Source organism: Uloborus diversus, chromosome 9 (assembly GCF_026930045.1).
Source record: "Uloborus diversus isolate 005 chromosome 9, Udiv.v.3.1, whole genome shotgun sequence".
Lineage (NCBI taxonomy): Eukaryota > Metazoa > Arthropoda > Arachnida > Araneae > Uloboridae > Uloborus > Uloborus diversus.
In genome coordinates, this window is record NC_072739.1 from 48,271,862 (window position 1) to 48,343,950 (window position 72,089).

At 34.3% G+C, this 72,089-nt stretch overlaps 4 protein-coding genes across 4 annotated transcripts; 2 read left to right on the top strand and 2 right to left on the bottom strand.

Annotated features, from left to right (window-relative positions):
- Positions 1-22,089: 22,089 nt before the first annotated feature.
- On the bottom strand, positions 22,090-22,551 carry LOC129230597 (uncharacterized). The gene is made up of 2 exons (XM_054865004.1): positions 22,404-22,551; positions 22,090-22,319 (listed from the first exon to the last, which is right to left on the bottom strand). Exons 1-2 carry the CDS (start codon positions 22,549-22,551, stop codon positions 22,090-22,092), a joined length of 378 nt encoding a protein of 125 aa, XP_054720979.1.
- A 415-nt stretch (positions 22,552-22,966) lies between these two features.
- On the bottom strand, positions 22,967-23,841 carry LOC129230198 (uncharacterized). The gene is made up of 3 exons (XM_054864599.1): positions 23,680-23,841; positions 23,296-23,502; positions 22,967-23,215 (listed from the first exon to the last, which is right to left on the bottom strand). The coding sequence occupies exons 1-3, from the start codon at positions 23,839-23,841 to the stop codon at positions 22,967-22,969; spliced, it is 618 nt and encodes a 205-aa protein (XP_054720574.1).
- Positions 23,842-31,440: 7,599 nt separating this feature from the next.
- LOC129230199 (uncharacterized) lies at positions 31,441-34,640 on the top strand. Its single transcript, XM_054864600.1, has 2 exons — positions 31,441-31,575; positions 33,255-34,640. The coding sequence occupies exons 1-2, from the start codon at positions 31,441-31,443 to the stop codon at positions 34,638-34,640; spliced, it is 1,521 nt and encodes a 506-aa protein (XP_054720575.1).
- Positions 34,641-62,600: 27,960 nt separating this feature from the next.
- LOC129229623 (uncharacterized) lies at positions 62,601-63,337 on the top strand. Its single transcript, XM_054863972.1, is given in 2 exon segments — positions 62,601-62,925; positions 62,928-63,337. Coding segments are annotated over 2 exon segments (735 nt in total).
- Positions 63,338-72,089: the final 8,752 nt, after the last annotated feature.

Genomic DNA, 72,089 nt, shown 5'->3' on the forward strand with positions numbered 1-72,089 from the left:
TTAGCTTGTGACACAACCGTAATTCTCCACGATCTTTTTCAAGAACGCTCTTGATGACGTTTTGAGTAATTTTTGTGCCTTAAGCCTTTATCAATGAAGTGATTTCTTAAAAGCTTCAGATAGTGAGGAGGATCAGCAAATACCCATATTTTTCTTTTAGGGTCATTTGGGTGGTCAAAGAAGGATTTTTCAACTGAAATATTTAGCTGATTCCACCAAGTGGAACTTCCACCTAAATCAGACACAATCGCTGAAACCAAAACCCCTGTGCTTTCCAATGCCTTAATTATTTTAAAGAGTAAGTCCATTTTCATGCATTGGTCAAAATCAAAATAAACCGGTTGCTTCCAAGGAGACATGATTCCTCTTGCTAGTACAAATTGTACCTTGGAATGTGGGCCCAAAACTTGGTCTGCTTGATTATCATATGCCAATTTGCTGTCAATGTGCATCTCGTCAAAACTAAGGATACAAAACTTTTCTAATTTGCTCATATTTTCACATTTTTCTTTCATTAACATTAAAACTCTTTCCAAGATTCCCGGCCTAATTGAAATTTTAGAACACCATCGTTTAAGAGTGGTGCCACTTGGCATTGGAATTCCAATTTTGCCTCTCCAAAATTCGTAAGCTTTTCTTAATATTGCCCTGGTCACAATACCCCTAGAAATGTCTTCCGGTTTCCATTTTATTTTCTTTTTGCTTTCCATGATAACCTTTAATTGCGAAGTAGTCATCACCTTCTTAAACTTTGTGAGCATTTGTTTATTCTTCGCTTCCAGTGACTTGACTTTTTTCTTCAATGTACGATTTTCAATCAAAACTATGTTCATTCTTTTACTTCTTTTTGTACGTTTAATCCTTTTCAATTTTAATAAATGATCTCTCTCTCGCTTTATCTTTTCAAGTTCCTTTTCTAATTTCTTAATTGTTTCGCATTGTTCTTCTAATTTTGCATTAATATTATTTTGAGGGGTGTCTTCCAGATATTCAAGTTGAACAATAGCGGCACTATCGTCTGATAAAATTCTCACAAAAATCTACAGCACGCTTTTTAGGACTGATCATTTTTAATCTTTCTTTTGCATTTTCAATTATAGTTCTCTTTCTTTTTCTCGCAGTTCTCTCGGTCACAGTTGTTTCTTCAACATTCTTGTGGCCAACTGTAAGTTTTAAACTCGGCACGGCTCCAGTTTTCAGAATTTTATTAGTTTTCAAACCAAGCAATCTATTTTTCATATCATCTTCATAATCATCTGTTGTAAAATGTTCGCTGCAAATTCTTGCATTACTTTCATTTATAGCATCTTTTCTTTTGCATTTTTGCAGCCATATATTCTTTAATTCCAAATCTTTTGGAAAAGTGTGATAAACAATATCAGTGTTCTTCGTTTTCCGATAATAATTCTCACAAACAGCTACTGCACAGCTAGCCATTTCTCTCTAAAATTCTTACAAAGAATGAACGTAGGATTCCAGGAAAGGATAGGAATGCAATGAAGTTGCTTGTCGTCAACTGCTCGCTCTGTCAACACAGTGACGTCAAAAACTGGTTTCTCCCTACCAAGACCAGTCGAAAGTCGGCACTCGTTTCTACAAAGGAGTGGACCAGCCCTTCTAAATATCTATAGTCCTGGGTAAAACTAGTTTCTGACGTCACGGCGCTGACAACGCGTCAGCCAGGATGGGGAATGTTGCTTTTTCTTCGTAGGGTCACTACAGTTTTAGTACGTATAACCCGCTCTTGTATTCTCATAAAATTATTGTTTCAAGAATGTCAAGCTGTGCTGTTGCGACCTGTAAGAATCATTACAGGAAAACTAAAGGTGAATCGATAATTTATCAAAAATTAAACCGGGATCTTTTTCCAAAAGATCCCGGTATTTTAAGAGAATGGCTGCAGAAATGTAAGAGGAATGATAAAGTTAATGTTCGCAAGGATCTGCAATATTCATTTCAAAGAAGATGATTATGAACTGGATCTGAAGAATAAACTCCTGGGATTGCCAGAGAAAAAAAATTTTGAAGCTGAACGCAGTGCCAAGTCTTTTGTTACCTTCAAATAAATTTCAAGAGATTAGTACGGATAGGGAAGAACGCAAACGGAAAAGAAATATTCGAAAAAGTGCTGTAGAGCGATTAGAGAATGTCAGCTCCAAAAAAATATGCTTAAACTATCCAAATGAAACATCACAACTCCCCACAATTAACGAAGAAGCTGATGAATGCAATTCCTGTTCCAGATTAACAGAAAATAATATAAAGCTTCAGAAAAAGAATGCAATGCTTGAAAATGAATTAAAAGAAATTAAGCAGCAGAAAAATATTTTGCTGAGAAGGTACCGAAAAAGAAGCTACAGAATTTCTCATCTACTCAATGAAAAAAAATCTCTGAAAAGAAAATTAAAAGCTGCCGAAGAAAAGAAAAAGAAATTAGTACAGATGGAAGCAAGTTGGAAAACTGTTCTAACAACAACGCAAATTGAAGCGATTGTGAAAGAAAATAAGATATTAAATTGGAAAGCTGAAGATATTTCCAGGGGTATTATATTGCGAGCTATGTCACGAAAATCTTATGATTTCTGGAGGACGAAAATTAAAATTCCACTTCCAAGTGCTTCCACTTTAAGAAGATGGTGTTCAAAATTTTCATGTGAACCTGCGGTCTTGAAAAACGTTTTATCACTAATGAAAAAAAATTCCGAAACACTAAGCATTTCAGAAAAAATATGCATACTCAGTTTTGATGAAATGCATCTGGACGGCAGATTGTGTTATGACAGCGCAGAAGATCAAGTTCTTGGCCCATTCTCTAAAGTTCAGGTTGTACTCGCTCAAGGTATTATGTTTCCATGGAAGCAGCCAGTGTATTTTGATTTTCAAAAAACAATGACAAAGACTTTACTCGAGGAAATTATTATTGCATTGGAAAAAAATGGAATTAATGTTTGCGCAATTGTTTCAGACATTGCTGGTTCAGCTACTGTTTGGAAGGAGTTGCAAATTTCAATAGAAAAAACGTTTTTTCCAAACCCTTTTGATACCAGTCGAAATATTTGGGTGTTTTCAGATCCACCCCATTACTTAAAATTACTCAGAAATCACTTTTTGGACCATGGTTTTTTGTTAGAAAATGGAACTGTACTTAACTCAACTGTCGTAGAAAATGTGTTAAGAAAAGATAGAGGTGAGATGAAACTATGCCACAAGTTGAAAGACAGTCATCTCACAGTGGAAGGCAATGAAAGGCAACGAGTTGCCCCCGTAAAAACTTTGTTCTCTGCCACTACAGCAAAAGCAATTGACTTACTGACAGGGGACAAGAATGCTGCTGAATTTTTCGAACTCGTTGACTCATTTTTCGACGTAATGAACAGCAGTGTGAGACAGCCACCAAGTCATAAACCCTTACAAGCAGCATATGGAAGCGAGGAGCATTTAGTCAAGCAAAATGAAACCCTGAATAAAATGAAAATTACAGTATCTTCATTTAGAGTTGTTGGGAAGAATTGTTTATTGCCTTTTCAAAAAGCAATTATAATCTCCATAACTTCACTAATTGGGTTATTTGAAGATTTAAAGAAGCATAATTATAAATATATTTTAACCTCTCGACTAACCCAAGACGGATTAGAAAGTTTGTTCAGCCAGATAAGAGGAGTAGGAAGTTTTTTTGATCACCCGACTCCCACAGAATTCAAAAGTCGCCTAAAAAACCTTTTGTTGGCAAACAAACTCCCTACTTTATCTTCAAAAGCCAACACTCATCTGTTCCCTGCTATTTAACAGCAAATGTGTTAAAAGATGCTTTTGCACAAAAAGATATCAATACAATAACCGCAGAAGAGGAAGATGAAACAATTTGTGAGAAAATTTATGCTGATGGTATTCCAATGTCTTGGCAAGTCGACGTAGACAGAGCTTCAACCTGCCTATTATCCCTTCCAGAACATGAAGCCCTTAAATATATATCAGGATATTCTTCCACTCAGCTGCTTTTCTTGGGGGAAAAAACCCCATTGTGCCCTTTGAGTCCATTTTCTGTCTTTTAGGCTCAGAGGAATTTCGGACGTTTCTTTGCACGTTCGGTTGCTCCAATTTTTTTAGAGTATCTTCGATCACCTCTGTGACGTCTTCTGCAAATATATATATATATATATATATATATATATATATATATATATATATATATATATATATATATATTAAGTGCTTTAAAGCATTTAAATGGAATCTTGGGGTTAAGTTTGTTAACTCCTGGATGTCTTTATTTTTAATTTTAATTCCATCCTCGTTCCCCGCATCTCGTAAAGCAATGCTACCTATTGGCCCAGCAATCATCTCGGCCAAGGTCGCAGCGGCTTTTTGGAGACGAAGTTGGGATTTCTTTTCAGACTTCCTCAGATTTTCCTTTTTGCCGCCGCTGTCTCCTTTTTTTTTCTTCAACTTCAGCAGAAAACGATTGAAATTTTTTCTGCATTGCGCCGAAATTAGCGTGCACATTTGACTCTCGTTCTTCAGCCCGTTGAAGAATCGACTTTACCGCAGACAACTGTTTATCAAGGAAAGCCAATTCTTTAATTCTCCAAGGCGTTATTACTGTGTGATTGTTGTCAAACAGCTGCGATCTAAACTCTTGACAATTATTCAGTTGCTTTTTCACCTTACTAACAAAGTTAGCACGGTATGACAAGGTGTTTTCACACCTTTTGACATCCTTCGTGGTAAAGGCAGTCCCATTGCCTTCTTCAGAGCTGTACTTTTTTTACATTGATGGCGAAGCCAGACTTCAGAGCATTCGATTCAAAATCATCTAAAATTGCAGAAAGGTTGTTTGTCTCACCCAAGCTTATATAATCATTTAAAAAATTTCCAATTATCCAAATATTTTCACTGTTTTAGAGTAGAATAAAAACTGACATAACTTCGATTAAATCCTCGGGTTGGTGTCTTTTTTTGCTGTGACAATATGCTCAGTATGTCATCATGAGGTTTAGTTATACAGTGGGTGCCAGTTCATTGAATAAGACGCTTTAATAAATCAAATCGTCAAAGCAGAACACCATCCAGCTTTATTGAAGTAGCCGCTTTATTGAATCAAAGCCCGTTAGAGCAAACGTGATTCATATAAAGGCAGTCACTGTACAAGACAACAACACATTTTGTTGCAGTAGTTTGTTATCACACTATACCTGTGTTTTGGTTGCTTGTTTTTTTTTTTTTTTTTTTTGGTTTTATTTCAATTTTGCCTGCAACTTATCTTTACTTTTAAAGGCTTATTAATTGTTACACTTAATTTATACATTTATGAAATGGCATATTGCAGAAACATGCACTAGTAGTAAGGCCAGGGTTGAAAAAAAAATTTTTGGTCACGCCAAAATGACACCAACCCAGGGATTGTACACTGACAAATAATACAAATATGATGACCAGCAACAGGCTCTGTGCCCAGCTAGGCTGATCCTAGACAATTTCTGTCCCCGAAGATCAAAAACCCTCTTTTAAAGCTACCAACTTCCTTACTCAATACAGGTGAGCTGTTCGAGGTACACACAACCCTAGTAAAGTAGTAATATTCCTTCAGGTTAGCCAGAGATTTCAATAGCTTAAAACAATGACCCTTTGTCCTGCTTTCCATGCAAAAATTCAACCCATTAACATCATTCATTTTGATAAATGAATAACTGTATCATGTCTCTTCCAACTCTCCCTTTGCTCAAAAGTAAATGTATGAAGTATTTTAAGCCGTCAATCATAACTAATAATAAGCTTTATTTGAAAGCCCGATTACTAAACTTGCAGTTCTTTTTCGAACTTTCTCCAATTAATAAATATTTTTGTAAAGATAAGGAAACCAAGACTGAACAGTATATACTTTATATCATTCATTTCTTTCGAAGTCTTACCAAACTTCTACTGATAAACCACAGCACCCTGTTGGCTTTATTACTACTTCACTGTTGACTAAGTCTTAATTTATTACGATACCCAGATCAACATTTTCTGCCAAACTAATGACTGAACCCTGTAAATAATAACTTGTACGCTACTTGACATTTACTGTCATACCCCACTTAGTAATATGATCCAAATCCTCAAGCAGCTGATTTATTTGTTCTTCTTTATCTGGGATACCCATGAATTTGCTGTCATCAGCAAAACAATTCCAAGTTTCTCGAAATATACTCATGAATCTCTTTCATAAAAATGATAAACAAGAGAGACCCTAAAACTGATCCATGAGGAACCTAACGAAAAATCTTACCCTAATTAGATTAGATGTAGTAGAATAAGGATATACTTAAATTGCTTTTTATTCAACGTTGCACCTGATGCATCTTGCACAACAGGGAGAGGATTTTTTGACAGACTTCTCAATGCATGGATGCTGCTAATAAATCTTCTCATAGCCGCGTTTATTATTTAATCCAACATCAATTATAATATCATTGATGTCAGTGTCTGTCAGCTTTTGCAGCTGATTGAAGTCGTCATACCCACTGTCAATAAATTTTTCATAATAATCTACTAAATTTATTGTAGTCAGCCAGTCAAATATTTGTGTTTTTGACTCATCAGCCATTTTTTAATCAAAAATAAAATAAATATACAGAATAAGATAGTAGTAGTAAAATATAAAGCTACCGCTTTGAAATCTGCACTTCAAACAGTGACACTGAGTGACCCACAGTTGCAGTTACATACATATCAATGAACTGTAAGGCTTTGTTAAACGGTTTTAGAGGTATTGCATTAGTAAATATATCGGCTTTGAAAAAATTTAGCTTTAAATGTTTATTTTAAAATTAAACGTTTCCTATAAATTTGGTTTTCTGTTGGGAATCAAATTGCTTTCAAAGCTTGCGTTCGGATATAGCTACCTATTCGAACGCAGGCAAATTAATCAGTATTATTTGCTTGCGTTCGACGAGCTCAGCCGGTCAACCGATCACGTGACAGCAACTGATCACGTGCTTGAATCAACTAATCAACAGCTTAAAATGCTAACCGGTTAGGTAACCAAAAGATAATAGAACGCTGAGGTTTGTATCCGGTTACTCACCGGTCGACCGGTTATGTTCGTCGAAAGCAAGCTTTGTGAATTTGGCAACAGAAACTGAGGTAAATAAACGTAGGCCAGCGACAGATCGCAAGATCCTGTGAGAGATAGACATATACCTCTAAAATTTCTTTAAAAAGCAAATCAAGACCGAAAAAGCGAGAAATGACTTCTTTCAAGTAAATGCAGAATTATGCAAAGCCTTAAAATGTCATCTAACAACGAATTACGTGCTGAAATTCGAAAAAAATGCAGAGTTCAGTTTGCTCCAAACATTATAAGATCGTTGCAAACTTGCAAATTAAAAGAGATCCTCGATCAGTTACAAAACATCATCAATCGTTCCGAAAAAGAAAAATGGTCGAATAAACAAAGAATGTACCATATTCTCGGATTATAGGCTATTCTTCAAGTTTTGATGACGGATATGCCCAGTACTGATGGTCTGGCACGGACAAAAACATATTTAAAGTTTGATGATGCATTTAGCATTTTTTTTAGGATATAATCCTGAAGCAGTTCATGAGAATTCAAAAAATCAGTAATCCAACGTCAGAAAGCACAAATATTGCAAAATATTGCAGACACGTGTTTCGGTGTTACAAGGAACACCTTTTTTAATGCAAAGAAATGTGAGCTTCTGGATGAAAAGTCATCCGAGAAAAGCAACACGGTGGAACAGGAGTTAGTATAAATATCAAAAACTAGAAATTAAACACAACAAAAAAGATAAAATGACACCTGGAGGCAAAATTTATTATATAATTCCATCAGGAAAAAAACCGTTAAGTAATAAATTTTACAAGAAAACCCATAAACAATGCAAAAAGTCCAAAAATGAAACCACTCTGAATAAATTAATTTTTTTATAGTTCAAATGTTATCCTGTCTGAATAGAAGATTAAATGTTCTGAATGAAGAATGAAAGTTCAATCCTTCTTTCTCAGAAAAAATTAGAAATTTTGCGAAAGTCCACTCCATACTTTCAAACAGGGATGCACAACCTATGATTTTTAGAGAATTAATTTTAAAATCCATTTTCAAAAAACTTAGCTGAAAATTTTTGCTTCAATTAAATTTCATTTTCTTCCAATATTTCATCAAATCTAACTCGTAATTGTTACACTTTTTGAATCCCCTAAAATTTATAAATTTGTTTTAAACTTCACACATTAAGTGTTCAAGGTAGATGATTAATCTTGAAACTTTAATTTATAATTTTACTTTCAGGTAAAAAACATACATCGTTAGTTGATGCTAATTGTCACACTTCCGCTTTAATGAAAAGCTTCGTAAGAAGCACTCAAAAGGATGTAGACGATGCAACGGTCCCCTCCACTGCAGTAGTCCCAGCCACTCCTGCAACCTCATCCACTGCAGCCGGCACATCTTCTCCAGCAGTTCCGTCCACTTCAGCAATCCTCTCTGCTTCAAAACCTTATGTGAATACATTAATACTACCTGGAAATTCCGTATTGGATGCAGAAATAAGGTGGGCTGTTAAACGCATAACGGACCATTATAGCTATAATTCGTGCAAAGATATAAACAAGCTATTTAAGGATATGTTTCCTGATAGCTTAATTGCAAAGCAATTTTCCTGTGGCCCGACGAAATGTGCGTATATAACGTGCTTTGGAATAGCCCCATACTTTGAAAACTTGCAACATAGTTTATTACAAGAGTGTGAAAGTTATTGTTTATTAATTGACGAAAGTTTAAATAAATACCTGCAAAAAAACAGCTAGACGTTCATATACGTTTTTGGAGTGAAACCAAACAATTGGTAGAAACCTACTGTGTAACATCTGTATTCATGGGACATGCTACTGCAGAGATAATGTTTTCTGAACTTCAGGAAATTTTTAAGAAAATTAATTTAAAGAAAGTAGTTCAACTATCCATGGATGGTCCTTCAGTGAACTGGAAACTATTTAACATGTTGCAGCAGGAATTAAAAAAGGAACATAATAAAGAAATGTTGAATCTGGGTAGTTGCGGTTTGCATGCAATCAACAATGCGTTCAAGCATGGCTGCTTAGCTGCAGATTGGGAGATAGATTCTTTTTTGTCATCCTTATACTGGTTATTCAAAGATTCCCCAGCACGTCGGGATGACTATTTGAAATTATCAAAGTCAAAAAAAATGCCTCTAAAGTTCTGCAAACATAGATGGCTAGAAAATTTGCCTGCATCAGAAAGGGCGCTGCAAATTTTGGAGGAAGTAAAAAATTATGTTGACAGTGCAGAGAAGCGAATTATTCCGAAACCAACGGCAAAATCTTTTCTAATAATCCAACAAGCTTGTAAAGACAAGCTTATTGAAGTGAAATTGAATTTTTTCATTTCAGTCTTAAAAATGATAAATCCTTTCCTAACAGTGTACCAGAGTTCAAAACCGTTATCACCTTTCATAGCAGACGACTTGAAACAAATAATAGCAAATATTTTAATTACCTTCAACATAGTTAAAAAAGAAAAAAAAGGAAATTTTAAACAGTGCCTTAAAAGTTTCACAACTAGATTTAAAAGATGCAAATAATTTTAATATTAACAATAAAATAAGTACCAAATTTGTGGGTGACTTAATGATTAAAAATCATTTATTCAACAAAACAATGTCTGAAAAAGACGTGATTGATGTAAAAAATCAAGTCAAGGAATTTTGTCTTGGTTTTGTAACATATTTAGTTATAAAATCACCTTTACAGTTCAGTTTTGTAAGATGCTTGCAAAGCATCAATCCAGTACATATGACTGCAAATAGCCATGATTGTTTGATTAAGATTAAATATATTCTAGTCCACCTTTCAAAACTAGACTTAGTTGCAAAGGAAAATTGTGATTTAATTCTCATGGAATTCACAGACTTTTTTTCAAATGTAGTTGCAAATTACATTGAGGATTTTCAAAATTTCAATCACAGGGATGCTGAAAGTAGGTTGGACTGCTTTTTGAACAAGTTTCTTAACCAAAAAGCTTATTCAAAAGCATGGAATATTGTGAAACTTCTTCTGATACTCTCACATGGGCAAGCTGATGTAGAAAGAGGGTTTTCTTTCAACCGTCAGCTGGAAATAGAGAATCTGAAAGAAAGATCTTTGGTTGCCCAACGGGTTGTGTTGGAGCACTTAAGGAAGACTGAAAATAAGCTTCAAATCAACAAAGAGTTAAGATCAAGTGTATCCAATGCAAGACAAAGATATATGGCATATTTAGAGGATGAAAGAAACAAGAAAGAATCAGAAACCGAAACAAAAAAAAAGGAAATCGATACTCAATGAATTAGCAGAAACAAAATAAAAAAAAGCTCACTTGGAGACCTGTATTGCAGAGTTAGAATCCGGAGCGAATGATCTTGCAGAAAAGGCAGAAAACACTGGCAATATACAGTATGTTATAAAATCCAACAGTTTTCGGCGAACTGCCAAAGACAAAAAAGTGGAACTTGTCAATGCTGACAAGAAAATTAGTGACTTGTTGAAGGAATTAAAAAATAACTAACAATAACTTTTCTTTTGTAAATAGTTGTACATATATTTAGATACATTTTTAATCATATTGCCTCTTGAATATATTTTTAATCAGTATTAAATTAATCTGAATCATTTACAAATTCAAATGTTCAAGATTACTTTTCAAGTGTGAACTTAAAATTACAAAGTTAAGGTAAGTAGTAAAATATTTTTTTATTTTTTTAAATCTGAAAGTGAATTCTGTGCTCTCACTTTGTGTAATTCAAGAGTTTTTTTTTTTTTTTTTTTTTTTCTTTTCTAGTATGGTTATTTACACCATTCCATATATACCAAAGGTTCATTATTTAAATTTAAATTGATGTTTAAGTTTAAATGGTTTGAGAGTATTAAGTTATAAAAAAAGAATTCTTTTTTTTATAAGGGTCATGAGTCTGTTAGTTAAGTGCCAGATTGATAATGCATATTGCCTTAATCTTGAATCATTCAATGAAAATCACTTGATTGTTATTTTCAGTATGTCTTATAACACATTCTTTTGCTCAAATGTACTAGTTTTCCGTGCCACGCCCATTTATAGCAAGATTAAAGGGATAAGAATTTCGTTACAACTGTAAATTTGTTTTAAAAAAGTAAAATAATCCTGAATAAAATGTAAAGGATGATTATAGCTTCGCTATCATGATTGCTGGAACTGAAAATTATTTCTGAGTTTTGTCTGAATCATAAGCATTTCAATTCAGCAATAGGTATATATAATGGTGCTGTTTTTCTAATACATTATAAGTGTTTTCTTTAAATGAAACTTGGAAAAAAACTTTACTGAATTTTAGTACGTGAAGTGGCCCTATATTTTTACAAGTGTGCCTGAAAAAGACCATATAAAGGCCCTATTTTTTAATCTGCTGGGAGAGTGGGAACCCTGGATGGCGGCTCAGCCGCCATCTTGGATTTCTTGTAGTCTTGTATGGGGGTATATTTTAGGATGACGTCACTGATTACTTGAAGTCTTTTACGAGGGTATTTTTAGAATGACGTCAACCACTAGACCGGACTAGACAGTTAGTAGGGGAGGAGAATAAAGCTTTAAATGGAAAACTTTCAGTAGTGGCGCCATCTGTTCAAAGCTGGGAGCAATAAAGAAATGTTTTTTGAGATGTGAAGAATATTGCTTGCTAGAAAAAAATTAGTGGCGCTATCTATTGGATTATTTTGGAAGTAATGGAAAATAATTTAATTAAAGATGGTTGAACGATGGTGGCGCCATCTATCGGATTATTTATGACTTATTTTTTGTGTATTATCTTTTTATTTTATTTATTATTTTCTTGAAATAAAAATAAAGTGTTTCGTGGGATTCGAGCCTGGGACATAAAGTTTCCACAGTCGGCGGTTTGGATAACAGGCGAGACCGATCAGCTGAGGAAACTTACGAAGAAGAAACGATTTAAAGGTTATATACAAGCATAGTTGACTATCACCCAAAGCATTTATTTGCATTAAATCCGATGATGAAAAATCAAGAGTAGTTTAATCAATTTTAACTATAAGGAGTATGATGGAAGCAACGACTCAAATTTTTGTGAAAAATGAGTTATTAATGAGTTTTTTTTTGTAAAAGGAGTAAATTTTTACTGTTACTTGTCTGAGCATCATTTTTGTTGTAACAAAGTATAGTGAACGTTGTGAGTTTCTGGCAAGCTTATAAAATAGTCGTATAAAAAGAGGTGCCCAAACATTTTTACCTCATTATGTCGATATGAATTTTAACGTACGGATTGATCATAATCGTTGCTGTGATGGACAAGGTTCTGACTCCTCTGTATCGGGATCCTCAAGTTCCAGGAAGTTTTGGAGGTGTGAATGCTTTACATCATGCTTTAAAAGAACGCGTGAAGACAAAGGAGATCAAAAAATGGTTGCAGACCAATGACTCGTACTTTTTGCACAAGCCTATCAGACACAAGTTCCAGAGAAATCGAGTCATCGTAGGAAACATAAACGAGAAGTTTCAGTCTGATTTGGTCGACATGCAGTCCCTAGCAGACACAAATAATGGTTATAAATAATTACTTACTTGCTTGGATATTCTATCAAAATATGCATGGGTTGTACCGCTAAAATGTCAGAAAAGTGATGAAATCGTATCCGCTTTTGAAATTATATTTTCGGAACGAAAACCGGAAATAATGCAGACAGATGCGGGCAAAGAACTTACAAACAATCAAGTGATAAAATACCTGAAAAAGAAACATGTACATTTTTTTCGCGACAAATAATTCAACAAAAGCATCAGTCGTTGAACGTTTTAATCGAACACTTAAGACAAAAATGTGGAAGTATTTTACAGAAATGAATACGAAACGGTACATCGATGTGATTGATAAACTGATTTACAGTTACAATAATACGTGGCATCGAAGCATAAAAATGAAGCCTTCTTCAGTTAACATAGATAATCAAGATATTGCTTGGAGAAATCTTTATGGCGATCTTGAAACCGCTACAAGGTATGAAAGTAAATTTTCACTTAAAATAGGAGACACCGTCAGAATAAGTAAAGAAAAATTGCGGTTTGAGAAAGGATATGAGCAGAACTGGACGAGAGAAATATTTACGATTCATAAAGTATTGCCTAGAAATCCTTTAGTGTATAAGCTAAAAGATCTTACTGGCGAAATATTAGAGGGAACGTTTTATTCACAAGAGCTTCAGAAAATCACAGATTCTGGATATTACCCCGTTGAAAAGGTCTTAAAAACAAGACGACGTTTGGGAAGAACGGAATATTTTGTGAAGTTTCAAGGTTATCCTGAAAAATTCAATGCATGGGTGAATGATGTGAAAGGGATATAAAAGAGTGCTGTACTTACCTCTTTCATTCAGGGGTCACGAACATGTCATTCTATGTTACGCTTATCAGCGACAGCTCTAGTCGCTTCTTCCCTGAGAATAAAACTTCTCATTTTATTACACAGCTTCCCTCAAGTATTCATTTGAGTCACCATGAATGGGAAGTAGGTTTAACCGATATTATATACCCTCATTCGTGGTATAACATTAGGTCAAACAATAATTTATTCGGATTTGATTTAGGCGATGGAGTGATACAAGGGCGGCGAATACCTCCTGGTTGTTATGAAACAGTACCAGATCTCTTGAAAGCTATGACTTTAACGGCATTCAAACATAAAATAGAATTTCACTATCATTCTGTAACAAAACGAGTGACAATCAAAACAAAGGAAGGTGGTAAAGTCGTTCTTCACACAGGCATAGCAGAACTCTTAGGTTTTCATGCCGGAGAATTTAATGGAACGGAACACAGTCCCTTTATAGCCGATCCAGCAGCTTCCTTTCCCGTCATGTATGTGTATTGCGATCTCGTAGAGCCACAAATCGTGGGTGATGTCAAAGCTCCTCTTTTAAAAATTATCAAAGTAGAAAAAAGAGATAGTGAAATGGTTAATGTTCATTATACGAGACCTCACTACTTGCCTGTCATGCGACAACATTTTCAAACAATTGAAATAGATTTGCGTCTACACTCTGGTGAATTCGTTCCTTTTGAACGAGGTTTGGCATACATTCGTGCTGCATTTTCGCATGAAACAAATTATATAAATACTGCATGACATTAACGTACATCGTCATTTGTGTACAAAACGTGAATCATGCTTGTTCCTTACACTTGCTGTTCGAAAAAATTTGAAGACTATTATGTCGGGCAAACCGGAAACGGAATGCCCTTGTATCAAGGCCTGTCTCTGCAAAAGGGGCACGGCCTTGGTGGTTTTTTTCGCAAAACTTTTCCGCACTGCACTGCCTTTCCTGAGAAGTGGAGTTAAAACAATCGGAAAAGAAGCTTTACGAACTGGAGCCATGATCGCTAATGATGTATTGGCTGGTGAGAAATTGGAAAACTCGGCTAAAACAAGAGGGAAAGAAGTTGCAAAATTGTTAGCCAAGAAAGTTCTTAAAAAGGCAGATGAATTGATTGGTCACGGAAGGTTTAAAAGGAAGCGCAAAGCCTATAAACCAGTCATTCGAGCCAAAGTTAAGAAAGCTAAAGGACGTGATATTTTTGACTCTTAGTCAGAATGGCTTACCTGTTAAAAGATTCTCCTGAATGTGCTAAATCTGAACTTAATTTATTTACTTCACCACCCACGCAAACAGTCATCGAAAGAGGGCAGTGGATAGAATTTCACCCTGTTGCAAATGTGTCTGACGGTAGCCCAATAGAATTTAACATTTCCGAGACCGGTGACGATTATTTAGACTTGTCACAGAATCTCTTATTTGTTAAAGTTAAAATTGTGAACGGAAATGGAACTAAGAAAATGTGGGTCCCGTCAATTTATTTTTACATGCCTTGTTTTTCCAGGTAGATGTTAGCTTGAATGAAAGATTAATCTCTTCGAGCAATAACACGTATCCATACTGAGCAATTATTGAAAAATTATTAAACCATGGATATGAAGCAAAAACGTCACAGCTGTCTTCTGAATTGTTTTTTAAGGACACTGCAGGTCAAATGAATAACTATGATTTGACTGCCGAAAATAAGACCCCTAATGAAGGATTTATTAAAAGAGCATATATGTTTCGACTCAGTTCTACAGTGGATATGATAGGACGCCTACATGTTGACATATTTCATCAAGATCGACTAATGATTAATATGGTAGATATGAAAATTAAGCTTATTCGAAGCAAGCCAGAGTTTTGCTTGTTGGGAGATGGTAACTTTAAAGTAATCCTGGAGCAGGCATCGATGTTTGTACGCAAAGTTCGAGTCAGCCCTGGTGTAGTGTTGGGGCACGCTAAAAGCTTAGAGAAGACAACAGCCAAGTATCCTATTAACAGAATAGTCAGTAAAGTATACTCCATTCCTGGAGGAAACATGAGTTTTGTGCAAGACAACATCTTTACTGGACAAATGCCAAAGCGCTTGGTTGTAGCCTGTGTTAACAACGATGCTTTTAATGGAAGCTATAAAAAGACACCATTTGAATTCAAACACTATGATATTAATTTCATTGGAGTTTACATCGACGGACAGCCGATGCCTCATAATCCATTGCAGCCTAATTTTACTAATAAAAACTATATTCGTGCATTTAACAATTTATTTTGCAATTCAGAAGATCGAGGACTTTATTTGTCAAGAGAAGAATTTCCCGACGGATACTGCTTATTTCATTTTGATTTGTCCCCTGACCTCTGTGATGGAGTTCATTTAAATCTCGTTCTACACAGTAATTTAGGACTGGAACTTAAAGTTGAAGTGCCTCTACCACAGACCATTTCCTTATTGGTATACGTAGAATTTGAAAATTTGATTGAAATCAACAAAGCGAGAAACATCTTGTACGATTTCGGTAACTAATGAATTCTTTGGATATTCAGAGTAATGCTTCGTCATCGCTATGTGTCGAGATATTTTCTCGGAGTTTTTCCTTGTGATAAGATTCCATGCATTGCATTGTTTCCTGCTGCATTAGTAGACCATGAGCCACCAATATGAAACCCTCCCCCCCCGGTGGGAATTTATGACTTATACTTTTTTTTGTTGGTATTACCTACCAGATTAAGAATTCAGTTGTTTGCCCTTTTTAAATTACAGCATATTCCGGAAAATAAAGAAAATTGAAGAAAAAAAAACAAAAAAAAAACGAAAGTCAAAAAAGTTTAATTTTTTGTTCATTTAATTATTTTAAAGTATAAAAAGATGCAATAATTACCATATTTTTGTAAATTTATTCAGAATGACTCATAAATGACTCTTAAATGAAAAAAATAAAATAAAAACATACCTAGATCTACTAGCAGCATAATTATAACATTATAGTATGATTTGAAATTAACTGTTATTTTCTTCATCCTCATATATTATGTCGTCTAAGTTTAGTACTTCTGCTTCATCTTCATCTTCAAATTCGTTTGGTTCAAAGCCCTCTGGAACGTCAAGCAGTTCGGGTGGCAACGGATCTCCTTTAATCCAGTCAAACTTCAGTTCACCATTCTTCAACTTCCATCCATGTCCCACTGGAGTTGGGATGGAGGGTTTAGCTACATGTGCGTTATTCCATATGTAACATTGGTAGTTGACACGTTTTATGTGGTTTTCTAATGAAGTTTTGCATGGAGGCAGTAGACTTAAATCCACACCTTGATTGTTGGACAGAGGAAATGCAGTTCTCGGAGAAAACTTTTGTGCGAATAAATCAAACCGCAGTTTGTTTATATTTGTATATTCCTTACTGCTGTACAAACAACAAACAAATTCCTCCAACCCTGTCAGTAACGTGTCTGTAATTGTCGGTGATGCTCCTACTGATGTAAGAATAGGTACAAACTTCGAAAACTTTTCCAATTTCGATTTCACAGACAACTTTCCGTGACGAACAAAGGAACTAGTGGTGTCGCAACCGGACAGGGCATGCACATTCAACATAGCGTGGCTCATTTCTGCACCTAAGTTATGAGAAATGGCGGTGACATTAATAACCCTTCGTTTGTTACCTGTTCCTGTATCAAAGAAAACTATGTTTTCAATGCTGCTGGCATATCTTACCAACAACATAAAAACATCTGTATCCGGGGATCTAACTCTGATGGGTGAGTTGTCTTGACAAGACTGTGAAGCTTGGATACAGTGTAGTATTATTTTGGTATCCGCTTCCTCTTGTGAAGTGCATAGGTCTTCTTGTGTACTATATTTGATGGTCAACCCATCTTCGCTAGTAAACCAAGTGCACTTATCACCATGTGATAAATAAAGATTTCTCCCATGTAATATGTGGGCATGTTTGTCCTGAACCCATTCACTATGAAGTAGGTTGATCAGTTGCTCTTTATTTTTGCCATTAGCAAGGAATTTTTTCCAATCCCGTGGAATCTTAGTTTTGGGTCCTCTTATTAAAAAAGTATCTCCACAACCCCTTCTTTGTCTTTCAATGTTTTTAATAGAAACATCTTGGTAAGTATCTGTTACAAAATCTATCCTGCTGCACTTGGGGAAGCGGCTCAAGACAGTCTCTGCAATTTCACCAAAGGTTTCTGGAATATTAGTAAGGGCCTGAAAGTAAGCCATGGCGTCTATCACATATATACATTCTTCAATCTTTGGAGATTCGTCGACTATACCCTTGACCTCCAAAGCGTGGAGTAATTTGGACTTTTCAGTTTTTGTTGGACATCCATCAGCAGTGGCTAATGCCCACGGTACTGGACCTAATGGATATGACATCAGCTTATCCAGGTTAATTTCACGTTCTTGTGACAAAAGTAAAACTCGAGCAAAAATATTCCTTTCTGCTCTTATCTCTACTAATCTGTTTTGTGCAGTAGTAACAGTAATCGTTTCTTGAATACTTTTGAAAGTTTGAAGCTTTTGTCTCTTAAGTGGTACATGAAATTTTTTATTCTTTACAATAAATCTGTCATGTATAAAACTTTGTAGGAAGCTTTCCCTAGATTATCAACGTTGAGAAAATTTTCTTCTACCGAATCGGGGACAGGTCTTCCAGATGATAAACAGAACAGCTTATCGTGGTTTTCAACTTCAAATGGATTAACGTATTGTTCAAAAGCGTCAAGTATTTTCGAAATACTTTTGTCACTTCGTTTCATTTCATTTGATTGCATGTCACAGTGAGAGTAATCTGATGACTGAAACATACCTGCATTTTCAAGTGCTAACTCTACATACTTAGCACGTTCATGTCTTGTAATGCACCATCGTGCATATGCCCAGAAATTTCGGCTAAATCCTATTATTCCGCCAGTACATTTGGCATGTCTATTGGATAAATTCATATGACGTCAGAAAGTCACTGATCCTTTGACTGTGACGTCACGATAACGAATGTGAAGAATATTTATTTAGCTTTCTTTCGTTTTTCGTTGGATTCGTTTATTGTTCGTGTTGGTTTGTGTTTATGTTTTTTTTTACTTCCTTTCCTTATCGGATCTACAAAAAAAAAAAAAAATAATAATAATAATATCGGACTAAACAGAAATACTGCTGTGGTTCTTTTTCTTGATCAAGCTATCACCCTTTTTAAAATCGAACCGTTTTCGAACAGTTTTTTTTTTAAATCATTTTTAGTAGTTTTCATGACTTTTTTGTGTTTTTTCAGGAATATGCTGTAATTTTCAAGTGGCAAACACCTAAAACCTTAAAGTATATGTCAATACAAACACAAAAATGTATGTGTCGAAAATTCCCACGGGGGAGGGAGGGGGGGTATACACCAGCCTCCGCTCTATAGTTGTTAATACTGATAAGCATACTGAGCCAGGAACTCACTGGGTTGTCCTGTTTATAGAGAACCCTCAAACTAGAATTTTTCGACTCCTATGGTTTGACGCCTCAAACCTATGGCTATCATATTACAAGATTTGTGAAGAAATATGAACATGTTAAATGGAATCAAGTACTTCTCCAAAGTTTGACTTCAAATGTATGTGGACAATATTGTATTTACTATCTAATCAAGAGATGTCAAGGTTTATGTATGGATATCGTTGTGAAAAATTTATTTCAGAAAATCAGTGATTTTCAATTGTATCAATATGTTAAAAAGAAATTTGGTGTAAATATGATTTTTAAAAAACAATAAATGTTTTTTTCAGTTACAATTCAGAGTTTTGTTTTACTGTGTTGATCTTTTTCTGTCACCAAACAATTTTTTTTTCTACAAAAGCAATAACTTTTCTTTTAGTAATAATGTATATGTACTAAATTTTTGATTATTTTTATAATTTTTTTAAATTTATTATTTTTATTTTTCTATATTTTTTTCCCAACTATTATTTTTTTTTACTAGCAGATTTTTTTTTCTCATTAAACTTTTCTTTAATTCTTTGCATTTGACTAAAAGTAAATTATTATTTTTTTGTGACTTTTTTTTTCATCTAATGGTAATTCTCTGTTTTCTAATTAAAAAAAAAAACAGTGAAAGTGTTTCAAATCACACAATAAAGATACTAAGTTTTTATTTTTAACTCACATTTATTAAAACACAATACAAGAAATTACAAATAACTTTTCCAGGCATATGGCTTTGCATACATATTCTTCTGTCTATCAACAATAGGCTTGGTTACAGTTGGTTTTGCATATAGCGTCCTCCGTCTTTTAACAACAGGCTTCGTAACATTTTTCTTCAAATACTTGTTCTGAATAAACTCGGAAGGAAAATTTACATCTTCTAATACATTCAAAAATGTTTCATGTCCAACTGGTGTCCCTTTTCTAGAACGCAGTAAAAAAGTGTCCAAATCCGTAATATTTGAGTTCGGTATGGTTTCCCCGCGCACTAGAAGCTCGTTTTTATCATTCCACGAAAGAGTTGATTGGTTGTTCTTGAGAAACTCTAAAATCTTCAGCGCTTGCTTTTTCCCTTTCTCTGGTGCTGCTTCCAAAATGTCTTTCACAATATCAGGACCTCTTACTTCGACCATTTCAGATTCCAATGGTTTTGTAGAAGGCAATTTTACGAATTTTTGCAAAATTTGCAAGTACAACACGCGTTTTTCTTCGTCACTCAGGTCACGGCGAAGTAAAATGGCATTCATATCCTTGTCCAACGTAGACAAATGATCCGAAGCAAAGTGTTTGATCCTCGGGTAGCAAGACATATTTCTTTGCATTATCCATGAATGAGAGACGTTAAAACATATAGTGCTGCAGGTATTAATTTACTTAGGAAACCGTCTCCTTTTTGTACGAGGATGCCTCGTTTCTTGAACAAGGGAACTTTCTGCTGCGCTAACACTCGCAGAGTCCTTTTATATGGTCTCAGTTTTTTCAAACGTTGTTTACTGAATGGTATGTTGCCGCATAAGTTCTTATAGCATTCACACAACGCTTTTATAACACTATTGGGAGCTCTTCTCAACAGCGAAGTACGAAGTTTGCTTTTTCTTAAGAGCCGGAGCTGCTCTAAATTTTGCTGTGCAAAAGATGACAGTCTGCTTTTAAATGACATATCTCGTGGTGTGTACTGTTTATTTATAGAAAACTGGCGTATGCTGCTGCTTTCCCAAAGCACAGTGTTTAAAATGTGGGGTATGGACAGGGCAAGAAATATATCTGCTTTCTAATTCATGAAATTTGGGACAGCCAACATCATTTAAATCCAATACTTTTTTTCCAGACAACTTTTCAATAAATTTACACTTCTCTAAACCTTTAACGTATATGTCAGTAAAAGAAATGAGCAACATAGTCAATATGTGTCGTACAGCTTTGTAAGGTAACTCGCCGCTTTCCTAATACAATTCGTGTAAATTTCGGATTATCCAAGAATAACTTTTGTTTTTTGTACGATAATTCTTCCCAAGGTCGAGGACATAAGAAGGACCAACGGCCATGATAAATGTGATTCACCGAGTAAAATGCTAGCTCCTTAATAACATAGCTATGTGGAGCTAATTGAAAGCCCTCAAAATCAATTACAACAGCCGACATGTTTCCTCTTCCTGTTTCTACACCATAAATGGTTAACGAGGCTCGTACGTGTAATTTATATCTCCTGGAAAAAATTCCTGTGCGCATGCGTAAACGGTCATTAGTTTCGGGTCTGAAGTCTAGAAAAAGGTATCCATACGCGGGACTTGTGGCATCACTGAATACTTCTAGGAAAGCCTTAACTTTACCTCGAAACATTTGGCGAGCAAGATGAGTAATTTGACTTTTATCTCTAGGGTTTTTGTACAGCACTAAATAATGCGAGTTTAAGTTGATTGTTCGCATTTCCGTACTTTTATAAAAATTATTTTGAGCAATGAATATGCAACTAATATTTCTATGGTGACTTCCTTTCGTAAAAAGTTTGGTCAACCGCGAATCGTTTCCTAGTTCTGACATTTAATCATCAATCATAATAAGACAGTCTCTTACAGTACTTAAATGAGAGGGTAACCCTTCTACAAATTCGATATTTTTCATTTTATTAAGTAAAGACTGATAAACTCCGTAGCAGTAAATAATCTTTTGAGGCTGAGGCTTGAACATGTTTTCTTCGATTAGACGCTTTACGAAAACTGTTTTGCCAGAGCCAGTGGGACCTGAAATCATACACGTGGAAGGATGTTTCAAGTACGGAAACTCCATTTTGAATGATTGTTTCACGTGTATACAAAGCTTTTTATACCTTTAATAAAAGAGAAAATTATACTACCTTTTATAGAAAACCAGTTGCCCTGAAAAAAGTTTGCCCAGAAAAGGTCTTTCTTTTGTGTGTGTGGCCCTGAAAAGGGCCTTTGTTTTTTTCAATGGTTCTGAAAAGAACCTTTTTTTATATATAATCTTGTAAAAGACTTTTTAGCAATATAAGCGTTCTAATTCATGTTAATTTGTGTGGCCCTGAAAAGGGCCTTTTTTTTTAGTTTCCACATTTGCCAAGCAGTTATCGAGATCCTCTTTTCACCCGAACGACAGGAATAATAGCAGGACAGCTATGCTAGTCAGAATTAAAAGCTAGTAGCCATAAGGAAGTGTAGAATAGTCAACTTCATTGACAACTCTTTTGTCGTAAACTATCCGTAAGCTTTGGTTTCTGGGTTGTTGATGACATTACGACGCTTTGGATCCCTTGTAATTTTTGCAGGATTGGAAATTTCAATGCTTTCATGATCCATATTGCATACCAACTCTCTTATGGAATCGAAATTTAAAACTTCGGTATTTTTAAAGTTTAATGTAAAGCCTCGCACTTTACAACACGTCTTTCTTCCTGCTGTTTGATAAGCATAGTTCTTAGGCCCACCTAGAAATGCAAAGAAAATCTTGTTATGTTAACAAAATAAGTAACTTTTTTTTCCTTCAAATGAAGAATGAAATGCTATCTTACCGGAAATAAAAGTTGTTATAGTGTCTCCTTCCAATTCGTCAGTAAACTCCCCTAGGAAGTTGCCTAAAGGAGGATCATTTGAACCATCACTCGCATAAATAATTGAATCTGTGTCATGGTATACAACGGATCGACCCAATTTTTCCATTTCTTGGTAGAGTTTCAGCCGTGCCCAAGCCGCGGTAAAGGAAGCCAGGAACACATTGGTGGTAATGTTTTGGCTGACAAATTCTGTCGCCAATTCCCACTGAATCGCAGCTATTTCGGCTGACGGAAAATACACGTCTTTGATCTAAAAAATTAAATAGAAAATTCTTTGATCAAGTAAAGGTAAAGCAAACATTTTCTTCAATGTAAAACTAATAGAAAATGAAAAAATAAAATCTCTTACGTTTTTAGTCGAGTTCAGCAGCATTTTGTTAAAATCTGTCACGTTATTTACGTACTTCAATTGGGTTTTATTAGTGTTTCCCCATCTAAAACGAGGAGTAAGAAGTTAAAATTGCAAAAAGTTTTTTTTTTTTTTTAAATCTATATTAAAATAAGATATTTCATTATCTTGCTTACCTTCCCCAAAAACTATTGAGAGCTAACTTTGCTACTTGGCGACGCCCAGTATTCTTTTCAATTTTACTTGCATCTAGTTTCACTCCCTCCTTTTCTTCATACTCCTGGACGTATTTCCTCTTAGCCTCGCTGGTAATACATTTTGCAGGCCAACCACTGCTCTCTTGTTTTATTTTTAAAAACAGATCAATATAAGATTTGAACAATGTATTTGACTGCTGCTTGAAATGGTATACTTCATACATCTAGTTGAAAAAGCAAATTATTAGTACAAGATAGTAACAATAATAAAAATCAACAAGAAACAACGTAAATATAAGTTTACCTGTATTACTGTGTATCCTTTGTTGACGGCTACTTTCAGCTCTTCAGAAACCCATGTCCCAACAAATGCTCCTTCTTCCATATTGTGGGCACAAGGAGTCTGAGTCATATTTTCTGCACATGTAGAGCATAGAGGAAACATAAGTTTTCCATTGCATCTATAAGGAAGAACGGGCAAAAACAAGCTGCGAGGGGGTAAGACCTTGCATTTGATTTATCCAAAATAGTTGTCCAGGCTTTCAAAATTTTCCGTTAGAATTTCTGGGTGTCCCACGGGATATTGGTAGTATTTATTTACCTAAAAGTAATAGAAAAAAACCCTAAGGAACTTTTGAAATTATTCAAAGAAGAAATGTGAAAAATAAGAAAATAACATTTTTCTTACCCATGGATAAAGCGAGGTGAAATCTACATATTTTGTGTCACCCTCATGATACAATTTGACCGCATTTGTCCTTCCGCCGTAAAATGCATCTCTGGGCTTCAGTCGCTCTTGGACATGGTGTGTCTTTAAAAATTGCTTCAATTCCTCATTTTCTTTCTTCATTTTCACAAACTCGTGTTTCCAAATCTCGACGACTTGGAAACCAAGACCCCTCAACCTCTGTGTGGTCTCATCCGTTTTAGCTTTTAATGTCGACATAGGAACATTTTTTAAAGGATGTACTTCATCTCCTTTAAAGCATGATGGACATCCATGATAAAAGCAGCCCTATTAAAAGAAAAAATAAGCTCACAACAAATAGTCTACTATTAATAAATCGAAGAACAAGCTAGAAAATATACCAAATACGTACTTGAAACTGGTATACAGTTTTCGTTTCAGCACAGGAGTCATCCACAGATATTCCTGAAATTTTTTCCTCCCCTCTTCCATTTAAAGCATGTTCAACTTTTGTGTTGGACGAAGCTGCCACAAAATCCAGTCATCTAATACTGTCTGAACTATAGTTCATCTTGTTAATTTATCAGTGAGCTGGAATCATTGCGAAAGCATCGGGAGGGATGTGACCACTTCTGCATACAGCCATGCAAGCAGCAGCAATAGTTACATAACTAGGAAAAGATGAAACATCACAGTAAGCACAATTGCAGGGAAAACGATAATGTTTTAAAAAATGCAAACACATAAAACTTACCGAAATGGGTCAACTCCAGCAATGGCTAAAAATTCAGTTTGGAAAAGCTTGCAGCAATTTCGTAACATATCAACGTGAGAGCTATAAAAAAAAGGAATATTAGTCAAAATATATAAATACTCGCAAAAAATTTTTTTTAATAAGATCCGACTTTACTTACCGACAATACAAGAGCATTTCTTCTTGAAAATCAAATTTTTTCTCTTTGTTTTCATCATGCCATGTTAAAAATGCTGAACGAGCGGCAGAAGTCATCATTTCAGAGCTGTAATAAGATTTATCAGGGAGCGGCCCAACATACGTCTGGTTTTCTCTGTTATTGAACTGGTGAGGGAAGTAGCCTTTTTTTCTGTTTATTAACATCAAACAAGAGGGCAGTTTAGCCAAACCAATGGGGAGGAAGTTAAATGAGTCAATAACCCTTATATTAAGGTTAGTATGCTTGATTGCCATAATTTTGCTGCCGTTTGGTATGACATTTGGTGCTGTTCCCTGTTCAAGCATCCACGCCATTATGAATTGCCCATCGAACCTGAAAGCAAGACAAGAATTACTGATTTTGCACGTATAATCAAAAACAAATTCAGAAATGACTATTTAAAAAAATAAAAAATAAGGCATACACTAACTTACCCCCTCATGTTATGTGCTATGGCTGTATACCCCTTATGCGCTAGTGAAAATAACCATGCGCAAAATTCTGAAAGTGCTTCATTACCCTCAAAAACTCTTTCTTCTCCGTCAGCATACTGAGCAACTGCAAAGTTGACAACATTCTCACCAGAAGACTGGTCAGTCTGAAAATCGAAGAATATGAGCTTATTGGACGAGTCTTTGGGAGTAACGGTTTTCAGAAAACACATGTGCTCTTCTGCAACCACATTTTTATTGCAAGACGGGTATTTGACGGTTCCGCATTGGTGTTGTTCACGAGGGCAATCTTTCCTTCGGATAACTTTTGAACACACTCGACACTGATATATCTAGAATAAAAGCGAAGAAAAAATTTTAAAAATAAAACATCGGCGTTTAAATGCTGTCCACGTATCTGCGAGCTGTCAAAGTGCCTTAGCGAACTATCCAGACTATCACACTATCCAGACGTGATAGTCGCTGAAGATCACCCGCCTCCAGTCTGTCACACTCCAAGCTGCCCGAGGTCGGAAAAATCCAGCTTACAACTATTTTAGTTAATGATGAAATCCATGAGGGTATTCCTGTGGCCTCATTATTTTCTACAAGAGTTGCCTGCGAAACTTTTGAGCCATTTTTTAATGCCGTAAAACTGAAGTTGAACCAAGACTTCAAAACAAAGTTAATTTTAACTGATGGTACTAATTCATTCTGTAATGCCTGGCAAAATATTTTTCAGGATGATGCCAAACATATACTGTGTGCATGGCATGTTTTGCGAAATTGAATTCCAATTTAAAAACGAAAGTTAAAAATGAAACTTAAAGAGAAGAACTGAAAAACGACATGAAAACGTTTTCACATGAATTGGAAATTAAAACATTTAAACAGTATTTAAAAGAATTTACCATTAAATATGCAGAAGAAGTTGTTTTTATGAAATACTTGGATGAACATTACAATAGTAGAAAAGAAAAGTGGGCATATTGCCATAGAGATCGATTGGGAGTCAATACCAACATGAATCTCGAGAGATGGCACCGTCAACTAAAGTACGAAGAAACGGGTGGAACTATAATGAAAAGATTAGATAAAGCGATACATATCGTTATGAAAACTGTTTCAAAGAAAGTCTTGGGCAGAACAACTGCAATAGAAAGAAAAAAGTTAACTCACAGAGTTAGTTTAATAAGAAAGAGGCATATTGTTGCCCAAGAATTAGATGAGAAAGTGTACTCCATCTACGAGGTCGACAAAGATAAATGGTCAGAGCAAGATTGTCACTGGAAGAGCGAACGTGTAAATATGTGTATTAAACAGTGATCATTTAAAACCGAGTTATGTAGTGAATATACCACCTCTGACATAACCACTACACCACATAATGGTGACCCTTCGGACTAAACACCCAATTCAACAGGACTAAATTTGTGTTGCATTTTCGCCCAAAAACTCAAAAAAAATGGATTAAATCGTGTGGTGAAGCCGAGCACAGCATCTTCAAAGTGTTCCAACCGAGCAGCAATGCCAAAGCAACTGTGGGGAACTTTTGTTTCAAGGTCGCAGATAAGTGCAATTTCTGTAAATCATTTCTCTGTGCTTTGCATTTGATTCGCGTGGAAAAGTAGGTCACTTAGGTGACCCCTTTATTTCCTTCAACTTCAGTTTAAGCTCTTTCGGTGTTTTTTCTTATGCTAAAGGCGAAGAAAATGTTTCACATGCATGTGATTACTGTTCATTTTCATGAAGTTTTACCCCCCCCCCCGTGTCCGTTTACCTTGTCGTGGTGGGGGGGCTTGCGGTGTGGTGAGTTCGGGGCGAGCTCTTGAGAGGAGTCGTGAACCCCCAGTTGCTCAAACAATATCGCCGGAGGGGATTTTTCTCCCTTCCTTCCCTCATCACACTTACCAAATGCGGACGAAAACCCGTAAGCCAAGGCGTGTCAACCGTGCCGATGGCTGCGTGGTACCGGGGGTAGTCGGTGCCTCAAACGGGAGGCTTCAGGGATAGCAGGCGAACCCTGTCGTACACAGCCTTACCTCTGTGTAGGAGGGCTACACAGGGGCTAGACCCCACTTTTCCCCCTAGTTCTCTGGTTTTTTTATGGATATAAACACAAAGAACACTTCTCCCCCTTGTGGGGAGCGTCAGACTGAATCGAATAGCACCGCAAAATTTTTTATTATCAAACGTTCTGATCCTAATTTAAATTTAACAAAAGTATCTCCTTTTCTCATCAACAAAGCCCTCGTTAATCAAATAGGGGAATTTCAATCAGTTAAAAAATTGCGTAATGGTGAGCTCCTCGTCGAAATAAAACATCAAAAACAAACCACATCCATTATGTCTGTCAAACAAATAGGATCCTATCTTGTAACTGTTACCGAACATAAAACCCTTAATTTTTCCCGAGGAATAATATCAGAACCTGACCTTCTCTTTACACCCGAGGAGGAAATCTTGGAGGAAATGAAGGACCAAAACGTAAGTGCAGTAAAAAGGATTACAATAAAACGCAATGGCGAAATGATCAATACTAAACATATCATTCTAACATTTAAAACACCCGTCCTCCCTCCACGTGTTAAAGCTGGCTATCTCTCTTGCCCAGTTCGCCCCTATATTCCAAATCCGCTCCGGTGTTTTAAATGCCAGCGGTTTGGACATTCGAAAATAGCGTGCCGTGGTACTGACACCTGTGCCAGGTGTGCAGAGCCCGGTCACGATAGTAATACATGTTCTAAGACCTATAAATGCGTAAACTGCAAGGGGGAACATCCTTCATACTCCAGATCATGCCTAAAATGGATCTCAGAAAAAGAAATTCAGGTGATTAAAACAACACAAAAAATATCCTATCCAGACGCAAGAAAACTGGTTGAATCTCGCACACCTACAACAGGCCTTTCATATGCAGCAGCCATCAGAAAGGTATTTTAATCTGCAAGCACACAAACAGATGCAGAAACTGAAACCTCAACTAATCCCAAAACCGTAAACACAACCAAATCAAATAAACAAACTAATAGTCCAAAATCTTCTTTTAAGAATACTAACCAAAATCAACAACAAAAACAAAAAACAAATGCTGTATCTGTTACTGTTAATGATAACATTCCAATCGCACAAAATTCGAAAAAACTAATTGAAAAAAAGAAAATTATGCAAACACGTGCTAAAATTGGGGTGGCCACTAAACAGAGGCCCCCAAAATATAATAATTTTAAAATGGAGGACATTTTGCTCTCCAGCAAAAAAATCAAATTGACTAAATCCCAACTACTTCCTCCCCAAGAGGAAGACGAGGATGTTGAATTTGAAGATCTTCCGCCATCCGACGATGAAGGGTGGACGGACCATCCTCCTTCATGAGCCGCTCCCTCTTCTTCCGGCCGTTCCTCCTTCCTTTTTTCTCCATGGCCCTGAGCATTCTTTCTTGGAATTGTCAGAGTTACTCGCATAATGTCACGGACATAAAAGATCTTGTCGAATTTCACCAACCGGCCATATTCTGTCTGCAAGAAACATTCTTATCGCCCACTGATAAACCGAGGTTGAAAGGTTTCGACATATACCGCAAGGACTGCTTGTCAGGTGACCGTCGTTGTGGAGGAGTGACTTTGCTAATCGCTATTGAAGACAGTGATCTTTGCATTCTTAACAACGGCGAAAACACTTATTTTCATCTTCCTACCCAGACTTACCACGCCATCGATCTCGTTATATGTTCACCTTCTTTTCTGCCACTTTGGGATTTCCAGGTGGAGGGTGGTCTCTACACCAGTGGCCATTTTCCGATCAAGATAACCTCTACTGTAAGCTGCGGCCATCAGCAGCATCAGCAAGCCCGACTTCGTATTGATCGAGCTGATTGGGCAGCATTTACCCAGTTGGCGGAAATTAAAACTGAAGACGTGATTGATATTGATATCGATGTAGCCGTAAGCCGAGTAACCGACATTATATTGACGGCAGCAAACGTTGCAATTCGAAGAACCACAAAGGTAGGATCAAATTCCCTAAGCCTTGGTGGAACTTCGATTGTCAGGAGGCTCATAAGGCACAAAGAAAAGCATGGAGCACTTTTCGTCGGTATCCGACCACACAAAATCTTGTGGCACTTAAACGAGGTCGTGCTGAAGCTCGGAGGATTCGACGAAAAAGCTAGCGGGACTCGTAGCAGGCCTGTGTCAGTAGATGAAAAAGGCCGGTTCTGCTGCGGGCGGCGGTGTTGCGGTGTTAACACCGCCTCCCCCGCCTCCCAACTGACCTCCTCCAGCCGTTCCTTCCCTCCCCCAGCCGATCCCTCCCTCGCCGCGTGAGTTGAGTTGTCCGTGAAAGATTACGAGGTTTCTGGTTGTCATGACAACCAGAGTTTTGGGATGGCAACACTTCGTAGAAGTTTTCGGATGGCAACACTTGTTTTTCGTAACCTTTTACGAGTTTTGGGATGGCAACACTCAACGTAGAAGTTTCGGATGTGAATATTTTTACGCGAACTTTGAAGATTTTATTTTTGCAATGCTCCTGGCGCCATCTATTGAGAGGTTGATTTTTTATTTCCGGACTTTTGAATATTTCTGCGAATTTAATTATTTTTATTTTTACAGAATGTCGCGGCCGGGAATCGAACACGCGTCCACCAAAAAGCATTGACGCTTTAATTGACGCGCGCATGCCAATTAAGCCACCAATGCTTTCGATCTAGAGGAAGTTAAAATGAAACTCAATATAATTTTCACATGAGGTAAATGCACATGGCGCCATCTATCGTGACTTTGAGTATTTTTTTTCTGGACTTTGAATATTTCTGCGAATTTAATTATTTTTTAAATATTTTTCGCGAATTTGATTATTTCAATGCTTTATGAACTTGGATTATTTTTCATGAATTTGATTATTCATTTTAGAGTTCAAATATTTTTTACATTCAGGTCTTAGACTAATTCGACGTCTTTCGTTCTTTTGATTATTTTCGAGCGTTTTCAAACTTTAAATATTTTTCACAAAACTTTTTTTTTTTTTTCATAGTACCAATCAGCTTTAATATTCAATATGATTTATACATTTTCATGAGTTATGTTTTAATCGCGTTATTAATCGTTTACAATGTCATTTTATTATTTTCATGCATTTATTATACTTGTTAAAATAAATCCCAACTCTGTTATATTTATCATTCTTTCGGTGATTCTTTTTTTTTTCGGACTTTGAATAATTTCGACGAATGGTTGTCAAGACAACCAAAGTTTCGCGAATTTAATTATTTTTATTTTTACAGAGTGAAATAGGATCTTTAAGATTGAAAATAAACTTTTGTTTTAAGTTGATGGTCCCACCAACCAGCCCGGTGTATCAAATACACCCATCAACTTTTTTTTTTTTTCATCAGCCGATGCATACCAATGCAGCTAATTTGGAATATGTCAAATCATTTCCTGAAATAAAATTTTTCTTAAAAAAAATTTCCTGAAATAAAATTTTCTCAAAAAAAAATCAAAGAAGGGCTCTAGAAGTGCTAAAAATCACAAGTCCCTTTAAAATGTGCTGAAATGAAATGCAACTTTTTACGATTCCCCTTCCGAAAATAAACATTGAATGTTCCCCTCCTTTTGAAACGTTAGTCTTTCTCCTTATGCTATGCGTCAACGAATTCACGCATCGGTGAACACGCGAAAACCACAAATGGTCAAAGGGGAGGAAGATAAGAACTTCTCTCTCTCTCTTTCACACATACACACAATGGAAGGAAAACATTTCTCAAATGATTTCATTCTAGCGTTTCTTCTAAGTCTTTAAATAGTTTTATTCATATAATATTTTTTCTCAAACTATTATTTAAAAAAAAAATGTGTAAAATAAATTGTCATAGTTGAAAATACATACAAATAAAAGCAGAGAAATTGAACCAAATACATTAATTTTAACATACACATTACTAATAATAATGAAAGTACTTACAGATAGGTGTTAAAACTTTTAAAATATTTAAAATCAATTTCTTGTATCATGCTATCATATATCCAAACCGATTGTGAAATTTTACTTGCAAGTTCATTTAAATTAACAGTTAGAAAAATATAATTTTCGCTGCATAGATATTTCGAATGAAAGTTTTGCGACATACACTCATGTTTCGATTGCGATTGATACAATATTTTACATCTCGCACAGCGATAGTTTTCGTTCAGACAATCATGCATACTGCTCAACATACGCTTATGAATTTTACTATGTTCGTTAATCACTTTTTTCGGTTTAAATTCATCACGATAAACACGGATCATATCTTGTAAAATCGTTGAAAACATTATTTCGAGTAATTTTTCCATAATCATGCAAAAACTATTCACTAAGCACTTCGCAGATTCACTATGAAGTATGAATTTTTCATTGTTGAATATAACATTCGATTCAGAGATATCAACATGATACATTGTACATTGTCAAAAAAGCGGAAGTTAGTCATTCAAAAAGGAGGATTTTTAAATTTCCTCATTCCTGCAGCTGTAAGCGTCCTCTCAACTATTCTTGGAAATGGAACACGCTAAGAAATATTCCCTAGTTCCAGAAGAAATATTTCTGAAACATACAGTCACTTCCAATCAGTTGAGTGAATTGGATCGTGAAATGTTAAAGATTTTACAGAGCAAATTGGAAGAACATGAAAAATTATCAAAATATACTGAATGAAGAATTATCACTTTTTTTTTAACGCTTTCATTTGCTTTCAAATGTTAAGAAATATCGAAAAATCGCACCTTTACATTTTTCTGATGCCTATTTTATGAAAAAATTAATATTAAAAAAGCTGAATTCCGGTTTCGGTCTTAAACAGGAAGTCACATGACCAACGCCGCCGTGACGTCATAAGCGCCTTTGAAAGTAAACAAACCGACATTCGATCGCCATTGCTGCATTCGCTTGTTTATCGTTATTTAATTTATATGTCCTTTTATCATCTGATATGTCAGTTACAGTTCGTTACAAGTATTGTATCGTACCAATGTGTACGAACACATCGATCTCAAATCCGGAAAAAGCATTTCTAGATGTTCCAAGAAATGCAGCCGATAGAAAGAGATGGTGCATGGCTATGAAGCGAGACAAGGACAAAAATGCAACTTTCTCAGAAAAATCCTGTCGCCATGTATGTGAAGATCATTTTGATGTAAGTATTATTTCCTATCTATTTTCAAAATGTTCTACCGATATCTAAACAGACGCAGAACGTACGTATTTAACTAATAAATAAGTACGCAGAACGTATGCATTTAAATAATGAATACATACGTTCGTCTGCCATGACTGCCTTCGATGATGTTTCCTTTTTATTTTCATTTACATTAAGAAAACAAACAGTAAGGATTTTTAAACTAGAAAATTACTGTTTGATTATGCAATACTCTTTTTATAAATTTAGTTTGTGTTTTATTAATTAAATTTACAGAAAAATGAAAAGGAAATGTACATGGATTTGAAATTAATGACAAAGTTATTGAGCTTACTGTTTAAAAACATTTCAACAGCATTTATTTTAGCAAATAAATATTATCGCTTCAAAATTATCAATTATTCACTAGTTTTTATTCTCTTTGAAGCTAGAAGTGATATTTAAAGTGTTTAAGGTATAAACAAAACTTTATAAAGCAAAAACAATTAAATTAGTTCAATGGCGCAAATTCCCCCCCCCCCTACAAAGAAATTTCTTTCAACCACCTTTCCCTTTTCTATTTTTTACCTCTCTTTTTTTCCCAATTTAGTTTTTAAAATATTTTTTATTTAATTACTTTTTAAAAAATTATTTATTTTTAATTATTATTGTTATTTTATTTGAAAAGTTCTGTGCTATGTGGATAACACACACACACTAAATTAATGAAACAAAATATAAAGAGAACAAACAAAAAATAAAACAATTAATTTTACTAAACAAATAATTTTACTTATTAAACTTAAATTAAAACTTTTAAAGTAAATATTTAAAAATATCCCCCCTCCCCAAAATTTTAACGGCGGAACTTGTGCCATAATCCCCCCCCCCCCCCGCTGTGGGCAACCCTGTATATATGTATGTGACAACGTTTTTTGAGTTTACCCTTATGAAATATTTTAAAAGTATTTATGACAAGAAATTAATCATTTCCGCTTAAAATAAATTATTTACAAATTTTCATTTTATTTACAGCTCGAGAGTGATGCTGAAAACTATATGAGGCATAAACTCCAAGGAGGGAGGCTGTATTTAAAAAAAGGAGTCATACCCCATATCTTTGACTGCCAACAAGAAAGAAAGGTTGCAGCTTCTACTGAGAGAGCCACAAAAAGGCAAAGAAGAAATGAAGTAATAAATCTGCTTCACATTTCTGACAATGCAAATTCATCTACTAACTCACCTTCTGTGCATCAAGACTTGGATATAAGCAACGAGTTTTCAACTCCTACTTACTGTGATGCTGCAGTACAAGTAGACATCAGGATCAAACCATTGTATAGGTCCAAAGCCACGAACACTAGAAAAATTGAAACTGCCGATGTTGCATGCATCACCACAACTACAGCGTTTGACATTGCTTGTAATACATCTAGTCCATGCTACGAGATGGAGGATTCTGCAAGTGAGAACGACGAGATGGAAGCTGATCCAGAATATGACTTGGTTGACGACAGTGACAGTGATTTTGAACTGGAAATGGATAGCACTGAAGCCAATCAGCAAATAAGAAGATGCATGACAGATGCAGTGCTCAAGCACTCGCTTATGTGCTTGGGCATCCCTTTGCAAATTATCTTTTTGATTGAATTTTTGTCAAAAAAGGCAAAGTGCTCACCTTTACACATCATCATCTGTTTGAAGAAAATTAAAATGGGTGATAGCTATGAATATCTGGCCATGTTATTTGGTATGTCGCCCAGTAATGTTGCCAGGATTTTCAAGAGAACTGTGTGTTGTCTGGCTGCAGTCTTGCAAAATTTTATCATATGGCCTGAAAGAGAAGTGATCCGACGGTGCTTGCCAATAGCCTTTAGGGCTCGCTATGGAGAAACCCAAAGCATCATCGACTGTTTCGAAATAAGGATTGATAAGCCATCAAATCCTGTATATCAAAGTTTGACGTGGTCGGAGTATAAAAAATCCAATACTCTTAAGTACTTGATCTCTTGCACTCCTGATGGAACAGTTAGTTTTGTTTCTAGAGGCTATGGGGGTCGTACTTCAGATGCTTTAGTGTTTGAAGATTCTGGGTACATGGAGAATTTACTGCCTAATTTAGATGTCATGGCTGATAGGGGTTTCAAAAATGTTGCACATTTGCTGCAACAAAAAAGTTGCAGGCTTGTAAGACCCCCTAGTGTATCGAAAGATGTACCAATGTCTGCAGAAGATGTAAAGGCCTCAAAGCGAATTGCTGCTCTGCGAATTCACGTAGAGAGAGTGATTGGGCGTTTAAAATTTTTCCATATGTGTTCACCTGATGCCTGCATAGACCATAACCATTTGCAGATTTTTGATCATGTTATTGTGGTTGTGTGTGGACTTATCAATCTTCAATCTAAATTAATTAAAAGTTAAATTGTGCGTATTGCTTTCACCCTATATGTTTTTTATATTTTTGATTTTTATAAGTATATTTTTTAATTTTCCATTTATGTAAAATGTTTTACATCCTGTGTGGAAAAGTAAGAGAGAATTATTTAGAAAAGGTTCCCTGGTAAATGTATCAATTAGATATATTTTTAATGCTATATTTGAAAATCTTCCACACCACCAATCCAATGGTGAATGATAATTTTGAATCCTTTTTATAATGTGATTTTAAGTTAATTTCTACGACACAGTATACTCTCACTGAAGTGTTCTTTTTTCTCTATTATTTTTGGCTTATTTCAAAAATTATTGTATTAAGGCTTTTTTTCATCTTTCATTACATGTTTCCACTTGTTTTTAACTATTGTGACCAAATTTTAGAATATTTTACTATGAGTATGACCTTTTTCTTTTTAAAACTCTATATCTCGAATTTTTTTTACCGTACCTTTGACTTTGTGATATCGAGAGTATACTGTATATGATCATCATAGTAACTAGTATGATAACTAATGGTAAATTTCAATGTTATATACTACTTGCAATGCCTAAATATAAAAACAGGCATCTAGTATTTCAGAAAGGTAACAAATAGGCAGCTAATAATTCAGAAAGTAAATTACAGTCAACTCCTGATTATCTGCAGGACTCGTTTTTTTTCATTGTCGAATAATGTTTTTTAAACTTATAGTTGCGTTATTGTTCATTTATGTCTTTTATATATTTTTTACATTCAATGTTAACGAATACAATGTAGCAATAATTTAAATGTATCTGTGAGTATTATTCATATTTTTTAGCTGTTAGTATTGTTTTTTACCCATTATTCAGATTGTCCACGGTTGCTCTGCCACCCTATTGCATGGATAATCTGGAGTTTACTGCAGTATTTTTTTCCCTTTTTGCACTGTTTATAAAAACTTTTTTCTCAGAATTGTATTCACAGTAAAAGTTAATCTATACTGACAACGGTGAACCTGCTCCACCCCCTTTTTTTTGTATGGCAAATGATACTTCCACTTCAAGGTTATCCACCATCTCTCTGTCAAGCTTTACAATGCACTGTGCTATTTTTCATAATAAAACAAGTTTTTTGTGCTTTAACAGAAGTTTTTTTTAATTAAAATGTAAAATTTATGTTAATAACACCAAATCTTAAAAAAATGTGTTCAATGATTTTTAGATAACATATTAAAAAAGAATTGGTGAATCCATTAAAATGGGATATTTTCTACAGCTCTTTTTATTGGCTACAAATGAATAGCATATCATTATAAATAATTTTACATTGTGGAAAAAATGCCAGTGAATTTTTAACTGCAAATTTAATAGTTATTCATCTATAAACTATATTAAAATATATAGAAATTAAAAGTTAGGATTTTTGAAAGTTAATTTACTAGCAAGGTTGGAAAGTATTATGATATTTTCCAAAATATCGAAAGTATCCAACATTTTGATTTATTTGATATTTTCAGTCAACATAAAGTGTTGCTTATTTTCCTATATGATTATAACCTTAAAATTAATGTTTCTCTCATTATTAATCTATACATTGTTTGTAAAAAAATATATAACTTTATGTGGTATTAATGTAATAATGCTATTTACAATCATTTGAAATGAAATAATCTATTGCTTGAAAATAAAATATTACATAACTAAATTTGCTGATGACCATTTTCACTTTTAGCACACAGGTTGATAATTTTATAAATATAAAATTTTAAAACGGAACAAAAATATTATTACATTATATAAAATGATATAATAAAATCATAAATTATAATACATTATAATTCCAAAAATCAAAACTATCAGATATTAAATTTTCAAATTAATTATTGAATGTACTGTCAGCCTGGCTTGAATGAATATTGATAGTTCTAAGAAAGTTATTCAATTAGGAGGAGAAAATTTCAGTGACTTTCCAAATTGACGATTGTCTTAAAAACAGAATAATAAATTAATAGCTATGTAATGGAAGTAACTAAGTATTATTGATAAAAAGTTTTTGAAAAAAGCAAGGTAAACAACAAAATAGTATAATTATCACAAGTGCATATGAAAAATTTAACTTGTAACTTAAGTTTTTAAATTGTTTGTTGCTTTACTTCATTGCACTTTTTTTTTTGAAAAAGTCCATAATAATATAATCGGTGTGTTTGTTTATCTGTTTCCCAATTAAACAGGGCTGACAGTACATTAATCAATATATTTATAAATTGGTGAACCCTGATTACAGACGAGGAAAAATTGCCAAAATCCAAAAATTTCTAGACTGAAACAACAAATTTTCGCAAAAATGTTGATCAAAATCAACCCAAATTTCAGTGATTGACTTTGAAGTTTCGAAGTCAGGGTGCGCAACACAAAACAATCCCTTTTTTCCCCCGCAAAAAACATTTGTATTTGCATTTGTGCATGATATTTGTTTGTCGGCAAACCATTTTTAAAGTAAGTCCCCATAGTTTGTTCAGTGGATGGGCATTTTATTTCCACTACAAAGTCTTTTGTTACACCATCAGGAGAAGCACCTACAAAGGGATAGTCGGCATTCATGAGGAAACCAGATGGTTTAATAGACCGGTGCCGCTTCTTCAATTCATTCAGCACATCCTTCTCAAGAAGCGTTCCCCTTTTTATTGTTGCATTTAGTTTAAATTTTGCTCCCAACAATGCTTCAACCAGGCTACCATCGAAGGTTTTGCATCTAGATGCTTCGTGGATCTTGGAGGCGGTAATTCTTCCGTACCTGAGTTCATGCCACTCACTACTTTTGGCCTGATATCTAGAAGCATTTTCAGCTTCTTGACATAGAGCTGAAGTCATTTTACTCTGAATGAAAAGTAAAAATTCATCTGCAGATCCTCCTGCATTTGCTTCTTGAAAATTCATTTTTAAAATGTGCAAAGATAAGTTTTCTTTCAAAGCAGTTGTGGAAAAATTGCTACATATTTGTAAATCAGTGACGCCGGTTTCATCTATTAGTGCCATGAATTCTTCTACAACTGTTGGCTCCTTTGGTGGAAGATCTGGTATGTTTTTTTTTCCCATCTGGCGTGCATAGATAAATTTGTTGGATGTCCCAACACAAGACAAATTGGATTTTTTCCAATAACATTGGGACTCCGTGGTTGATGGCTGGGAACATTTTCTATGCACCCAGAATAAAAAAGCTACTGCATGCTTACAACCACCTTGACGGGCAGCACATCCATCACACTGCACCAACAGAATTTTGTGTTCTGCCTCATCACAATCAAGAGAGACACCATAAGCTTTTTTCCGTACGTTATGCTCAGGGGTCATTCGGGCTTTAACTGTGCATACATCTCCGAGATGCCTCACCTGCACATATCCGACAGCATTATCGGCATAAGAACCTCGAGTAGATCTGAAAACATAAGAGAATAATGTAAATTTAAAAAATAAATAAATAAAAATACATTGGAAGGAAATCTAACTTGTTTATTAATTTAGACAATGAGGTGCGAAAATGAGTTAACCAACAAAAATAAAAAAAGAGCTAGCTTTATTTTTACTGATTTTATATACCTCTAATATAAACTTATACTATTATTCAACGATTCATTGAAACTGTAATCTAAGTTTTAGCTTGTACTACATTAATAAAATAGTTTTTTAATGAATGTTGTGTATGCAGAACACACAAAAGCAGAGAGTTCATAGTTTTTTAGGTAACTCACTAACTTTAATTTAAACTATGAAACAACAGTCATTACTATAAAATAACATTATTATCTTTTTCGTTAATTTTTAACAGCGAAGACCAGGTTTTTATCAGTAATTGTCACTTTCTTGGCAAAATGACAAACCCTACATATCCTACCAATCCTAATACAGTAGCTTATATACACATAAGGGTGCTAGTTACGACCAAAACTCCCATCCAAGAAGGTAGGTACTTTCTGGCTGTGCTACTGCAGATACAGTGGCTCCCAAAAGTGTTCGTACACCTACGATTTTCAATGAAATAGGCCATTATCCATTGGTTAGAATTAATATTTCGGAATAGGTATTTTATTATAAGATCTATGATCTATATTTAACAAAACTACATGAAAATTTTTAATAAAACATTAAAACATAATTTTTAAAAAATCAAAAACCAAAAATTGCCGGAAATTTTATCTCACAAAAGTCTTCGTACACTTTGAAAAAATGTCAAAAAATTAGTAAATAATCTAACTTTTTACAAAGTTATTATTTAGTAGAACATCATGCAGTATCAACAAGAGCTTTTAAGCGTCTGGGAATAGATTTCATTTTTTTTTCTTTCTTTTTTTGCGTAATTTCTGAGTAAGTGTTCAACCCCAGTTTGAGTCTTACTGTTTCTAGCTCTATTTTCGTTTCAAAGCTGTATTTTCGTAATCTAGCCCCGAGATATCTCTAAATATGTTACATTAAGTTCAAATCTGGAGATTGAGGGGGTATTTCTAAGCTTAAGGACAATTTTTGAGGCACCAAACGCAAACGTGTGCTTCTTATCGTTATCTCGATAAAAAACAAAGTTGTTTCCGATTACCAAATTTTGGGCTAATAGTTTAAAATTGCTTTTTAAAATATTTAAATGAACAGCGTGATTCATTATTTAATCAAAAAATTCCAAATTTCCAAGTCCTGATGCTGTAATGCACCCTCACATTAAAACACTTTCACCGTCCTGATTAACTGATCCAACTAAGTTCTTCAGATTAAATTCCTCATTTTTTCTTTTATTGACATTTATACAACAATTTAACCCAAAATGTTAAATTTATTTTCATCTATAAGTAAGACGTTGTTCCAAAACGTTTTGAGCTTATTTATCATTGATTTTGCGACGGAAAGCGTAAGCTTACTGTTATTCGCACGAACAAGAAAATTTCTGCAGGAAGAGGTCCCATTTAATCCAGTTAATCAGAGAACTTGGCGAACAATTTTAGGTGAAAATTAAACGTAAAATGTTTCATTCAATTCTGCAGAAATTTTTTCAGCACTCAAATGTGTATTTTTCATATTTTTTTTTAACTGTAAACCTCCGATCACGCATTGTTAACTTTGCCAGTTGACCCTTTTCTTACCGTGTTTTCGATCCTATTCTTGTCTTTAAAGCATTTTATCAAGCACTTCACTATAAAATGGTATAAATTACCTAATTTAGAGACATTTCAAACCAATTTACCGCTACTGTGAGTAAACAATTCAAATTTCGAATGGTGTTTGTGGTGTTTTTCAAATACCAGTCATTTTAAAGTAATAAGCACAATATTAAGGAATAAATAAACAAAAAATTAAAGCCAAATGACTTTTAAGGGTCAACACAATGCAAAAATAATAAAAAAATGACATATGATAGTTTTAATCATGAATTTATTCGAAAAAATTTGAGTGTACGACGACTTTTGTGGCGTATTATTTCTCCGTCTCTTCAGTTTTTGACAAATTTCAAAAATAAAATCTGGCAATATTTTGAAAAAAACTACTGAGTTTTATTCAGAATGGCATAAGAATGGTGTGAAAAAAAATTGGACTTCATATTCAAATTCAGTTTTGCGTTATTTTGGTTTTAGTACAAAATTTCAAGGTGTACGAACACTTTTGGGAGCCACTGTATATGTATTTTATATACTGTTGGTTCTGCTTTAACAAATACAGTCGATTATGGTTTTATGATTATAACATTCGATTAAGTGGGGTACTTCATTATGTGGTGAAACATTCTTTCCTTACCGAACTGATAGCACTTGTTTAAAATGTAATAATAAATTATTAGTTATTTTGACGAAGTTATGAATTTTAAGAGTGAAAAGTTTTTGAATTAAGCAAAATGAACGACAAAGTAGCATGGTAAAGCTTGACTACAAAGAGATGGCGCATGAACTCAAAGCAGAAACGGACCACTTCATCTTGTAATTAGGTAGTATCTGCGAGAACACAAGACTTTGCTGCATCTGTGTTTCTGCTATTTTACCTGTTACAAAATTCAGCGGTCTGTTTGCGCTTCCAGTTCACCCGCCATCACTCACTGCATGGTCAAGCTTTACTTTGTTTATACACCTTTGAAAATTTCAAACAAATAACTTAGAACTTAATTTTAAAAATTTTGCTTTATGCTATTTCTCTGCATTACTTTTTGAAAATAGTCTATAATAAAGGATTGCTTGGGGGGGGGGGGGCAGAAAAAATGCCTTCAGTTGATTTTTTTTTTCTAATTTTTTTAAAGGTAAAAACAATGCAAATGGAATGTATATTGGTTTTAACCATCTTTTCTTTTGATGAGTGCTCTCACACCTCAAAGAAGGTTTACCCAAATATTTTTGACTTACTACAGCACTGTGTATTACTTTTAAATCAAACTTGTTAATGAACTGTAGAGATTCATTTCGAAGTGTAAAATAAAAGCCTTTTGACATACTCTAATAGGATGGGGGGGGGGGGATAGAAAATATCTCTTAACAATAAATAATAAAGAAATTCTGAAACTGAAAAAACTGATCTTATGTTCAGGGAATTTTTATAACTTTAAGCTGAGTTTTTATTAAATTCATTTAAACCCCAGAATATATTTTTTTTTTATACAAAACGTTAAGATTTATCACTGTAAAAGAAAATATTAACACACAAAAAAAAGTTTTGAAATGAAAAACCAACGTAAATAAAGCAAATTATCAAGAAGATATAACATTAAAAAGCTCGCTGGTTATTAACATCGGTTCCTGATTTCAATCGCATTTTAGCTCAAAGTTTAATTGATCATTTTGAATTTGCACAAATGTATAGTTAACAATGAAATATGAATTAACTATCAATCAAAAGTGTTTCATTTATAAAAGAAAATTTCGTAAATTCAACTTACTTCTCAGCTTTCACTCCTTTGATTTCAGCTGACAAGAAATCCAAATTCTATTTAAAAAAATCAACTATCGTATCTTCCGAAATGATTGGCAAATTATCGGACTGGGCTTTGGTAAAACCCTGCTCCACAGCCATTCTAAAATTACTTCTAAACAAAAAAGAAATACTAAACAAAACAGCAAGTGAAAATGATGCGCATTAGAATCTAATCCTTTGGAATACGGCTATCGACAGCTGTTCCATCGGCGCTTATGACGTCACGACCAATAGGAGGCCGTTTTCGATTGCATCATGGTTCTGATCATTTAAAAAGCAAAATGTTGTTTGAAATATATTTTTTAGAATAAAATGAATGACATATTTGGAATCGCAACGTCGAAAACTATAAAATGTGTCCATTTGAAACAATATTTAAAATATGCGGCAATTCTCCATTGCTGCAAAAGAAATTAAACCTAACAGAATTCAACCCCAGATGGTCTCAATCACCACCACCACCACCACCACCATTACATGAAAATACAGAAGAAAACAAAATAACTAAAGAGGTGAATTATGAGCCTACAATTCTGAAAAGTATTTCAAAGAATTATCAACATCAAGCAAGAAATTTACTCGACATTATGAAAAGACATTCTGATATTCTCACATGGAACGAAAAAGGACAAATTATTTATAAAAATCAGAAGATTGAACATTCAAACATTGCAGACCTGATGAATTTAATTTTTAGTCATCGAAAAAATATTCATGTGCCATGGAAAGATGAATTTTTAAGTACTCTGAATGAAATCAATGTACCCAATCATTTTGTAAAAAATAAGTATTTCTCAGATGTGACTCCAACTTTTGTACCTGAAATTGTTGCTAAAACACCTAAAAGGAAAAAGGTGAAAAGGCAACCCGATTTTGTATGGGATACAATGTATAAATAAAAATTATTACTATTGTTGAATCATGCGTAGTGTCATTTAATACATGCAAAATGAAAACATGGAAATTAAACTAAAAATACATTTATTTAAATAAACATATACAATCATTGAAAATAATAATAAATTATACAAAAAGTACTTACAAATTTCGGTAGATTTCTTCTACAAATGCATAGTTAAAGTTGTTAATGTCTTTTTCAGTCAAATTGACATTTGCAAAAAGTTCATTCATTAATTCTTTCAGATTTATACAAATCAAGTAATATGACGATACTTGAAAGTATTTCTCACGAATATTTGACAAACAAATATGTCTTTTTTGGCTTGGATGAGCAACTTTACATCCGTCGCATTGTAAATGCTCATTAATGGATTTAATTATCGCCTCACGAAAACAGTCGGATATTTTCCACCGTACCTCTTCTTTGTCAGAGATTTGTGTAACACAATTTTTGATCTCTTTTGTATGCGTTAACATGTTTTGAAACACATTTGAAAACAGACCGTTTAAAATTTTTTCCTCAATTTCTTCATTTTTCTCCTTCAAATAATTACATGTAATTTCACTCAGCGTAAAACGATTTTCGAAAAGTAGAGTCTTTTCCGCGGTTTGCATAAATTTTCTCAATTGGCACTCGTTTTCAATGTTCATTACCATCACTTCATTGGCGGCGATGAAGCTACCTTCGATATATTTAAAATTAAAGTTCCATATTTTTTCCGTAAAATCAACCCATGCGCGAGGGGTGAAATTAATGAAAGATTGATTTAGCGTATCCTCTAGCTGCACACACTAACGTCACCAGTTGTTTGCAATAAAATATTAATTTGTATTCCACATTGTATGTCGCACACAAAAAACTGTTTCTTTTCAAATTCGGGAAATTCACTTTTTAGATATGCATCCAGCCAGTCGTCGGAAGGGAGAATGGAAGGCGATGTTTCTTCACTCAGAGAGGAACTCTGCAGGGAGTCGTTTTCTTCGATTGACATCGTTGAAGACACATCAGGCGGAAGAATCTCTTTCAACACAATACGCGGCTTGTGTGAAAGAGGTGCCAATTCTTGTTCAAAAAACTCCATAGAGGGTTCACGCCATCTTGCACGCTTTCGCGGGAGCTCTTCAGATCCATTGGGCGTTGTCACATCTGCTTCTTCGGGCTTCACGTCGTTGATGGGGCGCAATTGTTGAAGCCGATCATATAACATCAACGGGGGTGGGTCGGCAAGGGTGCTCATCTCAGGTTGTGGGGGTATGTCGAGTGTCAACTGCTGAGGGTTCTGCGATTCTTCGGCTGTAATGCAGCGGAAGGAGACACTCACCCGTGGTTCTTTAATGGTTCTATCAGGTCTGATTCCACGCTGCAATCGAGCTGATTAATAATCACATGATAGTTAATCATTAACCACACAAGTCCAGTGGAATGGATATCACTGATCAGATGATATCATGATTCGAATGTTCGCGAGTGATGATTCACATGCGCGTGATTACACTGGGGTCGAAAGGTGGAATCATATGATTCAGCTTTGATATCGGATTTTGCCCACGACACACTCTAAACCTAAACTAATTTTGATCGATAAGGTGAGGTCATTAAGTTCGACGTCATATCTAGAATCTACGATTGGTTCGAGACAGTGGCATCATATCTAAGGTCCTTTATTGGTCAGATTTCTTATGATGTCATCTACGTCGCACAGACTTGATTAATGAATTTAAGTTCATTAGCTGATTAAATTGACGTCACTTCTTCCATACTCCTAACAAAATTTCGAAAAATTAGTCACTTCTGAGTTTTATTTCATACAGACCAGACGTGTGCTTTTTTGCCTTCCAGCTCTTAATTTCCAGTATTCTACTTTTGTAGTTTTATACTAATTTACTAATGGAATTTACAATGGAAAACAATACCTCAACTTCCTCCTCTTCTTCCGTAAGTATATTTTGATCCTTAATTTAATTTAATTTTACAATTCTAAATTTTTCCAATTAATTCATTATTTAACTTTACAATTGATTTTCAATTCTTAATTCATTTCGGCTTTTTAAATGTTCTTCACTTATTGACAATGTATTCTTTTCACAGTTCATTGACTTCGGTTTGGCCGAATCCGAATGGGACGCTTTAATCGCATCTGTCCCGGAATCGGCCTTTGGAAATGCTGTAGCACCACATCCAGGATTCACACCAATTGTAAGTACTATTCCTTATTAATTATTGTCATCATATATGTAACCGTATTTTTGTTGAATATGTATTTATTATTTTTATTATATTTGGAAACAGGCTGGACCTAGTGGAATCTCACGACCAAGTGACGGACCATCTCCTCCAGTTACAATGGACACCCCCGCTGTGCAGCCAGTGACTTCGTTACCCCCTGCCCCCTCTTCCGTTGACTCCTCCAGGTCAAAACCTGCGCATGTAAGTACAATTTTACATTTCAATGATATTACATTTCAGACATTAACTGCTTTTAATTGATCATTACATGTAAAAATATTTTTTCATTGTTTATAAATATATGTGAAATAGAAAAAAAAAATTCGTAACAGATTAAAATCTTTTTGGATGTTTATAAGTGTTGTTAAATAGAAAAGAAAAAAAAAAATACTACCGCTTTTAGTTTATCGTAACAAGTACATGTGTATTATTATGTCTGAAACATAGTATTATTCTTTAAAAATCGCTCTCTCTTACAATTGTTAATTTTTAAAATCAAGAGAGAGGGATCCATTTTGGATGGGAATGTATTTATGTGTTTTCAGGTGCGCGAATGGGAAATTGTCATAAGATTGAAAAAATTGAATATGTTTACTAGTTTGAGAAATTGACGAGAGGAAAAATTTGTTTAATTACAAGTACTTTGAAAATTTATATTTGTAACTTTTTACGATTCGGAAAAAAGAATTTTGTGATAGTGAAAGAAAAAACTTTTACATGATGGAAAAAATTTTACATAGTGAAAATTTTTTTATATGCTAGATGAAATTTATTTACCATTTGAAAAAAAAAATAATTGAATTGATTACTTTCTGAAAGTTTGAAAGAAAAATTGTATATGTTTACTAGTTAGTGAAATTGTTAAGAGGAAAATTTGTTTAACTACAAGTAGTTGAAAAAAAAAACTGTATGTGTGATAACACTGCTTTTGATAGAAATCCTCACAAGTTTAAGAAAAATTGTTTAAGGAAAATTTATATTTACAATTCGAAAAAATTATTTATGTCATAAAAAAATTTAAATGAGTTTAAATTTATTAATGTTACAAAAATTTTCCATGTTGGAAAACATTTGTGAGGAAAAATTATTTGCTTTGGAAGAAAAAAAAAAACTTTTGTTTAGATAGATTTTCTTTTCAAAAACTCCTTTCTCGTTGAGTGTTGATACAATGAGGAAATTCGCCCTTCGACACACTGCGAAAGTTAGACTCCCTACTGCTTCCTCGTTTGACGCATTGAGTGTAACTAACTTCTCTGTTTACTTTGGTGCTCAATGAAGTGTAAATTTCTCCTCTCGTCTTTTTTCGCTGATAAGACGAAAGGGAGAGTGAAAGTACTTTGTGCAGAATTACATAACATGTTTTAGAAGGGGGAAAATTGTATTTATGTGTTTTCAGACTCGCGTGGGGATTTATTGCTTTTTGGAAAATTGTACTTATGTGTTTTTAGATTCGCGATTACGTATTTTGGTTTTGGAAAGTGGGAAGAAATGTATTTTCAGATTCGCGATTGAGTATTGTTTTTGAAATGATTGTTAGGATTTACCGGTTCATGTTTTGATAAGTCGAGTATTTGTGAGGATGTGATTTTGTCTCCTTAAAGAGATATCTGTCGAGAATAGGTTTTCGTAGAGACTGAATTTCGTTAGACATTTGATTGGAAAATTAGCGTCGAGAATAGGTTTTCGTTAGGCATTGTTAGACTATTGCTGAGAATAGGTTTTCGTTGAGACAGAACTTTCGTTTGGCTTTCATTAAGAGTAGATTTTGAGGGAAAACTTTGCTTTTTAAAGCTCAATTCTAAAAGAGATTTTTTGTCTCTTTGAAAGGTCTGTTCAACATGCGGAAAGGTTTTTTCACGCAAAGATGCACTTACTAGACATATAAAGACACATTCTGATAGGAAACCTTCTTTCGGTTGTGAGGAGTGTGGAAAGACTTTCACCCGCAACTCCGATCTGACTCGACACATGATGTGTCATGGTCCTGCACCTACTCAAGCACCGATCGAATGCATAGAATGCGGTATGCAATTCGCTCGAAAAGACAATCTTCGTAGACATGAGCGTGCAGCTCATGGTGAGGCGATTCACACCTGTTCACATTGTGAACAAAAATTTCATCGAAAATCGCATCTTATGCAGCATGTCAGGGTCACTCACGGTGAAAAACGCAAGGCTACCGATCAGGGACGTAAAGCATCTAAGCGTTCAAGACCAAGTCGCAAAAGTGCACTTGACACATTTTCATCAGAATTTCTGGTTCCGACCGCCACGAATGCCTCGGACCTCAAAATGTGTTTTGAGGAGTTAAGGGCTCAAATTGAGCAAATTTTAGTTGAAGAAATGCAGGAAAAGCAAGCAATCAAGTGGAGGATTGTGATTAAAGCACTGCTCACAAGAATAGGTGCAGATGGAGAAGAGGAATTTATGTCCACCTATTTCAGCTGCAAATGTATCATGGAGTTGATACAGGATACCATTGGAAAGCATATGTACGAAGCATTCGCGTCCATTGAAAAAAATCTTGAAGATTTCATTCAACTGGGCTCTGGATGGACATTGGATGCCGTTCAGCATGTAGAAATTTTAACAGCAAGATACCACCCATTAGCTGCCAGCTCTTACATTCCGCTCCCCAAAAAACTGGCTCTGAAGAAAGCGGTCATCAATGTGCAGAACGAGGATCATAAATGCCTCATTTGGTCACTCCTTGCTGCAAAGATGAATATCGACCGGAGTTTGAATCCGGAAAGAGTCGCTCATTACATCCAGCACGAGCAAGAAATTAATATGGGTGACGTCACCTGCCCAGTGCCCATAACAAAAATAGAAAAAATAGAAAAATTAAATTTTATGAGGATAAATGTATATGGATATGAAGAAAATGAAGTCTTTCCACTCCACATTTCCAAGCAAGAAAACGAAGAAACAATAAACCTGTTATTAATATCCAATGACACCACACAGCATTATTGCATGATCAAGAATATGTCTCGTCTCCTGGGTGATCTTACCAAGCATGAACATGCCAGATTTTACTGTGAGAGATGTCTACACCGCTTCTCTGCAGAAAAACTCTTAGAAGAACACAAACCATATTGTGGAGAACATGCACCCCAAAACATCAAGATGCCAAAACAAGGCGAAAATATCCTCAAATTTGAAAACGTACACTTCCAGCACCCTTTGCCGTACGTCATCTATGCTGACTTTGAATCAATTATTGAGAAGACAGATGCACCACAAACATCTTATACAGAAAATGTTGCATTACATAAAGCCTGTGGATATGGATTCATCATCGTGGGTCCCGATGGAAAATCATTGAAACCGATACAATTTTACAGAGGTCCTGATGCTGCACATCAATTTTTGAAGAAATTGGTCGAAGAAACTGAAGAATTATCGGAAATTTTAACTAACATAACACCAATACAGATGACTGAGCAAGATGAGAAGAGTTTCAAGACCTCAACACATTGCAGCATTTGTAAAAAATTATTAAATGAAGATCGGGTCAGAGACCATGACCACATTAGTGGGAAATATAGAGGAGCCCTACATAAATCCTGTAACTTAAAATTTAGAATGCAGAAGAAAATCCCCGTAGTGTTTCACAATTTGAAACACTACGACGGCCATTTCATTATGCAAGCAATAGGAAAATTAGAAGGATTTGATATTCAAGTCATACCTACAACAATGGAGAAATACATATCTTTCAGCCTCTCCAAAAAATTTAATAATATTAATGTCACAATAAATTTCATCGATTCATTTCTCTTCATGTCAACATCTTCGGAAAAACTGGCAAAAAATTTGGACGGGTCGAAATTCGAAATTTTAAAAGAAAATATTCCTATGAATCATGATCTTCTGCTAAGAAAAGAAATATATCCATATGAATATATGGATTCCTTTGAAAAATTTGAAGAAACGCAACTTCCACACAAAAATATGTTTTGGAGCAGTCTGACAGATGAAGGAATCACCGACGAAGAGTATGATCACGCAAAGAAAGTTTGGAACACTTTTCAAATGCAGAACATGGGCGATTATCATGATCTTTACATGAAGGTAGACATTCTACAACTTTGCGACATTTTCCAAAATTTTAGAAAAATGTGCAATAATTTCTATTCCCTCGAATGTTTAAATCTGATGACTGCACCAGGATTGTCATGGCAGAGCTGCATGAAAATGGTCCAACAACCGTTGGAATTATTTACCGACCCTGACATGCATCTCTTCATAGAACGTGGCATTCGTGGGGGAATATCCGTGATCAGCAAGAGGTTCTCAGAGGCCAACAATAGGTATATGCAAAACTACGATCCAGCAAAGCCATCCAAATATATCATGTATCTGGATGCGAACAATCTGTACGGTTGGGCTATGACTCAGAGTCTGCCGTACGGAGAGTTCAAATGGGTTTCATGTGAGGGAAGGCATGATGAAGAATGGATAATGAGTATACCAGAAGATGGAGATACTGGTTATATTTTTGAAGTGGATATGGAATATCCAGAACATCTACACGATCTCCATTCAGATTATCCATTAGCTGTCGAAAGAATGAAAGTAAATTTCGATGATCTTTCTCCCTTTGCAAAGTCAATGCTCTCTCATGGTAACTATGTTGCTCAAGAAAAGTTATTCCCCAATCTACAAAACAAAAATAATTATGTCACCCATTATAGAAATTTACAATTTTATTTAAAACAAGGCCTTAAACTTAAAAAAATTCACAAAATCCTCCAATTTAAGCAAAAACCCTGGTTGAAAAAGTACATAGATTTTAATACAGAACAAAGAAAACAGGCAAAATCATCATTTGAAAAAGATTTTTTCAAATTGATGAACAATAGTATCTATGGAAAAACAATGTAAAATATAAGAAACCGAGTTGATGTTCAATTAGTTAATAATCAGAAGAAAGGGGAAAAACTTGTTGCATCACCATCTTTTAAAAGATTTTCCATTTTTGATAACGACCTTGTTGCCATTGAGAGAGAAAAAAGATCCCTCACATTATGTAAACCAATTTACGTGGGCATGACGATACTTGATTTAAGTAAGATTTTAATGTGCAGATATCATTTTAATGTGATTAAACCTCTGTATGGTCCAAAGTCAAGCTTATTTTTCACTGACACGGATTCACTTACTTATGAGGTGGAGACAGAAGATTTTTATCAAGATATGGCCTTACATAAAGATATTTACGATACATCAGACTACGACGTGAATCATCCACTCTATTCACCAGAAAATAAAAAAAAAGATAGGATGTTTCAAGGATGAGATGAATGGAAAACTTATCTTGGAATTTGTTGGACTTCGTCCAAAAATGTATTCCATCAAGTCTGAAGATTTTGAAAAGAAAACGGCAAAGGGTGTTGCGAAGTCAGTGGTGAAGAAAAAAATCAAACATGAAAATTATAAAGAATGTTTAAATAATTTAAAACCATCCAGGGAAGTTCAGTACCGTATCAACAGCAGCAAGCATCAACTTCACACTGTAAAAGTCAACAAAATTGCACTAAGTGCATTTGATGATAAAAGATATATTTTAGAGGATGGCATCCATTCACAACCGTATGGGCATTTCAGTATCATAAAATGAAGAAAAAAAAATTTGAAAACATAAGAAAAAATTTTGAAAAAGAAAAAAAAAAGAAAAAAAAATTGAAAAAATATGAAAATATTTGAGAAGATTTGTTTTTTTTTTTTTTTGAAAATGAATATTGAAAGAAAATAATGTGAAGACATGAAGATTTTGAAAAATTAATAGAAGTAAATATATTTGAAGAAATGAAATGGATGAGAGTGATTTATGATTTCCTGGCAGAGCCGAGGAAGGGGACTGGTACCTGGGTATCAAAAAACCCCTCGGTCTATGACGCCCTGAATGAAATCTCCAGGTGCCAGGAAGTGATTAATTAAGAAGTGACTTACTTGAAACTCTTAATTATGATCCGTCAAAAGTCCCAAATGTTTATTGCATTAAATGTATTTAATATTATTGTATAAAGTGTATATGTACCGTAAATAAAATGTAAGTGTTTGATAACCTTACATAATATGGTTATAGGCACTAAAAATTGTACATAAAATCAATGTGCGTGATGAATTGAATGTGAGTGTTTGATATTCTCACATATGTTCATGTGCACTACAATTGTAAGTTGTTAGAAATTTTCATTTCAGAACTTAGTGAGAAGTTAGCAACTCGAAGAGAAAGGGTAAGAAATAATGCAAAATGTGGAAGAAGTCGTCTGTTGGTGAGTCTACTTTTAAAAAGGACTTTAGAAGTGAACTCGCGAAACTTCTAGGGTTCTTTGATTTTTTGTTATGTGTTTTATTTCAGGAAAACTTATGGCAAATTCGTAATTAGCTGCATTGGTATGCAAACTGCATTGGCAGATGAAAAGTTGACGGGGTGTATTTGATACACCGGGCTGGTTGGAGGGACCATCAACTTAAAACAAAAGTTTATTTTCAATCTTAAAGATCCTATTTCACTCTGTAAAAATAAAAATAATTAAATTCGCGAAACTTTGGTTGTCTTGACAACCATTCGTCGAAATTATTCAAAGTCCGAAAAAAAAAAAAAAAAGAATCACCGAAAGAATGATAAATATAACAGAGTTGGGATTTATTTTTACAAGTATAATAAATGCATGAAAATAATAAAATGACAGTGAAAACGATTAATAACGCGATTAAAACATAACTCATGAAAATGTATAAATCATATTGAATATTAAAGCTGATTGGTACTATGAAAAAAAAAAAAAAGTTTTGTGAAAAATATTTAAAGTTTGAAAACGCTCGAAAATAAACAAAAGAACGAAAGACGTCGAATTAGTCTAAGACCTGAATGTAAAAAATATTTGAACTCTAAAATGAATAATCAAATTCATGAAAAATAATCCAAGTTCATAAAGCATTGAAATAATCAAATTCGCGAAAAATATTCAAAAAATAATTAAATTCGCAGAAATATTCAAAGTCCAGAAAAAAATACTCAAAGTCACGATAGATGGCGCCATGTGCATTTACCTCATGTGAAAATTATATTGAGTTTCATTTTAACTTCCTCTAGATCGAAAGCATTGGTGGCTTAATTGGCATGCGCGCGTCAATTAAAGCGTCAATGCTTTTTGGTGGACGCGTGTTCGATTCCCGGCCGCGACATTCTGTAAAAATAAAAATAATTAAATTCGCAGAAATATTCAAAGTTCGGAAATAAAAAATCAACCTCTCAATAGATGGCGCCAGGAGCATTGCAAAAATAAAATCTTCAAAGTTCGCGTAAAAATATTCACATCCGAAACTTCTACGTTGAGTGTTGCCATCCCAAAACTCGTAAAAGGTTACGAAAAACAAGTGTTGCCATCCGAAAACTTCTACGAAGTGTTGCCATCCCAAAACTCTGGTTGTCATGACAACCAGAAACCTCGTAATCTTTCACGGACAACTCAACTCACGCGGCGAGGGAGGGAACGGCTGGGGGAGGGAAGGAACGGCTGGGGGAGGTCAGTTGGGAGGCGGGGGAAGCGGTGTTAACACCGCCGCCCGCAGCAGAACCGGCCTTTTTCATCTACTTGTGTCAGCACAATCACGACGTCCACCCCATCTAAGACAGTGTGGGGTAAAATCAAAAAAATTTCTGGCAACTACTATAGTGCCTAGAAGGGGTAGTGTTGCGATCGGCCATTGAGCTAATGTTAAAAATATCGCACTTAAAAAGAGGCAACCGCGAGAGGGCGCGCGAGCTCTCGCCGGCGTTGTTTATTTATCTTGAATTCCCATTGTTGATCCTGAACAAAGTGTTTAAAATCGTTATTGTTGCGGAAAGCACTGTTGCTTCAGAACTAATATTTGCTTCTTCATGGCTACAAATAATAAAAAGAAGAAAAGCGATAGGACATGCTTTGTTCCTGGTTGTACGAGTGGATACAAAAGTAATAAAAACAAAGTTACGCTTTTTTGTACTCCAAAGGATGATACTTTTTTTCGTAAGTGGCAAAAGAATATTCCTCGCTCGGACAAAGATCTGGATCAGTTTTCTGTGGTATTTGAACTGCATTTTGATGACCGTTTTATAAAACGACATTATCAATATATCATTGATGGTAAAGAAGTAACTTTACCGCGTACAAGACCTTGCCTGACAGCGGATGCCTTCCCAACTGTTTTCCCGAATTTGCCTCAGTATTTGTCAAAGCAATTACCACATCAACGTACTCCTAAGGTGAGAAGTGATGAACCACCTCCTACCAAAAAAAGGAAAACTCAATCTGATGACTGTTCATCAGCTTTACTTATTGACGAAAGCCCAAGCAATGATGAAAACGTTTTAAAGACTATAGAGGGTGTCTCTCTTCCATCGAAGTCCTGGTCTAAAATTGTGTCTGGAGAAGGAGCAATTATATTTGCCTGTTATGAAAACTTACAATTTACTGCTGATATAAGGTCTTTTATGCATTCAATCGCTGACCCAACAAAAATTGTACTTGTGAATCTTGAAGAGGGTAAATTACTTTGCACTGCCTATGCATACTACAAGTTAGTTAAAACATGGGAAGCAACATTTAACGTATGTATAGAAACTGAAATTCAAAACATTTTAGTTGAAACTGATAATTTAAAACTTTGTTCTGGTGCTGGATTGGTTTCAGAATTTAAAACTGGTAAAATGTTTAATAATTTGATTGTTAACAACAAAATCATTAGAAGTAAAAGTTGCCCTGCATTTCTGTCTCCATCAACAAGAAACATTGCATGTATTCATTGCAAAACTTCACGGAAAAGGTTGTTGAGTTTGAAATCTAAGATGAAATCAAGAACAGTAAGAAACAAAAAAGTGCAAAGAACAAAATATTTAGGAAGAAGAAAGAAATATTTGACTAACAAAGTCAACATATTAAAAAAAGAAGTAAAACGCAGTTATGAAACTGTAAAAGAGAACTTTAACATGGAGTTTCAGAAGAAAATTAAAATGCTACCAAAAAAGCAGCAGTTAGCACTGACTGAGTGTTTCAAAGCGTCTGCTCGGAACAGTACTAATGGCATGCAGTTCGAAAAAGAATGGCTTTTGGAATGCATTTTGATGAGGATGAGAAGCCCTCGGCTGTATGAACATCTCCGTGTAAACAAAATATTAACCTTGCCAAGTAAATCTTGTTTGCATTCATATTTGAAAAAATTCAGTCAGGGTTATGGTTTTAACTCAAATGTGCTATCTGTTTTAAAAGAAAAGGTGTTGACAATGAGCACTTATGAAAAACATGGGACATTAATATTTGACGAGTTGAAACTGTCGGAGAATCTTCAACTAAAGTCGGATGGAACGATAACAGGATACGTTGACTATGGCTTGCAAACTCCTGAATACTTAAAAAATGAGATTTGTGACCATGGCCTCTTATTAATATTCCAACCTTTCACTGGTGATTGGGTACAAATAGTAGGCGTCTTTGCCACACATAAAAATATGAAGGCCGACATATTGACAAAAACTTTAATTGAAGCAGTCATACATATTGAAAATGCTGGACTTTATGTAGATAGTATCACGGGAGATGGTGCTCCATGGAATCGTGCCATGTGGACAGCTTGTGGAATTGGAGAAACCAGTTCTGGGGAAATTAATTACAAAGTTCCTCACCCTTGTGACAGTGACCGGTTCTTACATTTTTTGTGTGACTTTCCGCATTTGATAAAATGCTTACGCAATTCTCTATTAAAATCTGGTTTCCTAGGCCCTGTTGGGGAAATACGTCCAGAGTTTTTGGAAGCTGCTTGGAAGAAAGACTGTCAAGCATTAGTAACTTTAAAAGTTATGCCAAAAATTACAAATGTGCATTTCCATCCAAACAGTTTTGAAAAAAATGAGAGTCGGATATGCATTTCATCTGTTCAGCTTAGATATGATTAAAGGGTTACACTTTTATAAAAATGATGTTAGCCAGTATGGCGATCCTGATCCGACAATTGATTTCGTTAAAAAAATACATGCGCTCATCGTAGCAATGACTTCAAGGAGTCCGAAAGATGGACTGCGTAAAAATAGTAGCCAGGAAAAAGAAATGAGGCACTTTTTAGAATATTTGTCGCTGTGGAAGAATAAATGCGGCAAAAGTGGTAAAGGTTTCCTGAGTAAAAGCACAGCTATTGGCTTTCAAGTAACTCTGCCTAGTACTCTGTCTTTATTGGAATATTTAACTGACGTTGTTCAGTATAAATATTTAATGACATCCAGACTCAGTCAGGATAAAATTGAGAACCTATTCGGCATTGTTCGAGCTTCAAAAGGATGCAATGATCATCCTACATCTGCTGAATTTTTAACAATTATTGATTGCCTTAGTTTCTATAATCTTGCCAGATCACCAGTTAGGGGAAGTAATGTTGAAACTTCAGTAATTAATGCCTTGATATCCCCGCAAAGTCCTTCAACTGTTAAGCAAAATTCTATTGAGCTAGCAATTGATCATTTAATTGAAGCAGGCAGATTATCAGATGTTGGTGATGTGTTACGAAGTTGCTCGGAACAAAACAGAGATCTTTCTGATAAAGAATTGGTGTTTTATATTGCAGGTTACGTTGTGCGCAAATTTTTGAAAAGAGTTCATTGTGAAGAGTGCATTTCATTAATTAAGTCCGATGGAAATGACGATGATGACTTCAGTGCATTGACAAAAGCCTTTGACAGAGGTGGCTTAACATATCCAACAAAGCCTGTGTTTCAATTGGTTAAGCAGCTTGAGAATTGCTTCACTAACTGCCTGAATAGAGGTAATTTGTGCAGACATTTTTGATGTAATATATGAATTAAGCAATTATGATTTAAAACCTGTTGGTTGCAACCAGCATGAAAAGCTTCTCACAAGAAATATTATCAGGTTTTACGTTGTGACTAGGATGCATTTTTATATTAAATCTGTCAATAATACTCGGATAAATATTAAACGAGATAAAGTGATGCACTTAAAAATGAGACGATGTAAGTAAACACCTTTATATTTTCAAATGTAATTAATGCAAAGACGGGTGTTAATGAGTTCTTTGAATCAACTTGGTTTAATGCAGTAAATTGGCTTATTTAAAAATTGCTAATTGGGGTTATTGTATTTGTATGACATGGTTGAATTATTATTTTAAGCAGTTTAATTATGCTTAATTTAAGTAACTTGATTGTACTTCTTAAATTTATTGATATAATTGTGTGTTCTCTTTTTTCTTTGTTATTTAGCATTCCTGTAAATATGTTTATGATGTACAAGATGTATGCTTAAGCATTCGTTGAGTAAATTCAACGTTATTTAAAAAAAAAAAAAAGTTACTTTACTCAGTTGACATAATTAATGTTTTGCTAGTGTAATCAGGACCGTGCTTAAGGGGTGGCAAACTGTGCGGACGCAAAGAGCCACTAAAGTATTTTAATGTTGAGGAATCGCAAAAATATTACAAAGCAATAAAATATTTCTGTGTGAAATAGTGCCGCTGAAAAGCTAAAAGAAATAGAAAATTTGTCTTTTTATATAATTATTTATTTATTTTCAGATTTTTACTTTCAAGATTGATTTCAAACTTTTAATTTTTAGTAAGAAAATTGTAAATTATCATGCAAATAAATTCCTTTAGTGTTATGGATTTTTGTTAACCATTTTGATTATTTTTATCGCAGTGTCATTGTTTTTACTCTAGCTTATGGTCTCCGCATCAACTGACCTAATTTTTCAATCGTCTCCGCTCGTCCATCCCCGATTTGGATGAAATTTTATCGAGGCGTAGAGATGCCTTTGCATCTAACCTATGCCCCACCACTCGTGGCTGAAATAACGCAATTTGGATATGAGTCTTTATTTCATCAATTAAACCTCTTTCGGATTCCAAAAATTTTCTTTGCAACCATATTTTGGTCATATTTTTTTACATTAACTTTGTAATTACTTTTTAAAATCTCGAACTAACTTATACAGCTGGGTGATACACTACAGTGGGTTGTAGTGTATGATAATGAAATATGTTATGTTTTATGAGTGAATAAATAGATAACAGAAATGATTGTTTATCGACTATTGAAACAAATTTTGCTCAGGGCTGCTAAAATTCTAAGCACGAGTCTAAGTAATATTAATGTCAAGTGTCGTAGTTCATTTCATTTTACAGCTTTGTTATGCATATTTCATTGGGTTGAGCAGGGTGAATTTATGCCTTCCTTTTAATTGTTTTATTGTTCCTTTTGAAAATGTTTCATGTTATCTTAATAAAGCATTTAAGATAAGAATATTTGTTTCATTTATCAAATTTGTTTTTTTTTTTTTTTTTCACAGTGGTTAAAATATTTTCAGTTTCAATTATAGATAATCCTTTCATTTATTTCAAATCAAATGTTATGACTACAATGAACTTCAAAAAGAAAATCAATTACTTAATTTTCATTACATCAAATTAGTGTATTAATGCATTTGCTGCAGAAAGTGTAGTTTCATTTTCTGTGTATATTGTTTTAAATTTCCAGGTAACTATGTTCTTTAATAAGCTAACCAAAATTCGCAACTCCAACGAACTATAGGGGGCACTGCAGTCACTGTCTAATGGCGGAATTAAAAACTAAAACAAACGCATGTGGTAACGAAGAAAATGCTAAAAGTGTTGTGATTTTTGTTGTTATGTATGATTTTTTCGCTTTATTCATTTGAAAAGATTTTTCAAAGTCTTTTGGTTATTCTGACTCATATAGAAAGAGATTAGAAACCAAAAAGTATTATGAAAGTAAACAATTAATGCAGAACACACAGTAAGTTGTTCTGAAGCAGCCATTTTCACGATGTTGAATTCGGAATTCATAAATTTTTGGTTCGCTTCGAACGGTATTTTCATTTTGTACCGTTTTTTCTATACATTAGTACATATTAAGTTCAGTTTCGTGACATTTCCGGCATTTGTTGACATTTTTGTCACATAGTGCACATACGTGGCAGACTGTCAAGAGTAACGTTTAACACTAGATAATTTATTTCTATGACTATATGATTGGATATCTAAAGAAATCATGCATTTAATTCATTCGTCATGGAAATGATTTACCTGATATGCGAAATCTTGTCAAGATACATTATTCTTTCACACAATTTTAAAACCATAACCTTATAAACAGATTTTTGGCGAACTTTTATTTTTTATTGTTCAAATTCTTAACGTTCTTTCTGGATTTTTCAATCTGTTCTGCGATAAATATTTTCAAGAAAATTTATTTGCACACTTTCTATTTCAGTAGGATACTGTAGTAAAAAAGGTTATTTAAATCATTTATGTGGAATTAGGTTAAAGAAAAGTGTCCAGTCAATGTTGTTAAGTTCGTTTTTTTTTTCTTCATCGAATTGAAAAACTGATATTTATTCAAATTCACTCAGAACAAAATAAATAAAATGTGTACTCACAGTTTATATATGGTGGTAGTTTTCTTTTCAGTTGATTGACCATTATTTCTTTTTACTTATCGAATTCTGTAATCTTACTATCATTTTATTCCACTCATGATAAAAATTAAAAATGGTTTAACTAAAAACGCGAAATCTCGCCAAGGCTACTTTGCTCGCACAATTCCAAAATTATAACCCTAAACAAATTTGGCGAAACCTTTCAGCTGAGAATAAAAGGAATAAAGTAAATTCTTTCTCGGTTAAACAATTTTTCATTTTGTTCTACGATAATAAATTCAAGAAAATATTTTGCATACTGTCCATTCCAACTAAATGCTGCTGTAAAATATGATTAGTTAAATTAATTCAAGATTAAAAAAAACTCATATTCTTACAAATTCATACAAAACAATAAAAAATTTTACCTGGTATAACGTTATCCAATTTTGTTAATCCAGAGTTTTCTTGTTTACGCTTCCACCATTTAATACTTTTTGAAAGAAATAAGGAAAACTAACATTATTTTGAGGAGCTCGAGAATACTACTAAGGGACGAATTAATTTCTGTTGTTGAAGGCGTTCTTATTAGACATGTTGAATGCGTTACTCAGAACAAACTGACCGCGTTTACGTCAACAGATACACGTGGAGCGCAACGTGGCAATGTTTTAGTTGCATTCGCAGTTTTATAAATCACCGCAAGGTAGCGTATTCGAGCGCTGGAGTTCCGAATTAACTTATGCTTTATGCTTGATGTTAAAAGAAAAAAGGAGCAAAACTGAATAACTGCTATATAAATCAAAATATAGGTACCTTATTATTAATTTTCTAAATTTTTTGCCTGAAAACATTTTGAAGCATTAATTCTCAAAAAACTAATTTGTAGATATAGATATGTATTACTATAACTACATTATTAATATTGTTCTGTTTTTTCATCTTGAATTCACTAATGGAATTAAAGGAACTGCATGCTTAAAAAAATTTTTTTTTTGGAGTGAATTTCATAAAAACAAATTGCAAAAAAAAAAAAAGAGAAAACATCTTTGCCAAATTTTAACAAAAATAAATTGGAAATATCATAACTATTTTTGTTTCGTTGATACACCGAAAATGATGAAAGACGCACACAACGAAAACAGAAATTATGTATCAAAAGTTTTTCATTAACAGCATTTTTTTTTTAATTTTATCTCAGTTTATCAATATATTAGGTGAAATATATTTTCCGAATAAACATTTTGTATTGTTTTTTCCCTGATTGATAAGATTTGTTGTAAATCTACAAAATAAATAACGATGCTACGATGCGAGGAATAGCGTAGTTCTGACGCCGGCGGGGACATCAGCGCCACCTAGTTGTTTCCTCCGTTTTGGTGCTACGGTTTCCGCTTCGATCACAACACTACCCCTTCTAGGCACTATACAACTACAATACGTCTTGTGCTCCCATTCTGGAGAAAAATGGTCAACTTTTGTCGGAGCACAAAGAGGTGGCTAACTGCCTGGCGACTCATTTAGCAGAAGTCTCCAGTGCAAATAACTACTGCAAAAAATTTTTAACTATCAAATCACGCAAAGAACAAAGAGTTCTAGATTTTAATTCAAACATTTTTCATCAATACAACACAAAATTTACATTTCAAGAATTAGATATTGCTTTACAAAAATCAAAAAACACATCACCTGGCCCTGACGAAATACACAATAGTATGTTAAAAAACCTAAGCAGGTCTTCATTAGAAAATATTCTGAGTCTTTTCAATAGAATTTATTCTGAGCACAAATTCCCCAAATTCTGGAGCCAAGCAATAGTAATTCCTATTCTTAAACCAAACAAACAATCTGATAAACCCGAGAGTTACAGACCTATAGCTCTCACAAGCTGCCTTTGCAAAGTAATGGAACGGATGGTAAACGCCAGGCTCATGTACATTTTGAAGTCTTGCCATCTGCTATCTTCATATCAAAGTGGATTCAGGCGCGGCAGATGTACCATAGACAACCTACTGCTTCTCGAAACATCAATAAGAGAAGCATTTCTCAAACGAAAACATCTTGTGAGCGTATTTTTTGACATTGAAAAAGCATATGACCGTACCTGGAGATATGGCATCCTCAAAACCCTGCACGAGTATGGGTTACGAGGTAATCTACCCATCTTTCTCTCCAATTTTCTTAGAGATCGAACTTTTCGCGTACGTGTCAAGTCTATTTTGTCAGATACATTCATTCAAGAATAAGGAGTTCCCCAGGGAAGTGTACTAAGCGTAACTCTTTTTGTAATAGCAATCAACAACTTAATCGAACAACTGCCTCCCGCTGTCAAGGGTACCATGTTCGTTGATGACTTTCAAATTTCTTTCTCTTCATCGAGCATGAGTATCATTGAAAGACAACTTCAAATCGCTATAAATAAAGTATCACAATGGGCAGAGGAAAATGGCTTCACTTTCTCTGCTCAAAAAACCTTCTGCATCCACTTCTGCCGTAAAAGAGGGCTTCACCCTGATCCAAGTCTTCTCCTTAACAATCAACCAATAACTGTATAAGACCAAGGAAAATTCCTTGGTCTCACACTTGATAATAAACTTAAATTTATACCGCATATAAAAGAGCTAAAAAAGAAATGTTTACTGAAATTAAATATCCTTAAAGTCTTAGCGAACACTTCTTGGGGTGCTGATACAGAGTCTCTGTTAAGAATATACAGGGCTCTTATACGCTCAAAACTTGATTATGGATGCCAAATTTATGGCTCCGCGGCAAAAACCTACCTGAAAAGTCTGGATCCAATACATAATCAGGCACTGCGCATCTGCAGAGGAGCATTTCGAACATCACCTATCAACAGTCTCCATATTCTTGCTCATGAACATTCTTTAAACAATAGACGCCTCAAACTTTCCTTGAACTTCTACTTCAAAACAAAACCTTACACTGATCATCCTTTACACCTTCATATTTTTAATCCATCTAATGTTGTCTTATTTCTTCATAGTCCTTCTGCAACCCCAACGTTTGGGATCCGAATGCGCCAGGTGCTTTTAGATTTGCAGCTGTCAGATTTAAATACTCTTAATAAAATAGAACTAATTGAACCATGGTGCGAAGTAAATATATCAACCATCAATGACCTGGCTAAATTCCCTAAAGAGACTACCTCTAATGCTGCTTACCAGCAAATATTTTCTGATACAAAATGTAAATATTCTGATTACCATGTTCACTGACGGATCAAAAGGAAACGAACACGTCGGCTTTTCTACAATAGTGGATGGTCACGTTACGGCAGAAAAATTAAACCCATCTTGCTCTGTATTTACTACAGAAATTAAAGCCATATCTACATCTCTCCAATCCATAACCCAATCCAATTACAAAAAATGGGTGATATACACTGACTCAAAGAGTTCAGTGGAAGCCATCACTCACTGCAACAATAACAGCCACCCTATTATCCTTCAGTCATATCATTTATACAAAAATCTTATAAAAAACCAATTTCATGTTCTCTTCTGTTGGGTCCCTGGTCATGTGGGAATTGCAGGCAATGAAGCAGCCGATTCAGCTGCCAAAGCCGCAAGTATCCTGGTTGATGACACTGTCCCTTTTGACGACATTAAAAACGTAATTTCTGAATGTCTTAACACGCATTGGCAGCGGTCCTGGAATCGTGAAACACAAAATAAATTGCATTCTATCCAGCCCTCGGCTAAAGGTTTCACATCTTTACAACTTACCAGGAGACAACAAGTATTACTAGCTCGACTTCGCATTGGTCACACAAGGTTCACTCACAAATACCTCTTATGTCGCGAACCAGCTCCAACGTGCATTACATGTAATGTGAATCAGACAGTGTTACATATTTTAAGTAACTGCCCTAATTTTAACCAAACACGTTTTAAATATTTTAATAATTTTAACCCCTCTTTGAAGGAGTTGCTGGGGGACCCACCCCATTGCAATTCGTACTCCTTCCTCCAGGAGATTAGATTCTCCCTTTTAATTTAGTGTTTGTGCCGTTAAAATGTGATTTGTCTTTTTCTTGTTATTCAAGGTGTTTTATCCAACATATTATTTCATACGTTATCTAAATGTTTTTAATGTCTACTTGTTTTTTATTACTTATTTTAAACTACCTATGTTTATAGCTTTCACCTGAAAACACGCTTACTCCTATACTTATCTATATATTTTATCCCAAAAAACGTTTGGCGCAGTATAGCCCTGAAGGGCTCTTGCGCCATAAAAAATAAACAAACCAACCAACCAACCATGAAGTTTTATCTTTAAAAATATAGTAGGCTTGATAATTTTTCACATTGCATTTTTCAGTTGTGTATATGTCGAGTTTGTGATTATAATGCCAAATTCCCATTAACAGTATAAATTACGCATTTATGTTATAGTACTATATTTATATGTCTTAATACTATTCATTCAATGTCTGAACCTTAAGAATCTGAACCTTGTACCATGTCTGAAATAAGCGCAGTACAAATACCCCAGTACCATAGATCAGATCCTAGTTTATGGTTTGTAATGTGCGAAATTACTTTTGAACTTGCTACTCCAAAGCCCATAACTGATTCGAAAACAAAATACAATTACGTAGTTGCACATATTCCTCCTGATACAGCTTTTTTAATAAGAGATGTATTAATGAAACCAGATAAAACCGATTCTTATTCCCATATTAAGAAAGAACTTATAAATCGGTCCGGGGAATCATCCCAACAGGAAATTCGAAAGTTACTTTCAGGGGAAGAATTAGGCTCTCGCAAACCATCTGAATTGCTACGGAACGTCGCGCCGAAATTTTAAATGTAGATGAAAATTTGATGCTAGAGTCATTTTTGCAGCGTTTGCCATCTTCAGTCCAAACAATTTTAGCTGCAGTTTCCGAATTTACAATAGACAAAGCTGCAGAAATTGCCGATAGGATCATAGAAGTTTCACCATCTTCCACGGAGACTTTTGCAGTGTCTAATAAAAGTGAACCAACACTTGAGACTAAATTTCTTCGCGAAATTGAAAAGTTAAATAGAAGAATTGATCGTCTTTCCTATTCTCGCGGTCGTCCGCCCAATCGCAGAAACAATGGGTCTCGCGAAAGGAGTGTCTCTCGTAAGCGTGATTTTTCAATTTGTTGGTATCATAGACGCTTTGGAGACAAATGTAAAGAAGAAAAATGCGTGAAACCTTGCAAGTGAAGTGCCAGGGAAATGAAACGAGCAAGGAATAGCGGCGACTTATTCTTTGCCTAAGGAATCACGTCGCTTGTTCATTCGTGACCGGACAACAAATATATCTTTTCTGGTTGACACAGGTTCAAACGTCAGTTTAATTCCTGCTAATATTTACCAGAAACGAAATGCCACGCAACAAACCCTTATGGCAGCAAATTCTTCCAACATTAATGTTTATGGTCAGAAAACCTTATTGCTGAATCTGAATTTAAGACGAAACTTTTTACGGACTTTCCTGATTGCAGATGTTAGTTCACCTATTCTTGGAGCAGATTTCCTCCATTATTTTGAATTGGTGCTAGATCTCCGCAATAAGTGTCTGAGAGATATGAAAACAAAATTGCAATCAGCAGACCGAATTAAAGATTCGATATTACATTCGGTTCAAATTTCTCTTTCTGGGGATACAGAATATCATAAATTGTTGCGAGAATTTCCTGCTATAACCAAATTACCTAATCCACATCAAACAGTAAAATACAATACTGTTCACCACATAATAACAAAAGGTCCTCCCGTAGTAGCAAAACCTCGAAGGTTAGCTCCAGATCGTCTTAAAATTGCTAAGCAAGAATTTCAAAATATGATGCATCTAGGACATATAAGACTTTCGAAAAGCAACTACGCTTCGCCACTTCACATGGTTCCCAAGAAAGGAACTTTAGAGTGTAGACCAGTTGGTGATTTTAGATCTCTAAACTCTCAAACAATGAAAGATAAATATCCCATCCCTTGTGTTGCGGATTTTACAGCTGAATTACACGGAACAAAAATTTTTAGTCGAATTGACTTAATAAAAGCGTACCACCAAATTCCTATTCATCCGGACGATATTCACAAAACTGCAATTTGCACTCCTTTTAGCCTATTTGAAAGTACTGTGATGCAGTTCGGCCTCCGTAACGCGAGTACTACATTTCAACGTTTTTCAGACGAAATTACTCGAGGATTACCAGGAGTTTACGCCTTTGTCGATGATATACTAATAGCATCTCAAAATCCTGAAGAGCATCACCAACATTTGAAAAACGTATTTTCAAAATTAGATGAATACGGTCTCTGTATTAACGTACAAAAGTGCATATTTGGTGTGTCAACTATAGACTTCTGAAACCCTGTTCGCATTGGAGACTTAACCCAAGTTAAGAAACTTACTTGGTTAAATCTGGCAACAAAACAGGTTTAACTGAGTTTCAAACTCAGTTAAGTTGAACCACGTTGGCCAAGTGAGTTAACCATAGTAAACGCAGTTAATTCCTTTCTTCTTCTGTGTGCGTTTTTTGATAATGGCTGCGGCAAAAGAAAAAAAAAGGTCGGAAACCAAATTGGTTGGATAGTGAAACTCAACTTCTCATAGACTTATGGGGAGAAAGACAAACTGATTTATTAAGAGCGAAGAGAAATCGCTTAATATATGAAAGTATTAGTCAAAAAATGAAAATTTACAATTTCGACAGAGATCATATCGAAGTCAAATTAAAAATTCAAAACTCGACGAAAAGATTCAGGTTAGTATGCAAATGTTTTGATATTTATTTATTTTTTCAGTTTACCTGATTTCTAAAGCTGCTTGAAATCTCAGAATCGAGTAGCAATCAAACTTATTTTACAAATACTGTTGAAATCAGTATACTGTTGAAGGATGGTGTTGTAAACATCTAATATTTGTATTTTTTGCAAAATATGTGTAAATGTTGTTATAATTAGTAGCTCTTCATTTAAATTTAAAAAAAATGTATACCCAGAAAATTTTAAAAATACCTTATAAGTAACTGAAACATTTATGTGTATGCATGTATAAGTATTAATTTGCTTTGTTTTGAATTGTATATCCTAATCAAAAGCATTGTTCAGTAAACTTCATGCCATTCGAATTCGTTGATCTTTCATTTGCTGAAAAAATATGATTAGTTTTCACAGAGACCATTACACAGGCAGTTCAGGTTTCTAAAATTAAATCTAATTCAGGAAAATAGGATGCTATTTGATCAAAGAAAGTGGTTATACAAATGTATATGTGCATTATGCTATGTAATTCCATTAAAAAAAACTAATTTGCAGTTAAAATCTTTTTTGTTGGGAAAAACTGGTAAAAACTCATTTGAAAATATCGTCTGACTTTGAAAGTTTTGTTTCCTTCCAGCCAAGTCTTTCATACACTTAAGTATAGTTAAAGTAATGTTTCAAAGCCGGTTGAGCTGAGAAATATAATACCTCACCTCTATTTATTGTACTTTCTTTCATTTCTTTAATCATTGTATGTAATTAATTAAAAAAATATGTCTGTTCCTCAGCAATTGTGGAAGTTTCTGAAATGTTTGTGTGAATGAGAATGTGTTTGGATTTTCAATGCGCTACTGTAATGCACTTTTCAAATTCAATCGATTCGTTATCTATACTTCAGACTAACGCTTTTAACAATCACGCAAGCCAAAATCCTATGCTAAGAAAAGGCTGTTTGAAACTTCAAGAACGAACAAAATTCCATTATACAACATTTAAAACAGTTTGGGTCTATCCAAAAATCGTCTACATAGCAGAAAAAATGAGTGTGGACTGGGCATAGTGTTGAACATTAAAACATTTGTTTCTGAATAAAAACTACATTATGAGTTTAGATTTAATAAAATGTATGCTTTAATGAGTAGAAAGTTCTTAGTTAATTGAGTTATATGAATTTAAATGAATAATGCAGCTTATTACATGAAATAACAATTATTTTATTATGGGTATGCTAAGCTTAACAGGCCTGTTTCTACCTATAAACTGGGTTAGGCCCAGGGCTGTAGATTCTTGGGGAGGGGGGGGGATAAATGAATGACTGAAAACAATTTGGGTATGGATAACATAGTGTAAGGACTTTTTGGTAATTTTTGCTCCCTTTAATTTACACGAGTAGATTTTTGCCAGTCACCTACATAAAGATTTAGGAGATGGCGCAGCCATCTCCTTATTAAAATATTTTAATAGCCAGGGGAGACTTCATGGGGTATTGAAATGTTCGAGCAGTTCATATCGGGTGCACAGGGTTTTGCTTTTATACCTTTTTCCTGCAATAATAAACATGGAGATTTTCAATAATTTTCTTCAGAATTCATCCTAGCTGCTTCAAAAAAGTCATAGACAATGTTATCAGCATCCCATGGCTTAAAATTTTTGAACTGATGAATGTTTTACTGCACTTGGGAGCTCTTGTTTGACATTACCAAAATTAATCCTTTTGGAAAATCTGTCTCTTCCAATTTTCAAACTGTATATGAACAGAATTGCTTTCTTTAAAAGAATATTTTGTAGGGCTGAAATTTTCGAGATTGCTGCAAGCTCGTGAAAATAAATGCATTTAATAGAGACGTTCAGCGTAGTACTTTGGCCGAGTACCGAGTACCAATTATGTTTTAAAAACCAACGACACACACATGATGAATTTTGAACTTATTGGAGTAGTAGTTTAAACCTCCATGGCCATATAATAGATTTTAAAACAAAATTCCAGGTGAAATTTGATTGCACACTATGTAAGAAATTTAGTTTGTCAAAAACTTTACAAAAAAGTTCTTTTAAAAATTAACAATAAACAATTAAATAAAAGGTATGATTAATCAAGTTGGAATTAAAACAAATTGTATCAATCTATTATAGTTCTATTCTGATAAACGTAAGTAATTTTTAAAATACATAAAGCAACGTTAAAAGCCCAAATATGCAGGAACACTGCAGTCACATGTTTCTGTGTTACAAGGAACGTCTTTCTCAGTGCCTAAAATGTGAACTCATGAATGTAAAGACATATGACAAAAAAAATCCGACTTTTGTCGGATGTCTTTAAATTTTTAATCTCGCATTTTGTGCAGTAATTTCAATTATTAAAATATTTTAATAGCATTTTTCTCCTAAGTATTTCTTTACCCAAAGTCACAACCTTTTTCTTACTCTTAAAAAATAACTTAACTTTACTTCTTTTCATTGTTATAATTATGGGAAAATTTAAATCTGCAAAACCAAGATTTTAAAAATTTGCAGTGAAGTGTTCAAGTGATTAGGTTGCGATATAATTGAAAGGGTTTTTTGTTATGAGTCATGATATTTATCTTTAGGATCCCTTAGAATATTCCTGACCAAAAGTAAGTTGTCCTACACTAATATGTGATACAGAAAAAGTACTTAACTTGTACTCTGATTTCAATTTATAAGTGTTTCTTTTTCAACTTATACATAGAATACAGTCTTATTTTATGAACATAGCAATTGCAAATGATTGCAGTATACTATATGCTTGTAATCAATTTTTATCGATTGTAAAATCTGTCTTGAACGATATTTTATTGTTTCGAACTACTCGGTATTGGCCGAGTATCTGATCAAAATTTGGCCGAGTACTCAGTACGTCTCCAGCATTTACTGTTTAAGAATATTTTTACATACCCCTAACCCTTACGGTATGTTTGCTTATCTGCAATTTGATTTGTAAATATAAGGATTCTTCATAAAAAGGATTTTTGCAACTTTTACATCATTGCCATAATCTATCAAATTTTTACCAAAGTTCTAATGATTCTCTTATTTGTCTATATAGAGGGCAGAAAAAACCCAACATGGGCGCACTCCATCAAAATGGAGATTCTATGATTCTGTTAATAGAATCCTAGGATGCCTACCGTCTTATAACGCAGATTTGGTTCGAGATAGTTTAAATTTAGATATGTCTCAAGAAGAAACTGTCACAATAGAAGAAGGTATGATACATGCCAACTATGGTATTTTCATTATAACAAATATATTAATCATAGTAATAGTGTTCATTTATTATTTAAAATAACCAAAAAGTCATGTACTATATTTTAATGATGTGTAATACATCATTAATATAACCAAGTAATATAATATTCCTTTTTTAATTGTAATTTATATTTATAAAAATATTAGTAATGTATATTTTAATTCATATTTAAAGTTTCTAATTAAATATTAAACATTGCTCAAAAAGAAGAAACCGTCTTTTGACTGTGCACTAACTGATGCAATTTTATTTCTTTTGTCCTTGTATATATTTGGCAGTATCAGTTTAAAAACTATTTTCTTAAATTTCCGAATCATTTATAGTTTTTACAGTTTAAAAAAATGCATGGTTTATACGTTGAGAATATGTTGTTTTCTCATCCTAAGATTCAAAAAAAGAGTTATTTTCCTACTCTCTCGGTTTTATTGAGGGTGTGCAGAAGATTAAATGTGGGGGTAAGGAAAAGATTTCATGAACTTAATGTCATTCATAATTGAAAACTGAATTAGTTGCATAAAAACTATTAAGACACTTACAAGTATTATAAATGCCCAAAATTTGAATAACTTGGTTTCACTTGTATAAATCTATGATTTACCATTTCAATAATACAGTCGAATCCTGACTTACTAGAGGGAGGCGTGCCAAGAATCCTTGCCTAAGTCAAAATTTCGCATTGTGGAAAAGTATTGTAAATATGATTTTTTTTATTGACACATCCAATCATTTTAGACATTTTAAAATCCTTATAAACTTTTTGACCATTTTTAACTATATATTAACATTACTCACGTAAAGAACTGAATTTTTACCATATTTTTTAAAAAGTTGCATTATTCAACATAAATTACTGTTACGATGCGCAAAATCAATGATCAATGGCAGAGAGAGACATAAAAATAAAACAGTATGTTGCGTATAGTACTTTAAATTTTGTTATACTGTACTGTTTGTATATAGTAATAATAAAGCATTGCACTGTAAGAGCATTTTGTAGTAAGTACAATGAGTTACATTTATAACTTAAAAAATGAAAATGATGATTTATCCTGCGCAATCTGATCTTCATTCTAATATAGTTTTAAATACAGTAGCTTCGTAGTTACTTTTATAACATTTACATCTATGGTAACACCCCTCCGGAAACCCCTTGACTTATACGGATTGCCTTCTCTTGACTTTTAACTATACTACACACAGGGGCGGCAAATAGGGGGAGCGAGAGGGGGCGGTTGCACCCCCAAATTTTTCACTAAGAATAATAAAAAAAATGGCTAAATTCAATTTAGATAATTTAGAAAATTATTTGCTTGCATTTTAAGAACAGAAAAAACAGATGGAGAATAATTGTTATCCTTAACTAAAGAAGTAATCTCTTCATATGGGTTAAATATTTCAAAATTGTGTACTCTGTGCTATGATGGTGAATCTTCTATGAGATGCCCGTACAGTGTTTAGACTGCGCAATTGTTACGCGTAAACTCCATGTCATTTTACATAAAATTTTATGCTCATATTATGACTTAATGTTAAGCTAATAAGTGTTTATTGATTCCTTGTACTAGAAACATATTTTAGCCACTCGATTTAGCAACATTATTTGCTTTCTTAGAAACTCTTTGTAAAGATATGCTCTTTATGAAAAACATCCCACATCAAAAAATACTTTCACATCAACAAATATATCATGAGGCTCTTTACTTGACAATCTCTGAGTGACACACGATGGTATTCAAAAGTTAAATCTATAAAAACCCCGTGGAAGAATTACTGGAAAGTGACCTTTTCAATCATAGAAAATCTGATGTCATTTTAATATGTATGACTTTGTTTGAATTTTTCTTTACTTTATTTATACTGCGGAGCGTTTTTTGAACAATGCCACACTCTATCATAAAAATTTCAATCCGCTAACCTTAATTCTTGGATTGATAATTGATTTCACACTAATGCATGCTTGATCCCTTGAACAAAGTGTAAAACTTTGTGACAGAACTTTCCATAACAGTTTTTACTGTATGCCAATGTAGAAGAGGTAACAAAATCACATGAAGTTTTAGTCAAAATATTAAATCACTATTTTGAATAAAATGATCAATTCAGTTTCTCAAAAAATTGAGACAGGATTTGATGAGATATATTTATCATTGATCTGTCCAATATTATGTAGATCGGTTATATAAAGCGAAAAGGAAAATATTACACTTATAAATAAGATGTATAGCACGAAGGAAGAGGAATTGTTTTGTGAATTGCGACTATACTTTTTAATGACGCTAAATGAATACTAGCCCAATTTGAAAAGTTTTCTTGGTTACTTTAAAGAGCGGAATTTGAAAGGAATGTGTTTTTTAATATAACTTTCTTGTTTCATTGTTTTTTGACTATTTCAATCAGGTCAGTCATTTTATAGTAGATAACTTTTGTGTCTCAACTTCAATATTGCTTTATTGTTCTTAACATTAAAACCATTTTATTATCACTTCCTGTTAACCAATATGTATTTTATACCGTACTGAGGAAATTCATGTTCAAAAAACTCGACCCCCCAAACGAAATGCTGAAATGCCGCCCCTGACTACACATTAAAGATTCACCCATACCTAATTGTCGCGCTACCTTTGACCCACTTCGTATTTGTTCAAGCGTATCAAGATTCTTAAACTTTTCTTAAATTGTTGCAAACTTTCGCTTTTTGTTTCCATCTTCAAACTTTAGATGAAACAGCATGCCCAGGTGCCACAATATTTCATCACCTTTCATATTTAGAATAAATAAATGAAAAATGAGGAGTGGTGATATATACACACTAACAATGCTATGTATATAGTGCGGTATGTGGGAACTTGCGCAGTTAGTGATGCTAAAAGGACGAAGGTACATTCAAGAATTAATGTTTAATAGTCAATAACAAAGCCGAAATTTAGCATTACGATTCCTTTCCATATATTTTCGTGTTGAGAGCGAGAAATTCACTTTAGCTCTAAATTCAATGCTCACGAAAAATTCGTGTACTGTACATTGTTTCACTTCAGTTCAATGAAAGACTGATAAACCATACTTTATTGTGTTTGAATTCCTTTACTGATTAACTTCTAAAATGTGGAGCAGAATTTAATCGAATACTGATTCTTCATGCAAGCTCATTCATAAAATGCTGTTTTCTTACTGATATTTTTTTACTTTTAGGTGCTGAAATGGACATGTCAAGCAATTTTGAAGAGACTTTTCCTGACCCTCCTTCTCCAGAAGCAGGCCCTTCTGGTTTACAAAATACGGTATCTCTTTCAGTTGAAAAATTCTATTCAGGTACCCAGGGGTGTTTATAATCTGAAAATTTTGGGTTGCCATTTCTGAAAATTTTCAGCTGACAACAGATTCTAAAGCTGAATAATTAAAAAAAAAAAAAAACTTTTAAAATGACTTTTCTATGCAATCTTCAGAAATTTTTGCTTGAGTCCGATATCATCCCTGGTAATACCTTTCAACAGCACAAAAGTTTTTTTTCCCACACAAGCCTTTTGTTGTTTGGTTTTTTATTAGCGCTTATTTTGAATACGTTTCAAGGGTATAAAAATCGGCGTTCTCCGAAACTGATCCCAGCCCACATAAACGGACCTATTCCCAATAGAGAGAGCGTGCTCATCTCGTGGAAACCGATGAAATGAGATTCCAAACTCTACGGATGTCAGAGATCTAGCTTCTTGACACGTCAGTGCGACCCGTACAATACGGCTTGCTGTCATGGCAACACCGACCAAAAACTGGTTTTAGGAAGAAACAAGCAGAGCTCACGTGCCTTTACGCACGACGTGTGAATCTTGCTTAAGAGGGAATGTGCAGTTGCTAAGTGAAAAAGTTAGATTACATTAATCACATAAAATTAGCCAACATATGTGGTGGCTGCACCATATTGCTTAAACTGTAAACATAGCTGAA

Coding starts and splice junctions, on each gene's coding strand:
- LOC129230597 (XM_054865004.1), bottom strand. CDS start 22,551: ATGGAAAAATTGGGTCGATCCGTTGTATACCATGACACAGATTCAATT. Junction 22,320..22,403: donor TATAACAACTTTTATTTCCG/GTAAGATAGCAT, acceptor TTGCATTTCTAG/GTGGGCCTAAGAACTATGCT.
- LOC129230198 (XM_054864599.1), bottom strand. CDS start 23,841: ATGAAGAAAGAAAATGAGGAATTGAAGCAATTTTTAAAGACACACCAT. Junction 23,503..23,679: donor TCACCTCGCTTTATCCATGG/GTAAGAAAAATG, acceptor GGATAAATCAAA/TGCAAGGTCTTACCCCCTCG. Junction 23,216..23,295: donor AAGGATACACAGTAATACAG/GTAAACTTATAT, acceptor TTTTTCAACTAG/ATGTATGAAGTATACCATTT.
- LOC129230199 (XM_054864600.1), top strand. CDS start 31,441: ATGAAGTATGAATTTTTCATTGTTGAATATAACATTCGATTCAGAGAT. Junction 31,576..33,254: donor ATTTCCTCATTCCTGCAGCT/GTAAGCGTCCTC, acceptor TTTTATTTACAG/CTCGAGAGTGATGCTGAAAA.